Here is a 72,089-nt window from a genome sequence, read left to right on the forward strand (position 1 = left end):
TCCTTCATCTGCTGTGTGTTTTTCTGTCTTCCCATTTTGCTTATCTTACTGTGTTTCTCGTCTCCTTTTTGCAGGCTGCAGGTTCGTAGTTCCCGTTGTTTTTGGTGTCTGTCTCCAGTGGCTAAGGTTGGTTCAGTGGGTTGTGTAGGCTTCCTGGTGGAGGGGACTAGTGCCTGTGTTGTGGTGGATGAGGCTGGATCTTGTCTCTCTAGTGGGCAGGTTCACGTCTGGTGGTGTGTTTTTGGGGTGTCTGTGGCCTTATTATGATTTTCGGCAGTCTCTCTGCTAATGGGTGGGGTTGTGTTCCTGTTTTGCTAGTTGTTTGGCATAGGTTGTCCAGCACTGTAGCTTGCTGGTCATTGAGTGAAGCTGGGTGCTGGTGTTAAGATGGAGGTCCTGGGAGATTTTTGCCGTTTGATATTATGTGGAGCTGGGAGGTCTCCTGTTAACCAGTGTCCTGAAGTTGGCTCTCCTACCTCAGAGGCAGAGCCCTGACTCCTGGCTGGAGCACCAAGAGCCTTTCATCCACACGGCTCAGAATAAAAGGGAGAAAAAGTAGAGAGAATTAGTAGAAGTATGAAGAAAGAAAGAAGGAAAGGAGGGAAGGAAGGAAGGAAAGAAGAAAGAAAGAAAGAAAGAAAGAAAGAAAGAAAGAAAGAAAGAAAGAAAGAAAGAAAGAAAGAAGAAAGAAAGAAAGAAGCAAAGAAGGAAAGAAGGCAAGAAGGAAAGAAAGGAGGGAGGGAGGGAGGGAGGAAGGGAGGAAGGAGGGAAAGAAGGAAAAAAGACAGAAAGAAAGAAGATACAGTAAAATAAAATAAAGTATAATAAAGTTATTGAATTATTTAGTACTTATTTAGAATACTTATTTAGAAAAAAAAAAAAGGGACGGATAGAACCTTAGGACAAATGTTGGAAGCAAAGCTATACAGACAAAATCTTACACAGAAGCATACACATACACCCTCACAAAAAGAGGTAAAGGGGAAAAAATCATAAATCTTGCTCTCAGAGACCACCTCCTCAATTTGGGATGATTCGTTGTCTAAAGTAGGGAAGGAGAGAAGGAATGAAGGAAAGAAATAAAGAAAGAAAGAAAGAAAGAAAGAAAGAAAGAAAGAAAGAAAGAAAGAAAGAAAGAAAGAAAGAAAGAAAGAAGGTAAAGTATAATAAAGTTATTAAAATTAAAATTAATTATTAAGAAAAAAAATTGTAAAAAAAACCATGGACGGATAGAACCGTAGGACAAATGGTGGAAGCAAAACTATACAGACAAGATCTCACACAGAAGCATACACATACACATTCACAAAAAGAGGAAAAGGGGAAAAAAATCATAGATCTTGCTCCTAAAGTCCACCTCCTCAATTTGGTATCATTCCTTGTCTACTCAGGCATTCCACAGATGAGGGTACATCAAGTTGATTGTGGAGCTTTAATCCGCTGCTTCTGAGGCTGCTGGGAGAGATTTCCCTTTCTCTTCTTTGTTCTCACAGCTCACAGGGGCTCAGCTTTGGCTTTGGCCCTGCCTCTGCATGTAGGTCGCTGGAGGGCGTCTCTTTTTTGCTCAGACAGGACGGGGTTAAAGGAGCCACTGATTCGGGGGCTCTGGCGCACTCAGGCGGGGGGGAGGGAGGGGCACTGTGTGCGGGGTGGGCCTGTGGCGGCAGAGGCCGGCGTGACGTTGCACCAGCCTGAGGCCCGCCATGCGTTCTCCCAGGGAAGTTGTCCCTGGATCCCGGGACCTGGCAGTGGCGGGCTGCACAGGCTCCGCGGAAGAGGGGTGTGGAGAGTGACCTGTGCTCGCACACAGGCCCCTTGGTGGAGGCAGCAGCAGCCTTAGCGTCTCCCGCCCATCTCTGGGGTCCGCGCTTTTAGCCGTGGCTCGTGCCCGTCTCTGGGTTCGCGCTTTTAGCCGCGGCTCACGCCCGTCTCTGGAGTTCCTTTAAGCAGCGCTCTTAAACCCCTCTCCTCGCGCACCAGGAAACAAAGAGGGAAGAAAAAGTCTCTTGCCTCTTCGGCAGGTGCAGACTTTTCCCCGGACTCCCTCCTGGCTAGCCGTGGTGCACTAACCCCTTCAGGCTATGTTCAAGCTGCCAACCCCAGTCCTCTCCATGCGCTCTGTCTGAAACCGAAACCCGTGCCTCTTTGATACATTTTGAGTTTATTTTTGTGTATGGTTTTAGAGTGTGTTCCAATTTCATTCTTTTACATGTCGCTGTCCAGTTTTCCCAGCACCACTTATTGAAGAGGCTGTCTTTTCTATATTGTATATTCTTGCCTCCTTTGTCAAAGATAAGGTGACCATATGTGCATGGGTTTATCTCTGGGCTTTCTATCTTGTTCCATTGATCTGTATTTCTGTTTTTGTGCCAGTACCATACTGTCTTGATTACTGTAGCTTTGTAGTATAGTCTGAAGTCAAGAAACCTGATTACTCCAGCTCCATTTTTCTTTCTCAAGATTGCTTTGGCTATTTGGAGTCTTTTGTGTTTCCATACAAATTGTAAAATTTCTTGTTCTAGTTCTATGAAAAATGTCATTGGTCATTTGATAGGGATTGCATTGAACCTGTAGATTGCTTTGGGTAATGTAGTCATTTTCACAATATTGATTCTTCCAATCCAGGAGCATGACATATCTCTCCATCTGTTTATTTTATCTTTGATTTCTTTCATCAGTGTTTTACAGTTTTCTGCATACAGATCTTTTGCCTCCTTAGGTAGGTTTATTCCTAGGTATTTTATTCTTTCTGTTGCGATGGTAAATAGGATTGTTTCCTTAATTTCTCTTTATGATCTTTTGTTGTTAGTGTATAGCAATGCAAGAGATTTCTGTGCATTAATTTTGTATCTTGCAACCTTACCAAATTCATTGATTAGTTCTAGTAGTTTTCTGGTGACAGCTTTAGGATTTTCTATGTATAGTATCATGTCATCGTTAAACAGTGACAGTTTTACTTCTTTTCCAATTTGTATTCCTTTTATTTCTTTTTTTTCTCTGATTGCTGTGGCTAAGACTTCTGATACTATGTTGAATAATAGTGATGAGAGTGGACATCCTTGTCTTGCTCCTGATCTTAGAGGAAATGTAGCATTGTTTTTCAACAGAGAATAATTGAAAACAACTTAAATATCATTAATAAATTAGGGATAAACTGTAGTGTATTCATAAAATGAAATGCCATTCAGATATTAAAATAAAATCAGTGTATCTATGCTGAGAAGAATTAATTTAAAAATACATTAAATGAAAAAAGGCAAGTCACTTACAAATACATATAGTTTATATACAAACTCTACTTATAAATACAATTTATATGTATTTAAAATTACACAAAGCAATAATACATATGATTGTAGGTATATTAACATGTAGTAAAATTGTGAAAACCATACTGATACATCATCAACTCCAGAATAGTGATTGCCCACAGTGAGAAGGAAGGTGTCTGAGATGCATGAAGGTCAGCCTTTCATTAAGTTTTAACCTTAAACATATTGGAAAATAAAAAAGATGTGGAGCAAATATGTTAATGTGTTAACAGTTGATAAATTTAGATGTTGAACTTATTGGGTTTCTTATATTATTTTGTTTACTTTGTTCATTCCAAATATTTTCTTACATAAAATAACAAAATTCCAAATTGAAGAGGTCCTTCAAATACCCACACTGCCTGCATTGGGTGGGATTCTGCTTAGAGGTTAAGGAAGTGTTTTATGGTTTTCAGGGAGCTGAGGGTTGGAGTTTTGCCCTAGAATTAGGTATTAGTGGTCACTGCTCCTGCTTGTTTCTGAATTCCTTACATCTGCACTTGGTTCTTCAGCTTGTCCTCACCTCTGTATATAGCCCCTGCTTTAAATTGTCTTTGGATGAACCAGCCGAGTGAACTTTTGTTTTCCCACTGTGACCCCACCTGTTTTCTCTGTGAGGATGATGGGCAATGAAGCCCTATATTTTAATATATTTATAGAACACAGAGTAGAATGACTGGAACTTCCTGCCGAGGAAGGCCAGGCCTCTCCTCCTCCCCTGCTTCCCGACTGTGGAGAGAGTCCTTCCTTGCATCTATACGAAGCCAGAAGAGAGAAGCAAGTCAGAGCCGACATTTCAGCCAGCCTCCCAGGGATGGAATCCAATCCTGCAGCTTACTAGCTGTGAGGTCTTGGGGAAATTACCTAACCTCTCTGTTCTCCTCTAGACAATGGGCTTATTATTAGCACTTACCTCACAGGTCTGTTGTGAAGATGAAATGAAACAATGAATGTGCAACGTGCTCGGACTCACGAAGTATAGACACTTCACTAAACATTCTCCAGTCTGAGAGTCCAACGGTTGCTAACAGCAGATAGGTCCTGTGACTGGCAGTGTGTCTCCTCCCTCTCCTCTCACTAGCTTACTTTGTCTCTGATCATCTTGATTGTCTGCTTCCTTTGCACTGAGCCTCTTAAAGGAGCCACAGTTGTAATAATAGCAACAAACCATTTAGGAAGAATTACCCTCCCATCTCTCTTGTAAATGTCGACAGGTTCCATCCTTACATTACAATCCCAATTAAAGGGAAATTCCCCACCAAGCTGTAAACCTAAACTGAAAAAGATCCTATAGGGGTGAATAAGCCTTTTCTGTGAACAAACCTGCTATTTATGCTTTTTTTTTTTTTTTTTTGTCACTGCTTATGTGCACTCAAATCCCCACTGAACCAATCCTGCAAGCTGATGAAGAAGTAAAGCTACGGACATCCATCGGTGGGTCTGTCAAGATGTTACTTGTAACGAGTCTCCCATGGATTTGATTATTATTGGGTATTAATTATTAATGGTATTTCCTGCAGGAGGCCAGCGTAGGCTTCCCTCCCCCCAACCTGTATTTTCAAATGGAATTAAAAAAATAACCAAAAATCTCCCTCTGAGGAGCAGGAGGAATAAAAGGGAGGAATCAAGGGTATCCCTTCCTAGTCTTTCACCACTAGCACCACTTGATATTCTGGGGCTGTTCTTATAATTAAGTGTAAGGGAAGCAGACCTGCACATGGCCTCCTGCAGCTGCAACGCCCCTCAAAACCACAAAGGAGGAACAAAGCTCCCTTCTGCCTTTCTCCCTTTCCCCTTAGTCTCACTACCCTGCTCTAACCTTGTCTTTTTGGCAGTTAATTTCCTCTGATGGTTATGTTAATTTTTATGGCTTCCTAATGATCAGAAATATTTGGCAAATTAACATCCTTTAACTTTCCCCTCCCTGTGGAGGTGAGGAGGGTGCAAGGAGACTGCGAGGGAGCTAAACGGCGAGAAACAGCTGGAAAATGCAAGGATGAAATTCAGAATTCTGTGCCAAGCATGTCAAGAAGACAGTGAAAGATGGACCCAGTGAAAGCCTGGAGAAATTAAAACCAAATTAAAAAATAATAATAACGCTGAAAGATCAGAAGCAGAGCCTCTCCCTCCCCCCCTGCATCGTTTTATACTTTGTTCACTGCTGACGGTCCATATGTTGCTTCATAGCAATGCTTTAAAGATGGCTACACCTGTCAGGATGGCTGAGAGGTAAAGACAGAGCAGATGTTGAGATTTGTGTCATGGAAATGAGAAATTCATCTTGTCTAGCAAAAAGTGGCATGCCCATGAGTGTCCTGAAGGGGTCTCTCCTCTATTGCCACACTCCCCTTTTCCATAAGGCAGTGGTCCCTTCCTGGTGCCACAGATGGGAAGATGGAATTTAATTTTACTGGCGTTCAATCAAAACAGAATAATGTGTTTAATATCCCTGCAGTGTAAGTGAAAGGGAGAGATTCATGAACTCATGGGAGGTGAGGGATTCCAAGCAGTGCTTCGATATCCTCTAGTATACATAAACGTAGAAATCACAGTGGAAAATATGGATACATCCAGGTTAAGATCTCGGCCTGCTCCCCCATGTTGCTAGTTAAGTTCAAGCCTTTCTGACAAAGGTATGGCACTCACCAAGAGAACAACTGAATTAATACAAAGGTAGTCAGGTGCCCTGAGCTTAATCCCAGAGGAGGGTGATTTGGTGGCAGTGTCAAGGGAGGAGATAAATGCTCCTGATTGGCAGAGGTAATAAGTAGGGGAGAGCCTTACAAACGAAGTCACTAAGACTTCCACTTTAAGTTTCATTTAAAATCCAGTAGGTACTTTAGTAGTCGCGGGGTTTTAAGTCTGCTTACAAATAGCAACACTCCGTGTACATCGGGGAAAAATTTGGAAGTCAATAAACCAAAATGCTACAGGTAGTTGGGTTAAGAGAGTAAAATTATGGGTAATCATTGTCTTTTATAATTATTATTTTTTCTAATGCAGTTATGTAATAGTTATAATGATGGATGTGTGCATGTGTGTGTTTCTCTACCTTTGGTGTGCATCTAGGGAGCTTGTAAAAAATGTGAATGCCTGGGACATACTTTTAACCTCCTGAAATAAGTAAGGAATTAAAACCAAATATAATAAAATCTAAAAATCTAGTCCTACCCTAAACTAATTATTCTCTTTCTCAGATCTGTCTAGGTGGTGTGGAGTTGTCTAGCAAGCTTTCCTACATGGTCTGCATTGTACTCATTTTGGCCACCTCAAGCTTATTCCAAAAGAACACTGCTTTCTATGTAATTTTCCCAGAAAATATTTTGCGGTTATGCATATATCTAATTCTTTTTCATAAAAAAAATCTTTAAACTCTGCACTTTTCTCTCTTAGATGTGCTTTTCTATATCCAACTAATAAAGCCTAATGTCTCCAGAATCCACACTTGTTCCTGTCCATTTCTCATACATATATGCACAATTCTACCTCACATCAGGGGTGAGTCTACACACACAGACATGATTCCTTTACTATTACATAAATTTAGTTAATTTAGTAAAAAAAAATTCAGTGTTAATCGCATTTGTGGTTGATTGAGTGAAGCATTTGGGAGGATTAAGAAAAAAAAAACCTTTGTTCAATGTGTATCACTGTTAGTCAAGAGAGTTGACTCAGTTAATACTAAGGATGTCAGTATGCAGGTGCAAAGAGGCATTCTTCTTATTTTAGCTCTTTGGTGACAGAGTACAGTCATATAATATAGTTTTCTCATCTTAATTTCCATGAGTCCAGTTAATAATGGTAATTGTATCAAATAAAAAAAAAAACCTCCTGGTTACAATGCTACCTCAGGCACAGTTGATTGTACACACACGAACACACACACACACACACACACAATGCACAGAATACACATCAGTTAGAGCTCTGAAGATTGCCACCACATTTGCATAAGGGCGTGGTGATTCACATGAGTGTTTTTTAAAAGACGTTATCAATGGGATTGAATAGGTGCTCTCCCCTCCCCCAGTTAACTGCACAGCACCGCAAGAAAAATGCCAGGACACTTCATTTTGGTTTTGTCTAAGCAGGAGCTATTGATGCAAAGGAAACTCATTTCCCCCCACCATCAGTCTGTGCCACTAAATGGCTGTTATTACATAGAGTCAGCTGGCTCCTCTGCCGGGGCTGACAGCTGTCCATTCTCTGGACCTGGATTGGATCCCAGAGCTGGGGCACAGGGTTCCACAGCTAATGAGATGTCAGCTTCTTCAAGGAGAGACCGCCCATTTGTTTAGCTATTTGTAAGACAAGATCTTTGAACTTGTTGCCTATTTTTCCCAGACCGAGCATTTTTAGATAGATAGCACTTATTAATAATAATAACACACTACTTGATTAGTCTTTTCCACTTCCCAGAGCATTTGCACATCTATTATCTCATTTAATCTATTACTGTGTCTTGCAATGAACATTAGTCTTTGCGACTCACATATAATTCTCTGACAAGCTAGTGACCTGGCCTTGGATTACTCATAACTTCTCATAGACCCAAACTCAAGATCTTCAGTGACTGAAAATGTTTCCTTTTATCTACCTGATATCCAGCTGAAATAAATTTCTGTTCAGTCTAGCCTGAAGGCAATGTCAGCCTACTGTTTCTTCAACAGTTTGTCTGGCTTTCTGACCTTGTGATTCTCCCATCTTCAGAGCAGGGTCCATATAACCCCACCTTTAGTTTCAGTCTTATGAGAAACTCTGAGAAAACTCTTGTCCCTGGGGAATGGGAAATGTTGCACGTAAAGTTTATGCATTCACTTATCATTACTGAGCGCTTAAAATGCTCTTAACTCCTATTGTTTCATTAATATGTGCAACATCTCTTCAGTGGGTGCATCTGCTCCATTTTAGAGGGATAGGAACTGAGGTTTAAGGCCACATGCCTGTAAGCAGAGAAACAATACAGCATTTGGACCTAGCTCTACATGAATCTGAAACCACTGGTCTTTTTCTCCAATTCCTTGCTGTCTTTCCACTAGGAGCGGCCCTTGCAGGCAGTGTTAGCTGTTTCTCTCTGGAGAGTCAGCAGAATTCCTTTAGTCCTTTGACTAACGGTAGCCGTATTCTACCTGGTGTTCCCCCAGACCCAAACACCATGTGTTATCACAGAAGGTGTATCTTTCTCTCCCCTCTCACATTGTACAATCTTTATGGGTAGTCACAATTTCTTACTTATTCTTATAGTGCCAGCTTCTAGTAGAGTTCTTGGAACATAGTAACTACTCAATAAATGTTTATTGAACAGATGACCAAATGAGTAAACATATCCACACTAAGCCTGTGAAGGATGAAATTTTGAGATTCTGCCTTGAAAAGCAGATGCTCACTTCTTTAGGGACATCTGGGTCCTAGATGCTCCAAGTTTGGCAGCATTCAGCATCACTAACCATGCCTTCTCGGCCTCCCTAGTCTTACAATCATTTTAGCACTCCATACAGAGACTCAGTACTGGCAATTTCTGAAAATGATGGGAAAGTGTTCCTTTTTTCCTCCTTTGCATGGCTTCTGAAGCATGTCTCCCCTGGAGCACACTTAGGCAGCCTTTGACAGCTGCCTCCACCATCCCAAGTTTCTAAAGCCTGTGACAGTTTTCTCTGACCCATTGAAGCTCAGTCTTATGATAAATCCTCAATGTTCCTCCAACTATCTCTGGTGAAACAAAAAACTGTTTTTTTCCCAATTTTTTATAATCATTAAACATCATACACTTGGATGTCATTGCTATGCCTAATTGATATAAAAGTTTCTAGAACCTTCCTCTCAAGTTCTGCACCTATCTCCTCACTGACTAGGAACGGCATATGTATTGATGCCATAGACAGCACTTGAAGAGGACCCCAACATAGATCACCAAATTCTGATCTTACCTGTTGAGAAGAGGATCCAACAGAAATAGAATCCAAGTCACAGAATAATTTTAATTTTTCTAGTAGCTGCATTAATAAACATAAAAAGAAACAGGTGAGATTAATCTTAATACTGTATTTTATTTAACCCAACATCTCCAAAATATTAGCATTCTAAAATGCAATCAATATAAAATAATTAAGTTATATTCTTTTTCTGTGTTAAGCCTTTGAAATTTAGTGTATATTGCATACTTACAGCACATATCCATCTAGAGTAGACACATTGCAAGTGCTCAATGACATGATACTAGTGACCGTTGGATTGGACAGTGCAATTCTAGAGCCCTCACCGCTATCACATTTACTGGCTCCCCAGACCCAAGAGCCCCTTAGGGATTTCACTGTTGCCCTACATAAGGTCTCTCAGTTATCTTCTAGCTTCAGAAGCTTCCCCACTCATCATGACTCTTGCATTCAACTTCAGGCAGTCCTCTACAATGAAACATTTAGTTCTAGTCAAAGTAGTGACAGAAAAGATAAAGGCAGCAACTGGTAAGAAGAAAGATACTCTCACACACGGGAGATACAGATTGTGATTCAGCAAACCATTTTGAGCCTCTATAAGGTGTTAGGCATGGCTGTTATGTGGACAATCAGCCAGAATCTGTGCCCTGTGTCTTTATTTTGTGTAGTTGGAATGAGCCCATTCTTAGATTCTAAAGAACCTAGGATTCATTCTAGCACAGGAAGAGAAAAGATCCCGAGATCAATAGACTGCCTTCAGTTCAACCCTGAGTCAATTTCGCTCCTGGTCTTACCTTGAATTCCTAGGTCTGCATTGACTAGATTCCATGTCTTTCCATAGTGGTATCATATCTGCCTGGGTTGTTGCTCTTGAGCCTGTCTTCTTTTGGTACTTGCTACCAAACTACTTAGATGCTGATCTTTTATCTTTATGGAACCTCCATCTTTTACTATCCTTGTTTCTCCTTAAGAACCATTCTGAGTCACTGTAGACTGGCTGAGGATACTCGTGATCCATTCATCCTCTGCCCTGCAGAATAGTTTTCAAGTTTTATTTCAACTATTGCACTTAACTCCTATTATCCATTCCTTAATCCAATCTTCATTTGACCTTGCATCTTTGCCTTATATGTGCTGTATATACATAGATTGACATAGCTTTCCATGGTTTAATCCCTAGTCTTGACAGTTATTGTTATTAAGAAATATCTATACTCCCCCAAAGCTAACATAGGTAAAATGACTTATGTTTTAGTGACAGGTATTTAGAGTCAAAGACCATGTTATTGAAAAAATAAATTAGCTATAGAAAGATACCTTCTCTCCAAGTTTCTTTCCAATTTGCAGCAGAGAAGCAGTGGCTGGTTAGCATCTGGGTATCCTCGAGACATACTGAGCATTCCATTCATCATACGTGACATTTGCATATTGCAAATATCATACTTTATGCACATGCCTTCCAGGCTAGTCTAGAGAGTATGATTGCTGCCTAATCCTCACATAAATCAATGCACCAGGGAGTGCCACTTCTAAACAGGGGGAAAATCAAGGGTTTCTTTGCCCTAGACTCTTCCTGGGACCATCTAATTCTCTTCACATCTCAAGTAGATTCAGTGCTTTCATTTTCTCTTCTTTCTTGAAACTATTCAAATTCTATTAGCCATTTGCGAATATTATTTTATACCATCTTCATTTTCTCTAAGTTGTGATAGTGACAGCTGCAATCATTTGTATGCATCTTCTGTGCAGGGTATTTTTTGTGTGTGTGGAAGAACAAAACCTTTCCTTTGTGTGACCATGTATCCAAATAGAAAGATGGTTTGTTTGTAAATCTGTTTCTCCTCCAAACAATATTTTATTTGCTGAGGAGACAGAAAGAGAAGATATTGAAAGAGGGAAGGCAAAAATATTTGATCTGAAATGACAATGTAGGTTTGCTTTTTCTCATTCCTTGGTTTGCTGCCTCTTAATCAAAGTTGACCTCATAACTACCATTAGATTCTGTTTTCTGCTTGATGGCCTTCAGGGTATTTTCCCCATGCCACTACTAATGTAAAGTCTCCCTCCTTCTCTTTGTGTCTCAGCAGAATAATGCATGTAGTCAAGCTCCTCCTTTCTTTCTTATCCAAGAATGAATTTTGTTCTTCTTTGGGAAAGGTGTAAACTAGGTTGGAAGGCCAGGGAAACCAGCCATAATCTATCACATTGGGAAGTCATCTGTCTGTCATTGTTTCAGAAGGGTGGGTATGATGACCTGGGAGCAGAACCTGCCCCTTTATGAGATCACCTGATACATCATCCAAAAATTAAAAACATGCTGGACTCCAATTAGGATTTAAGTTGACCTATTCATGAAAGGTTTAAGTAAGTGTTTCAAGGAAGTTAAGTCAGAGGAATGTCATTCGCAGTTTGATTCAGCTAACCAATTTCCTCCTGCCACGCAAGGAGCCACTTGGCCACATCCTAGTGCAGGTCTTTGGGAGTTGTCCCAGTTGCATAAGCCTTTCTTTCCTAACTGCCAACGTCACCCAGTCTTACTTGCCTTCTTCTAATAGATGCTTCTGGAAGGCTTTACTAATATTCAATGGCTGAAGGCTTCATCTGGATATTAATGGTAGGAGTTGGGATAGCTTTCTTCCAGGGTTCTCCCTGATGTCAAAAAAAGAATTGAGTGGGCTTTCCTCTGATGGGATATGTGAAGAAGATAGTGTCTCTTTCAACCCAAGTTTGGTCCGCCAGCAGAAGTAGCTATGGTTACATGTCTCCAGAATAACTTAATTGCAGACACTCTCAGCATGAGGAGTGTAGATATTCTTCTAAAATTTCCTCTAGGCCTAATCTCACATAAGATGTACATATTTCATCTATTGAAATGTTTTTGCTTTCTGTAAAATTATGAACCCCATCAGTATTTTGATAAAGTACCATACTGCCTCCTTATTAGACTTATTTCCATTTCATATGGTCCCTCGTTTAGCTAAGAATACCTCTGTTATCAAAGCCACCTGTGGTGGATATACCATTCCAAATAGTTGTTCTCTGATCTCCAAATTTCTCCCCTGATTTAGGGTAAGAGTGTAGGATATGTTCTCAGTTAATCACGTCAACTTATTGTCGGTAATGATTATAAAAGAGGGAAGTGGAGGATGGGAAGAAAGAAAGGAGAAAACGGAAATTTAAAAAAAGAAGTCATCATTTTACAGTAATAATTTTTCTTAATCTTTAAGGCAGATTAAGAAAATAGAGTCAAATCACATCAAAACCTTGAGACTGTGCTCTTATCTGCTAGAAAACAGGAATCTGTCTATAACTGAAGAGATATTGCAACCAGGTCATAGTGCTGATGGGTCCTCATATACCCTGACTTAGAGTTATCTTCAGAGGAGTTAAAGCCATATATATTTCTGTGCACTGGGAAGAGAGAAGAGGTAAACAATAACCCTGGCCTGCATGGAGAAGCTAGCTTCACTAAGCTAAACTCGGTAACGTAAGTCACCTAAAGCATTCTTTACAGAAATAAACAACATAGGTGATGACTTCTAATCTGGGACTACAATTGGGAATCAAGGACTAATGGCTGTCATTAGTGGTTTATCCTTTGGCTTAAGCAAAAGACAACAAACAAACAAAACAAAACAAAACACACACACACACACACACACACACAAACTAGCTATACTTCACACAGGCCTGGGACTAGGCTAGGGAAAGTGGGGTACTGAGGGTGCATAATGTAAGGAGATTGTACAAAAGTGAGTGAGTGTTTCCCAAAAATGTGCTCTCAAGTGCTTCACTTACTTCACCTTCGTCCCAACCCTGCTTAATATGGAAAAGAACTTCCCTATGGGTCAGGGAGACCTGCTAGCACAGATATGATTGAATGGCTAAAACTCAGCCTGTATATGTTTCATGTAGTCAACCCCTGGACTTGCAATTAAGTTTCAGATGTCTTTTTAACTATGGATTGCTGATTTCATATGTTGATATTCATGATGTAATACTTCAAGGCAGTAAAGTTGATTATGTACTTTCTTCTGTGTAAAGGGACAATCAGGCCCTTGGGAAGAGGGTAACAGGGGGAAATGAACATTTATTGAACGCCTACTGAGACAAGTGACATTATTTGACCAACCTAGTATTATGTCCTACTCCCTTTGTCCTTTGCCAACTATGAAGAATGAAAGCATCAAATACTTTCCCGGCTTCCTTTGCAGTACTGATTACAGAGTCACAGAGACTGGCCAATGAGGCTGCAGTGACAATCTGCTGAGTTCCTGGCATAGGGATGCCAGATTTAGTAGATAAATTACAGGATGCCCAGTTAAATTTGAATTTCAGACAAACCACCGATATTTAGTATAAGTATGTCTCAAATATTGTTTAGGAAATACTTATCCTAAAAATGTATTCATTGTTTATCTAAAACTCAAATTTAACTGGGGATCCAGTATTTTACCTGGCAACCTTATCCAGGCATATACTTTCACTTTGTGTGGGGCTCACAGTGTCCCCGCTCCTTTCTCCTTGTCTTAAACAAGGACTAAGCCAGTCAAAGTAATCGCAGAGATGCTGACTCAGAGCTCAGACATCCTGAAGTCTCTGACTAAATGTGTAAAACATCCAAACTCTGGACTATTTTCTTTGTGACAAAAATAAACTCTCTTTAGATTTAAGTCATTGTTAATAGAGTTTTCTGTTGCTGAGACACAAAAGCATTCGAAATTAGCACACCTATGCTGTGCCAAAAATGATGTTGTGTCTCTATACCTTATCTTATTTAAATATTTATAAGTACTGTATGAAATGAGTGCTGTTGTGCCTACTTTCAGATGAGAAAACAAAAATAAAAAGAGCTTAAGCATTGAATACCTTGCTCAATGCCTCATAATAATAATGATTAATGCTGATTGTGTACTTAGTAGGTTCAGACACAGATCTAAGTGTCTACATGTATGCACTCATTTAATCCTCCCAGCAACTGTTGAGAAAAACATTATAATTATTGTCCATTTTATAGATGAGAAAACTGAAGCAAAGGATGATTAAGGAACTTACCCAGTGCAACAGAACTGGCTTCAAGCCCACACAATGGGGTTTCAGATCCTACACTCCTAACTTGTATCCATACTGGCCTGAGATAGAGCTGATATTCACACTAAGCCTTACAATACTAAAATCAGTGTTCTTTTCACCGAGTCTGCCTGGTAAACTAAGGAGTACTGTGCTGGCCTGCTGGATTTCCCAAAGTTTCTCTCTCTAACCCTGATAACTGTAACTTACTTATCCTGCCCTGCAGGTTCAACCTTGTACAAATAGGTTTAATCTGACACAAATTCTGGCTTTAAGCAGGTGGCATGAAGCACCTTCCCTCAGTTGCTCATAGGGCAGGCATCAGTGATTTCTGGTGTTCCAAGAACCCAGTCACTGCATTCCCCTTATTCCCAAGAAAGTAGGTTCATGCTCTGTACCACCAAGTTTCATAGTGAGCCTGGTCCCCCAGAGGCAGTTTCTTGCCTTTCCCAATATCCTCTTACTCATCCCAGTGCATATTTCCAGCCTACTAGAAGCTTAATGATTTGTCCCCTTTATCCTTACTGAGAGAAATACCCTGGTGTTTTCTCCCTACTGATTTTCTTTTTCTATGCCTCAAATAAATCACCTTTTTGGGGAATCTGCTCTCTAGGCTCCCATTTCTGTCTGACTTGCCAAAGATAACAGATCCTTGACTGTGTTCTCATGGTTGCCTCTAGCCTACCATGACCTTCTGGGACTACTTGGACTCCTTCCTGGTCCCAGATAACTTCACTCAGCCTATCCTGCCTGCGATCAAATTCCTCTCATGACAAGCAGGTATTTACTTCCCAGTTTTGCCTGGAGCTTGTCCTAATCTTGGAAAGAGCTTAGGGTTTGCCTTAATGCCTTCTGACAGCACAAGAATAAACACATTTTATTTTAGGGGTGTATTGACAGGTTGTTTTTTCTAAACAATCCTCAAAGGCAAGGAGGTGTGGGCTGGGCATTCACATACTAAATGAGAGAGCGTTTATTCAACCTTGTTTCTTGGGTCACCAATCATTGAAATAACAGTGAACTCAGTGTCTTGAAATAGAAAGAATCACTGCTTGTACAATGATATTTAATTTGCCATTTCTACGAGGAAAGACATGTTCAGAGTGACAGGAACTCAAGTTCCTTAATCTCATCTTTTAAAATCATATCAAACCATTTACATATTCAGGCTCTGCTCAATTTCCATCTGAGGTCATCTCTCTGGATCATTTTCTATGCCCTCTGTAGATTCAAGTTTAGTCTTCTTTTTCATAATCAGGTATGTGGCACGCAAGTATGGACAGAGGAGCCTGGGGGTGGGAAAACATTATCTCCTTTGTTCTTGAATTGCTCTCTCCATGTGTCCCTGTTTGTAAATATACAGAACCAAGCAATGAACAAGTCAAATTGAAGGACTTCAGAAAAAGGTTTCTTGATTTCATCTCAATTCCCAGCAAAGCAATTGGTGGTACCATTTTAGAAGTAAATGACGTTTGATTGCAGAGAGATTTGTCTTTGGAACATCTCTACCCAGACACTTTATTCCTTACTAGAATGTTTAAAGGTTGACTACCCAAGATTCAAGATGGCAGAGGAGTAGGTGGAGGTGGAGCTCATCTCTCTTCACGGATGCATCAAGAATACATCTGTAGATGCAACAATTCTCACAGAACACCAGCTGAAGACTAGCAGAAGACCTTGGACACCTGAAAGGACTATAAAGATCCTTGCATAACTGGGTAGGACAGAAAAAAAAAGGGAGAAGAGGAGGAGAGGAAGTGGGAAGGGACCTGCACCCTGGGGCAGGAGAGCTGAAGCAGAGGAGAGATTCCCAAATTTGGGGAAACCCCCTCTCCAACAGGGAAATAGATTGGGACAGAAGGGAAGCATCTGAGGCTGTCAGAAGAGGGTGAAGCAGCCAATCAGTGGCAGATGGGACAGAGTGAGAACTACACAGACGGTCTGTACCGCGGACGTATGTGCTTCGGACTGGGATGTGTATTCACAGGGGTGCAAGGGGGCTGGGAGCTGGTACATGGGGATTGGAGAAGGGGCCCTGAGAGAGAACTGCTGTTGGCTGTGAGGAGACGGACTGAGGGGATGGGAGGGAGGAAATCTGCAGCAGGGAATGACTATGGAGGAAGACTGGACTGCCATGGAAGCAGGGCACTACTGCTGAGTCACACACAGGGGGAAGAGCCACTATTATAGCCTCTCTCTCCCCACACACTGACGCCTGCTGATGACAATAAAATATCCTGCTCAGGGATGGCCCTCATGCACCTACTGCAGGGTGTCAGAGAAACCTGGCCAAGGCTGGCCCTCACGTGCCTTACACCAGGCACCAGAAAAGGCCCTCACTAGGGTCATATCTTCTGTGTGCCCATGGCCACTGGCTTCCCTGTGCATTCAGCGCCACTGGGGCTCCTGTGATCCAAGCAGTCATCCCACCTCTGTGCCTGGTCCTCACAGGGGCAGACCTAAGAGCTCCAAGGCAGCCTCAGGACCAGACTCCTGTGGGTGGACCACATGCAGAGGTGGGGATAAAACCAAAGCTGAACCCCAGGAAGGGGGTGACTAAGGAAGAAGATCAAAAATCTTTCCATCAGCTGTACAAGCTACAGATTAAATCCCTGTAATCAGCTAGGTAGACCCTGCATTTACGGAATATCTGATTAGACAATGAGTGTTCCCACAAATGAGAACGGTCTACCTCTGGCAGCTGTGGAATTTGGAGGCAAGCACATGCAGGAACTGGGCCAGATCAGAGTCTGAGTGGTCCCCATAGGGCGCACAGAAGGTCCAGAGACCAGCCCAGAGGAGAGGAGGACCTCTTGGGGAGGTGGAGGTGGGCTGTAACTCACAGCATGTGCAAGGACACTTACAGCTGAGACTCCAGGGAAACAATTATTACTATTAATTTTATTATGGTTTGATTCATTCTGTTGATAGTTCTAGCTTTTTTTTTTCTTTTTTGGTGTTTGTTTCTCTTTTTGTTTGTTTGTTGTTGTTTTAGATTTTTTTTAAAATTTAGTCTTTTGGAATCTCCATGTTTTATAACATATTTTTTTATACATTTCTATTTTTACTTTGCTTTTCTGTTGTTCTGGGGTTTTTTTTCCCTTTTTAATTTATTTTATTATTTTTTTAATCATTTTTACTGGTTTGTTCTGTTTCCTTGCTTTATTCTTCAGTTGGCACACTGCTTTGGTTTTGTTTTTAAGTTATGTGTTTTTGTTAGTTTTAATCCAAATTGTCTGATTTCATTTTTGAGTTCTTCTATTTGTCTGGTTGTTCTCTTGTTTCTTGTTTTATTTGGCTCTGTTTTTGTTTCTTTTACAGGTGTGTGTGTTTTCTAGTTTCTGTCTTTGTTTGATTTTGTTTTTACCATATCTCTGGTGTTTTGCTTGTTTTTTTTTTCTTTAATATATTTTCTATTTTTTTTTAAATATTTCTGTTTCTATGTTGCTTTTCTGTCATTCTATCTTCTTTCCCCTTTCTCTTTTTCTTTTTTTCTAAATCTTTTTTGTCAGTTCGTTTTGTTTCTTTGTTTCATTCTTCAGTTGGCACTCTGTTTTGGTTTTGTTTTTTGGTTTTGTGTTTTTATCAGCTTTCTTCTTAATTGTTTGATTTTGTTCTTGGTTTCTTTTGTTTGTCTGGTTGTTCTCTTGCTTTTTAATTTATTTGGTTCTGTTTTTGTTTCTTTTGTGTGTGTGTATGTTTCCTTGTTTCTGTTTGATTTTACTTTTTACTATTTGTCTGGGGTTTTGTTAGTCTTTTTCTTTTTTCCCCCCCTTTATTGCTGGGAAGAGTGACTTGCAGGGTCTTGGTCCCTTGAGCAGAAGTTGGGCCTAAGGCTCTGGGGTGGGAGCACCGAGTCCAGGATGCTGGACCAGTAGCGAATTGCTGGCCCCAGGGAAGATTAACTGCTGAGAGCTCTCAGAGAGGCCTCTATCTGAATCCAAGGCCCGACTCCACCCAAATGCCAACAGCTTCCAGCACTGGACACCTCACACCAAACAACAAACAAGACAGGAACACAAACTCACCCATCATCATACAGACTACCTAAAGTCATACTAAGCTCACAGACACCCCAAAACACACAACCTCACACAGCCTTACTCATTGGAAGGAAAAGACTCAGCTCCACCCACAAGAAAATGCAGGCAGCAGTCCCTCCCAGCAGGAAGCCTACACAAGACACTGGACCAACTCCACAACTGGGGGGCAGAGAACAGAAGCAAGAGGAACTATGACCCTGCAGCCTAGCGAAAGCAGACCACAAATACTGTAAATTACACAAAATGAGAAGACAAAGAAATATCGTACAGGCAAAGGAGCAAGATAAAAACCTACAAGATGAAATAAATGAAGAGGAAATAGGCAAACTACCTGAAAAAGAATTCAGAGTAATGATAGTAAAGATGATCCAAAATCTTGGAAATAGAATAGAGAAAATACAAGAGACATTTAACAAGGACCTAGAAGAACTAAAGAGGAAACAAACATTAATGAGCAACAAAATAACTGAAATTAAAAATACTCTAGAAGGAATCAATAGCAGAGTAACTGAGGCAGAAGAACGGATAAGTGAGCTGGAAGATAGAATGGTGGAAATAACTGCCACAGAGCAGATAAAGAAAAAAGAATGGAGGATAGTCTCAGAGACCTCTGGGACAACATTAAACACACCAACATTCAAATTATAGGCATCCAAGAAGAAGAAGAAAAAAAGAAGGGGTCTAAGAGAATATTTGAAGAGATTATAGTTAAAAAATTTCCCAACATGGGAAAGGAAATAGTCAATCAGATCCAGGAAGCACAGAGAGTCCAATACAGGATATACCAAAGGAGAAACACTCTGAGACACATATGAATCAAACTAAGAAAAATTAAAAACAAAGAAAAAATATTAAAAGCAACAAAGGAAAAACAGCAAATAAACACAAGGTGATCCCCATAAAGATAACAGCTGATCTTTCAGCAGAAACTGAACAGGCCAAAATGGAGTGTCAAGATATATTTAAAGCGATGAAAGGGAAAAAACTACAAACAAGATTACTCTAGCCAGCAAGGATCTCATTCAGATTCGATGGAGAAATCAAAAGCTTTACAGACAAGCAAAAATTAAAAGGATTCAGCACCACCAAACCAGCTTTACAACACATGCTAAAGGAACTTCTCTAGGCAGGAAACACAAGAGAAGGAAAAGACTTACAAAAACAAACCCAAAACAATTAAGAAAATGGTAATAGGAACATACCTATCAATAATTACCGTAAATGTAAATGGATTAAATGCTCCAGCCAAAAGACATAGACTGGCTAAATGGATATAAAAACAAGACCCATATATATGCTGTCTACAAGAGACCCACTTCAGACCTAGGGACACATACAGACTGAAAGTGAGGGGATGGAAAAAGATATTCCATGCAAATGGAAATCAAAAGAAAGCTAGAGTAGCAATACTCATATCAGACAAAATAGACTTACAAATAAAGACTATTACAAAAGACAAGGAAGGACACTAAATAATGATCAAGGAATCAATCCAAGATGAAGATATAACAATTGTAAATACCTATGCACCCAACATAGGAGCACCTCAATACATAAGGCAAATGTTAATAGCCATGAAAGGGGAAATCAACAGTAACACAAGCATAGTAGGGGACTTTAACACTCCACTTACACCAATGGACAGATCATCCAAACAGAAAATAAATAAGGAAACACAAGCTTTAAATGACACATCAGACCAGATGTACTTAGCTAATATTTATAGGACATTCCATCCAAAAACAACAGAATACACTTTCTTCCCAAGTGCCCATGGAATATTCTCTATGATAGATCATATCTTGAGTCACAGATCAAGCCTTGGTAAATTTAAGAAAATTGTAATTGTATCAAGCATCTTTTCCAACCACAATACTATGAGACTAGATATCAGTTACAGAGAAAAAAAAAACTGTAAAAAATACACACATGGAAGCTAAACAGTACTCTATTAAACAACCAAGAGATCACTGAAGAAATTAAAGAGGAAATGAAAAAATACATAGAAAAAAATGACAATGAAAACATGCTGACCCAAAACCTCTGGGATGCAAAAGCAGTTCTAAGAGAGAAGTTTATAGCAATATAATCCTACCTCAAGAAACAAGAAAAATCTCAAATAAACAACATAACCTTACACTGAAAGCAATTAGAGAAAGAAGAACAAAAAACCTAAAGTTAACAGAAAGAAAGAAATCATCAAGATCAGATCAGAAATAAATGAAAAAGCAATAAAGGAAACAATGGTGAGGATCAATAGAACTAAAAGCTGGTTCTTTGAGAAGATAAACAAAATTGATAAACCATTAGCCATACACATCAGGAAAAAAAGTGAGAAGACTCAAGTTAACGGTATTAGAAATGAAAAAGGAGAAGTAACAACTGACACCGTGAATATAAAGCATCATGCGTGACTACTACAAGGAACTATATGTAAATAAAAAGGACAACCTGTAAGAAATTGACAAATTCTTAGAAAAGTACAACCTTCCAAGACTGAAGCAGGAAGAAAAAGAAAACATGAACAGACCAATCACAAGCACTGAAATTGAGACTGTGATTAAAAATCTTCCAACAAACAAAAGCCCAGGGCCAGATGGCTTCACAGGTGAATTCTATCAAACATTTAGAGAAGAGTTAACACCTATCCTTCTCAAACTCTTCCAAAATATAGCAGAGGGAGGAACACTCTCAAACTCATTCTATGAGGTCACCATCATCCTGATACCAAAACCAGACAATGATGTCACAAAATAGGAAAATTACAGGCCAATATCTCTAATGAACATAGATGCAAAAGCCTCAATAAAATATTAGCAAACAGAATCCAACAGCACATTAAAAGGTTCATACACCATGATCAAGTGGGGTTTATCTCAGGAATGCAAGGTTCTTCAATATATGCAAATCAATCAATGTTATGCACCATATTAACAAACTGAACGATAAAAACCATATGATAATCTCAATAGATGCAGAAAAAGCTTTTGACAAAATTCAACACAGATTTATGATAAAAACTCTCCAGAAAGTGAGCATAGAGGGAACCTATGTCAATATAATAAAGGCCATATACAACAAAGCCACAGCCAACATCATCCTCAATGGTTAAAAACTGAAAGCATTTCCTCTAAGATCAGGAGCAAGACAAGGGTGCCCACTCTCACTACTATTATTCAACATAGATTTGGAAGTCCTAGTGATGGCAATGAGAAAAGAAAAAGAAATAAAATGAATACAAGTTGCAAAGGAAGAAGTAAAACTGTCACTGTCTGCAGATGACATGGCGATCTTAAAGATGCCACCAGAAAACTACTAGAGCTAATCAGTGAATTTGTTAAAGTAGCAGGATAAAAAATTAATGCACAGAAATCTCTTGCATTCCTATACACTAACAATGAAAAATCAGAAAGAGAAATTAAGAAAACATTTACCATTGAAACAAAAAGCATAAATACCTAGAAATAAACCTACCTAAGGAGGCAAAAGATCTGTATGCAGAAAACTATAAGACACTGATGAAAGAAATTAAAGATGATACAAACAGATGGAGAGATATACCACGTTCTTGGATTGGAAGAATCAACATTGTGAAAATGACAATACTACCCAAAGCAATCTACAGATTCAATGGAATCCCTATCAAATTACCAATGGCATTTTTCACAGAACTAAAACAAGAAATTTTACAATTTGTATGGAAACACAAAAGACTCCAAATAGCCAAAGCAACCTTGAGAAGGAAAAATGGAGCTGGAGTAATCAGTCTCCCTGACTTCAGACTACACTACAAAGCTACAGTAATCAAGACAGTATGGTACTGGCACAAAAACAGAAATATCAATCAATGGAACAGGATAGAAAGTCCAGAGATAAAGCCATGAACATATGGTCACCTTATCTTTGACAAAGGAGGCAAGAATATACAAGGGAGAAAAGACAGCCTCTTCACTAAGTGGATCTGGGAAAACTGGACAGCTACATGTAAAAGAATGAAATTATAACACTTCCTAACACCATACACAAAAATAAACTCAAAATGGATTAAAGACTTAAATGTAAGGCCAGACACTATAAAACTCTTAGAGGAAAACAGGCAGAATACTCTTTGGCATGAATCACAACAAGATCTTTTTTGACCCACCTCGTAGAATAATGGAAATAAAATAAAAAATAAAAAAATGGGACCTAATGAAACTTAAAAGCTTTTGCACAGCAAAGGAAACCAAAAACAAGATGAAAAGACAACCCTCAGAATGGGAGAAAATATTTCCAAACAAAGAACTGACAAAGGATTAATCTCCAAAATGTACAAGCAGCTCATTCGGCTCAATATCAAAAAAACAAACAACCCAATCCAAAAATGGATGGAAGACATAAATAGACATTTCTCCAAAGGAGACATGCAGATGGCCAACAAACACATGAAAAGATGTTCAACATCAATAATCATCAGAAAAATGCAAATCAAAAGCACAATGAGGTATCACCTCACATCCAGAATGTCCATCATCAAAAAAATCTACAAATAGTAAATGCTGGAGAGGGTATGGAGAAAAGGGAATCCTCTTGCACTGTTGATGGGAATGTAAATTGATGCAGTCACTATAGAGAAGAGTATGGAGGTTCCTTAAAAAACTAAAAACAGAACTGCCATATGACCCAGCAGTCCCACTACTGGTCATATACCCTGAGAAAACCATAATTCCAAAAGATACATGTACCACAATATTCATTGCAGCACTATTTACAACAGCCAGGACATGGAATCAACATAAATATCCATCAACAGATGAATGGATAAAGAAGATGTTGCACATATATACAATGGAATATTACTCAGCCATAAAAAGGAACAAAATTCAGTTATTTGTAGTGAGGTGGATGGACCTAGAGTCTGTCATACAGAGTGAAATAAGTAAGAAGGAGAAAAACAAAGACCATATGCTAATGCACATATATGGAATCTAAAAAAATGGTACTGATGAACCTAGTGTCAAGGCAGGAATAAAGACGTAGATGTAGAGAATGGACTTGAGGACACGGGGGTGTGGGGAGGGGAAGCTGGGACAAAGTGCAAGAGTAGCACTGACATATATACATTACCAAATATAAAATGGATGGCTAGTGGGAAGCTTCTGTATAGCACAGGGAGATTAGCTCCATGCTTTGTGATGACTTAGAGGGGTGGAATAGGGAGCTTGGGAGGGAGACTCAAGAGCGAGAGGATATGGGGTTATATCACAAAGCTGATTCACTTTGTGTACAGCAGAAACTAACACAACCTTGTAAAGAAATTATACTCCCATAAAGTTATTTAAAAAGAAGGTTGACTTCCCCTGTCGTCACTAAACCCCTTCATCCTATCATAAACTTTTTTTATTCCATGTTCTATCCCTGTGGATTTAAGTTTAAACGTGGGGAACCTAAGATGCATGTATACTTTCTGAAATGTGTTACTTTCACAGAGAATGACAATTTGTCTTCTAGAAGCACAGAGTTTTCAAATTTTCCTTCTTCTTATAAAGCCCCCAAATAATATTTTTATTCTATACTAATCATTATACTTTTATATTGTTACCAATAAAGGAGTAAAGCTTACTAATTTTTAATTTCCTTAGTGTTTTCTCTCTAAATGAGGAACAGATTATGGAAGGGAAAATTTGAAAATCATAGTTGGTTGCTAGCTGCTTTTTTAGCACAATCTATTTCTGAGATTTTATGAGATCTGGCTTACAATGCATTCATTGATAAATTATTCAATATTTAGCCATGATTTACCTGTGCCATGTGGAAGAAAATTATGCTGATGGAGCTGAAATCACCGGAACAGAGATTTTTACATCCCATAAAATACATCAACATAGTGTTGAGTGTGAATCACTCACTTGGGACATAAAATATTCCTCTTTTCTAGGACCCAGGATTATATCTCAATATAAATGGTTGATGGAAGTCAACAAAATGAGCCCAGTGCACTGCCTGGTGACATGTGGTAATAAGGATCAACAATGAAGGATGGAAGGTCTCCCCTGCCATCTCTAGGTGCCACCGTAGTTTTTAAACTCTTTGGGTGGTATGAGCCTGGAAATAGAGAAATATTCAGACCATATGGAAACAGATACAGATTCGTGGAAGGAAAGATGAGAAGCAGCCTTGCCTCTTTAAGGGAATGACTCACCAAGGGAGCATGATACATGGGTTCCTCCCTGAAGCTTCACTACCTATGTATTTATCTGAAAATTTACTTCATCTAAATTGATGAGATCCAATGTTACAATCTAGGAGATTTCAGTTGGAGACTATACTTGTACAGACATTGGAAAGGTGATACCAATTCATGTTGACTCCAATTAGCACATGGAGTCAATAGACTAATACAATATTTATATATTATACCCATATGCTAAAGAAGGCACAAGTAAAAATGGTCAAAGTTTTATATTCAGGATAGAAAGAGTAGTAGATAGCTCATTTTCTGGGGAATCTGGAAGTTTTATTTTGCTAGACAGTAAACTTTACTTGTGTAGGATCACCTATGTTTTGATCATTAGTATATATCTTATTCCTTCTGCCACTTTTGGCCCAAAGTAAATTTAAAATAATTTTATTTTGGTGTGTCTTCTTGGAGACCAGGAAATTTCGGAAGCAATATGAATTTTGGAAGAGAGGTATTTTGAGGGGAAAAATGGGAAAATGGGAAATAGCTGATCTTGCTGTAGGAGAAGCTAGGAAGACTGAGGGGTCCAAATTCTACTCTCATTATATTAATCCTTAAACCCTGGGAAGTTTCCCTGGGATGCTATTCTAACTTAAGGCCAGGCTACTATTCTGATGCATCTATAGCCAAAAGCAAATCTGGCTTTGCTTCATCCCTTTTTCTATAAATTCTCATCAAGTTAACCAGATCTGCAGTCATGGCCAATAAATACACCATACCTTGGCCTTTCTCAAGGCCCAAGGCATTTTAGCTGGTGTCCAGGCCAAGAATCAAAATGAGATTTCAAGTCCCTTAAACTGATTCTGGGTCTTGCATTTAGGCTGACAAATGACATTATTCTTGTAGAATCCAGTAAGTGCCAAAGCCCTTATCCTCAAAATATGGTGGCTTTGGATGTAGATAAAGAGCTGATTTTCCTAAAGGTGATATGACTTATACCACCCAAAATGTTTGGCTGCCATTGTCTCAGGCTTACTTGAGGAAATTTAAAAAAAATTTTTTTTGAGGTGGCAGACAGCTTGAAAATCATGGTGCTCTTTGCATAATACTATGAAATATGGATGTATTTAATTCTAGCATTTGAACTAGGAACAATTTTCCTAGCAGAAAATGACTATATTATAGGTATGCAACATAAAATCACAACACACGTGCATGCAAACAACAAGCTCTTGAGGGAGGCATGATCTGTTGTTTCAGACTTTTGCCATTAATATTCATTGGCTGCTTGTTCATTTGTTTTGTTCTCTGCCTCACAGGCAAGCAGTAGAAACCACCAAAGGTTTAAGAAAAATTTATGGAAGGAAAATTTAAAGTTGAAAACATTCTATCCATTAAGTTATTATTTCCTCTAAATTGACAAGGCTGCCATTATTCAATTTCAGCAGTGAAAAATCTTGGATCAGCATGTGGAATATTGAGGCTCTTTGGGAAAGCAGTTTGAAAATTACAGATGGAAATCAGTATAATGTAGGTTAACAATCTGAAACTCAGGGTCAGACACACCCAGATTTGGGTCCATACTCTGTCAGTCTTACTAGCTGTGGGACTCTGGGCATGTCATTGAATCTTTCTGTGTCAAACTTTTTTCCACAGTGAAATGGTCACAACCATAATATCTTAGAATTGTGTGTTAAGTGAAGTAGTATATCCTTAAGGACTCTTTGATTTTGAGCAAAAGAAATCAGCTTTGAGTAAATTAAGCAAATAGTTTATTGGACGGATATTGGTGCTTGACAATATCCATGAGAACCTGAAGAATCAGGCATGGAAATGGGGTTGAACCAAATCAGTTCTGGAGGCTCAGAAGCAGAAAAGATAGCAGTAATTTTATAACAGCAACTCTAGTCCGGTCATCCTCAATCAAATGGAATAGAACTTCTTTGACTCTCTGATGGTGTTCGAAATATCACAGAAGAAACATCTAATTGGCCTAGGTTGGGTCAAAGACCACTTCTTGTTCAGTAGTAAGGAGCACATTTGATTACAGTTTCTTGTCAAGACTGTCTTCAGTGAAGTATTCCTTTTTTTTTTTGGATTATGATCATTTGGTTATGTGCTTAATTTTGAATCAGAAAGTTTGAAACAATAAGTCCATAATCAACACAGAGTGAGGGCCAGCCTCTGAGTATCAGCTTATATCAGCTTACAGAGTTCTTTGGGATCCTTGTTAGAACAGTGAGGTTTGAACAGGGAACCAGAAAGGCAGGCATCTGTTTCTTGTGACCACTCCATTAGATAATATGTACCTCATGCCCTGGAATCCTAACACACAGGTCCACGTGTATTACAGTTCTATTTTTTGTTATTTTTTTTTAATTTTATATTGGAGCATCATTGATTAACAATGCTGTTAATTGTTAGTTTCAGGTGTACAGCAAAGTGATTCAGTTATACATATACATGTATCTATTCTTTTTCAAATTCTTTTCCCATTTGGGTTATTACAGAATATTGAGCAGAGTTCCCTGTGCTAGACAGTAGGTCCTTGTTGGTTATCTATTTTAAATATAGCAGTGTGTACCTGAGGTATTCTAATACCTTTTCAGTGGAAGTGGTATTATAATGAAGAAAAATGGGATACAATTGGAAGGGGAAGTGAATACAGGTGTTCTAAAACAAAAATGTCTTCTTTTTTCAGCTTTTTTGAGGTATAATTGACAAACTGTAATAAATTTAACAGGTACAATATGATGATGTGATATTTGTGTACATGGTGAAATAATTTCCATAACTGAGTTAATTAGCATCCATCACCTTACATGTTTACTTTGTGTGTGTGTGTGTGAACACTTAAATTCTACTCTCTTCACAAATTTCATTTGTCCAAACAGTACCATCAACTATAGTCACCATTAAACAAAAATGTCTTCTCTAGATGGAGTATGCAGGGTGCCTGATACCTACTAGGTACTCAGTATATGGTACTTAACCTCACCTTCCTACTTCATTTAAGGCAATCAGATGATGCACAGTAAGTGGAGTTGACTTGGGATACTGGGTATTACTCTGTAATATTTTGACATTAGTCCAGTAATTTTTAAGAGTGTCAGAAGCCCAGTATTAGTGGTTTTCCATCTTTTTGGAATGAGCCCCTTCACTCACAAAGGGGCTTTGGATGCCAATCCTTCAAGAGGAGTCAAAGGATCTCTAAAGATGCAGTTTCTCAAACCTGGGGCCCACAGAGGTTGCTTAGATAGAGTAACTCTGCTCAATGAATTATTATAGTGATCTCCAGGGATGTGTGGCTACTTACATCATTGTTTCCAAGGATATTGAAGATCTTGAAGATCTACATTTGGGATCACTATAAAAGAAAGTTCTATGGGAAATTTTCTATTCTCTAAAGTGTGTATCTTTTGATAGGTATTTTCAGAATAAGCATGGCCAAAAAAAAAAAAATACTCTTTTTTATCTCTGCTGACTACAAACTAAATCTACAAATACCCCAGAGAGTTTGGCAAATCTTAGCCATCACAATATGATAATTTCACTATTTCTCCTGGAGTGACTGGGAAAATTCACTTTGTGGGTATATTTTCATTGCCAACCGTACTCTAACATTTTCCTTTTATCTCTCTCTCACTTCTTGTTTACCCTAATTATTTTATTTGCTAAACCACAGTCCAATTTTATTCTTATACACATTTGTACTTTAAGGAGAACTTTCTAACTATGGTCTTTTGAAACTCCATCAACCTGTATTCTGATGTGAACATTTTAAAATAGAGCAATCCTTCATTCCGCCCCCAGTTGTAATTCAGAAAACTATGGCGGGGAACAGTCCCTGTAGTGGACTGTACCTCTTCCCCATTTCAACTTTGTGACCAAATTCACCACATCACCTCTTGAGTCCTTCATTAAATTATCAGGACTCTACTGCATTTAGAATTGATTTGACAGGGGACTCAGAGGCCATCAGAGCTACAAGGTCTGTATCTCTAGCTTTCTTTTTCCTTCTTAAATCAAAAAAAGACTTTGGTTTGTCACAGCCTGACCCATCTATTCAGAAGTTTGTTCCATTAACTCTTTTAATAGTCTCTTCTCCAGGGCTCTGATGAAATTAAAGTCATTTCCACCCTAGACGCTGGAGGGCTCCTGTCTTTCACCATAATTCACTGGTTCCAGCTAATGGGCGGGGGAGGGGCAGAGTGGAGGTTATTGCAAGGCTAGGCTATGCTTTGCAGACTGTGCGGTGATTGAAGATGTGAAATAGTAGGTGCTTTTTGTTTCTTCTTAGACCTTCGTTAGAATGCTTATTTTGTCCCTCCTATGCTAGCTCTGGTGGGATGTAGGTAGAGTGGCCTCCATCTTAGTCTATATAAGTTGTGCTAGGAGAGATCTAATCTTTCCATATTCTTTTCCACCCCTTTGACAGAGGCCTGAATTCACACTGTTAGTAATTCATTCTTTCAATTTAAGGTTTTAGATTTTCTAAAATTTTTAGAATAGCATATTGAGTTTTATGAGTCATTAGCATCTCATAAAAATTTTATTTTACATTTACTAGGTAACACACTTTGAAGCAGAAAGATGAGAAGAGTCAGAGAATACTGGGTCCCTGAGTTAGTGGGTAGAGGTGTGTCAGAAAAGCCAAGAAGCTGACAGCAACTAAACAGCTTTTGCCAAACTTTAAGGTATTTAACACAGAGCTGGCCAGTCTCTATTCCCTACATTCAAATATTGTTCTGGATTCCTAAAAGTGTGGATACTATTTTCTATTTCTTGGAATTAAAGTTTATCAATCACTCTAGTCAAAGTGTATCCCAATTTTTTTTTTTTTTTGGACATAATTGTACACCCTATTGAACCTCTTTTTCTGGCAGGACTGGGGAGGAAATTTCAGAAAAGATTTCCAAAAGAGAAGTCATAGACACTGCCAGTCAACATATAACATCAGAAATGTGAACAAATTAAAATCAAAGTGAGGTAACTTTTTTTTTTTTTTTGCGGTACGCAGGCCTCTCACTGTTGTGACCTCTCCCGTTGCAGAGCACAGGCTCCAGATGCACAGGCTCAGTGGCCATGGCTCACGGGCCTAGCCACTCCATGGCATGTGGGATTTTCCCGGACCAGGGCACGAACCCACGTTCCCTGCATCAGCAGGCGGACTCTCAACCACTGCGCCACCAGGGAAGCCCCAAGTGAAGTAACTTTTGTTTCCAACCATGATACAGTCATTAGTCCGGGACTTGCCCTCCTGGCATAAAAGGATAGAAAACTCAAAAAATATATGAAACAACTGTAAAAAGCAGTAGAGAACTATGCGGGAAGGGAAACAAACTAGGTGAACTCTACTATTGCCTTGACTTTCTGCTTGGGGACAATTTTTACTGATAAGAACAGATACTACACTTGATCTTAGCCAAAAGGCTGAGAAGCACTTGGGGACAATTTTTAGAACACAATGCAGAGATGGGAACACATGCAGAGTACAGTTGTCCTGCTAAGTTGAAGGTACAGCAATCAGAGTTTTGTGAGGCTAAGGTTTAATCCAGAGTACCAGAGAGTGGAGGGAATTACACAGATTAAGAACTCTAGAAACCAGCATGGAAGTTCTTATGAACAGGTTGCTGAATATTAAGTATGCACTTGTTGGATAAGGTAAGGCTGAGCAATGTACAAATGTCATGAAAAAAAAAATTGTGTAATGGAGAGCTACAAGCTGAATAATTCCCAGAGAGAATAGGATATGCTCAAGTTCTAACCAGACAGATTAGAGAGAACTTAGAAAGTTCACATTTTAATAGTAGGAATAAAATAGATATAGATTGAAAGCTATTCTAGACACACCTTAACAAAATTTATAGGTTTAAGAGGATTTCACATAATTTAACTGCCTGACCAAACTAAACTCAACATTCTTTAAAAGAAAGCAACAAAATTCAGTATTCAAAAATGTAACATTTACAATGTCAAGCATCCAGTAAAAAAAAAAAGAAATAAACAAGCAAAAAAAAAATGGAAATATATGTGACCTATAATAAAGAGAAAAATCAATCAATAGAAGCAGATCTGGAAATGACAGAAAGGGCAGACAATACTAAAACTATAAAACTCACAGGAAAAATGCATAGAAAAATATTTGTATTTTGGGATAGGCATTTTTTTTTAGACAAGGCACAAAAAAGCTGAAACATAAAAATTATAATTTGGACTTCATCAAAATTTTAAATTTCTGCTCTTTGAAAGACACACTAAGAAAATTCAAAGACAACCCTTTCAATGGGGAAATATATTTATAGCACATGGGCAAGGGACTTTTATATCCAGGATATATATAAAAAAAAAAAACTCTCACAACTCAGTAATAATTTAAAAAGCACAAATTTTTAAAATAGGAAAAATACATGAACAGATATTTCACAAAGAAAGATATAATAATGGCCAATAGAAACATGAAGAGTTGCTCAATATCATTTGACTTCAGGCAAATACAAGTTTAAACCACAATGTTACCACTGTATACCTACTAAAGTTAAAAAGACTGACAATACCAAATTTTGACAAAATTTAGAATCACTGAATGCCTACACATTATTCTGGGAGTATAAAATAGTTGAACCACTTTGAAAAGTACTTAACGATCTCTTATAAAGCTAAATATATAACTCACCAATTACACCACGAGGCATTTATTTGTCCACATAAGGTCTTATAAAATAATGTTCATGGCAACTTTATTTATAATAGCCAAACACTGAAAATTAACAGGTGAATAGATTACAGATATGGTACATTTATTCCATGGACTATAGATCAATAACAAAAAGGAATGAGCTATTTTACATGGAACAACATGGACAAATTTTAAAAGCATTATTCTGAGTGAGACATTCTATATACAAAAGAATAAATACCATGTGATTCAAATTAGATGAAATTCTTGAACATGCAAAATGCATCTATAGTGATAGAAAGTAAATCAGTAGTTTTCTGGATCATGAGTGAGGGACAATTGACAACAAAAGGGAATGAGTGAAATTTTGGAGGTTATGGAAATATGACATATCTTGATTGGCATGAAGATTACACAAGTCTATGTATTTGTCGAAACTCACTGAATTGTACACTTTAAACTGATATATTTAATTTTTGGTAAAGTATTTATCACTAATGTTGATTTTTAAATTAACAAGAAAAAGTGAGGAGGGTGGATGCTTTAAAAAGACAGTTTATTTTCAAGTTTAAGCTTGTTCTTAATTTGTGGGACTTGTGAATAGAGTAGAAACAGAGGTTTCTATATGCTTAAAGACTTACGAAGTGTAAAATCTAGATACTAAAGTCTACATAAAGTATGTTCTTAACCCACTACCTTCACTCAAATACATTTATTATGACCTGGAAGCCAGATCTGAATTAGTATTCTTAGACCCCGCAGAACCTGGAATGTTATTGTATAGACTCCTAGCCAATTCTCTTTCTACCTACTTATGCTTCACATACTACATATGGGAGTCTCAACTTTTATGTCCAAGTTCTGTCCACATGGCTCACAGATGCCTTTTCTGGGCACTTTTATGGGGGTGCACACTGACAGTGGAAAAATAAACCCAGGAACAAGGCATATGGAGGCCCTGGACATAGGCCTGTTGCCGTTTGGTTAAATTACAAGGTCTTAGAATATGATCTAGACGGGGACATGGGATTCAGTTGAGCACATATCCTGGTCCCAAGGATGACTTGTCGGATGAGGAGACTGTGGCTGGATGACAGACAGGACCTCAAATGCAGGGTTCCAGCCTGGTCTGAGAGCAGCATTGATCAAGAGCAGGCATCGCAAATAATTTTGCCAGGAAACTATCACTAGACTTCCCCCTCCTCATTCTCAAAACAAGGGAGAGAAGTAGAGTTAGAAGAAATAAGCCTCATTTAAGCCCTGTATAACTGAAGCTTAAAATATCAAACTGGAGGAGGAGGCAAGTTCTGCCAAGGAAAGAATAGGTAAATATATTTACAGAAAGAGGCTGTTCCAGTTATTTGTGAAGGGCAGCATGTAGATGTTTCAACTACTAAAACTTCAGATGTTTTAGTTCATCGTCTAAAACTGTGTGGATGCTAAAGCAACTATATGAAGGATTAAGAATTTAGGAATCTCAGTACATGAAAAAGAATTCTTCTTTCCATTCCTCCTTTTATCTTCCATCATCCCTTCCTTCCTCCCTTCCTTCCTTCCTCCCTTCCTTCTTTCCTTCCTTCCTTCCTTCCTTCCTTCCTTCCTTCCTTCCTTCCTTCCTTCCTTCCATCCCTCCTTCCCTCCTTCCCTCCTTCCTTCCTTCTTTAAGCATGATTTGAACCTGTAAATGTCACAAGTCTTTATACTTGAGCAAAGCAATGTAACCCTTGATGGTACCTGTTCTTCAAGGAATTTACAAAACGGTGAAATAAGGTGTAAACATGTGAAAAATAAGACATAGGCATATTATGATGCAATACGTTATTGGCTATAATTTCCCGGGAGAGAGAGATTAGTGTGAGTTTGCATAGTTAGAACACACTTTGATATATAAGCTGATCAGTAAATTGAGTTGGGAAAGTTGAGTAAGGATTAAGGAGTTGGGAGCAAGAGATACTCCCAGGAGGAAACAGCATCAGCAAAAATGTGATTATGGGAATAAACATGGAAGGTTTTAGGTAAGAAGAATGGATCAGGCAGTTCAGCAATAGATGAATACGCAAGTAAAAGAAAGAGCCTAGGTTTTGAAGCTAGAAATTTGAACATAAGCTTAGAAAGCCAGGTTGGGAATGGATTATAGAAAATGTGTCCCTATATTAAGTATACAGTCACTAACAATTAAAACATCTTGTAGAACTTGAAAGTTTACAAAAGCTTGTTCCCATATATTATTTAAGCTGGACTTCATGAACTTTAGAGGACAATTTGTAAATGAGAAAAAAAAAGTCTCAAAGAAGAAAATAACTTGCATAGCTTTACAGAGTTAGGTATGGTGGAGTTAGGACTCAAGCCAGGGTCTCTTGGCTTTATGACTTAAATTCTTATATTGTTAAACACTACCTTCTAAATAAAGTATCCCCCGGTTACTCTCACTTACACCAATTTCATCTTTTATAGGGCACTTTGCCTGTGTATTCATCTTGTTTCTTTCACTGGGTTATAACTCTCCTGTAGTTCAGAACTGTACCTTCCACTTCTTTTCTGTCTTCCATAGGGCATAGCATAGTGCTGGACTCCTAGAGGATATTATTACGTTAATTATTAATGAATGAATGAATGAGTGCATCAAGTAATGAGCTGAGATATGAGAAGGAACTGGATCAAACTGTACATTAGAATCACCTGGTGAAATACTTAAATATCCCAATGCCTATGATCCAGAGATTTTTATTTAATTGTTCTAGGGTAGGGCTGAGGCACTGGTATTTCTTGTTTGCTCTTGGATTCCTCTACACATGGCAGAGTTTAGCATCTAGGCTTCCCTTACATGTGTTTGAGAGGGGGCTGGGAGCCTTCTTCAAATGGAGATATGGGCAACTCAATTCTTTCAGGACAGAAGTAGAGTATATATAATTTCAGTAAACAAAACAAAAGTGAACAAGGCTTCTGTAGCTATAGGTCTCAGGTCTTGGGATGAGTGTGCTTGTGACAGGTCTGGAAAATATAAGAGGGAGGACATTTTTTTCCCCTCTTGTCTTTGTAATATTTCCAATAATATGCCATTAAACTCCTTAAATGACATTAAACATTGTTTAACAGAGAGCACTTACCAACAATGGGGTGAGAGGCTCCTGTCTGGCTGGTGTGCGTACCAGGCAGGCACACTGATGTTCATTCCAGGCTCTCCGCCTGGTACACACAGGACAGAAACCAGGAGAGCAAGAGACTGAGACAGAGGGAAAGGGAGGGTGTCCATTTCTAGGTAACAATGCGGGTGAGCTATTTTTCCTTAAGCTCATCCAACTTCATTCCCAGAATATTCCTGCCCTTGTATGGTTCTTAAAGCTTTGGAAACATAGTGCAAAGGCCTGACAGTAACAGCTGCCTCCCTGCAGATGGAAATGAAAGCCAAACTAACATGCACATGTGAAGGGGATTATCAACCAAATATGTTGACTTCATCCCTGGATTTTTGCAGCAAAAAAAAATGTATGTTTCCGGAATAATAATGATGTCTTCCACTTCTATCATGTCCTTCTGTACAGGACTCCAAGACAGTCTATTTTGTCATTTGTCCACTTAATGGGAAGGATGGAGGAAAGAGTATAAGTATTTCATAGTGTGACCAGCCATCTCAGTTTGACTGGGACTACTGGTCACCATAATTTTTTTTCTCCAAGTGTTACTGTTGTTTTTAACTTATATGATACAAATTATTCGTACTTGTTGAAAAACACACACACACTAAAAAAAACTCAAGAAAACAAAAAATAGCATCATCCTATTATCCAGATATAAAAAATTTATATTGTTTAGGAATAAATATGTATGTCATATTTATATAATATATATTATATAATTATATATTTATATTTTAATAAATATTTATATGCATTTTATATAATATATATATATATATATATGAATTTGTGGAATTTTGTGTATATATATATACATTCACACATACACACATACCTACAAACACACATACACACACACACTACTTTGTTACCTGATTTTCATTCTTCATGAAATTTAGCATGAGTGTATCTTCAGGACTATACTGTACCAATAACTATAATTATTCTTAAAAGCTGCATGGTGTTTCATTGTAAAACTATTCTCTGCAATATCCAACCAATCTCCATTGGTTGTCTCCAGGTACACACACACAAACCAGATTTTTGCTCTTAAAAATAGAGCTGCAAATAATACCATTAACATATAACAGAGGATTATCTAATTATTCATTGGTGACTTTAATGTCCACATAGCTTATCCTTCCCAAACCCCAGCTATCTTAAGTTGGGTTTCCCCAAAACAGATCCTGAGACGAGGATTTGGGTGTAGGTGATTTATTTGGGATGTAATTCCAGGAAGCCCAGTAGGAAGTGAGACAAAGGAAGAAAAGTCAGTAATAGGTGGATTACTGAGTGAGTTTCATGTGTGGGAACTGGGGCTCAATACAACTAAAGACCTTCAGAGAGATTGTAGAACATACTTTAAAACTGTATGTCAGAGGGCCAGTAAATTTGGGAATTTATCCACTAATTCCCTTCCCTCGTTGATTAAGAGTCACATTAACACCCCACCCCATGAAGGCCAAGGACATGCTTGTGTCCAGAGAACACCCTCAGGCAGAGAGATGCAAGAAAACATCAACATTTCTGAGAACTGTCTAGGGTAGACTCAGGGGTGGACCAAGGAGACATAGGAGAGCCAACAGTATCTGTTCCACGGCCCTCTCAGTCCTTGCCTTCTTCTTCTCTGATGGTGTTGTGTTTCCCCTACCAGGGCACCTTTTGTCAGCAATATCTACACCGCCTCCATAACATCATACCCTCCAACTCCCTCCTGTCTTTCTCATTCCCTCTGGTACCCACCAACATGACAATTCTTTTATCACACTGGAACCTGTAATGCATTGATGCAACCACCTTTTCCCTGTCAGCCAACCCCTTCAAGTCATCATGTCTATTCTTAGCCATCATTATAATCACTCTCTTGCATATTTCCTCAATTCTTTTGCCTATCTCTTTATGAACTGAACTAGCCTAGCAAAACTCCTTTCCTGAGTTAAATCCAAATTTCTTTCTCCTCTGTGCATGTACTCAAACTGTCTTCTAGACATATCATCTTCTTCATACCACCTTCTCTCTTCTGAAACTTCTGATATCCACCCCATCCTCACACTCAGCTGATTATCATGTTCTACTTCTTTAAGAAAATGAATCACTCAGAAGAGAACTTTCCAAGCTCCCACCACAACCATCTCCCATCTACATTGGTGTCCTTCTGTTACTGTAAGTCTGGATAAATAGCTTAGTGTCCTGTCTCAAGGACTGAGTTTTGTCCCAGATCTTATCCCCTCTTACTTTCTTGAGAACATAATCAATTCTTTGTTCATTCCCCTGCATCATTAACTTTTACCCCTCTCTTTTAGATCATTTTTATCAGGCCATAAGCATGGTAAGTATTTCTGCCATCTTAAAAATACCATCTTGAGACCACATGCCCCTTTAACCTCTGCCTCTTTTCTTTGGCCGCATTTTAGTAAAACTCCTCAGAATAGCCACACTTACTGCCTGCAATTTCTTCTCCTTATCTCAGATCCTGGCCAACTAAGCTTCCATTGCCACCATTCCATCAACGCTTCTCTTATAAATGGTAACAATGGCATGCATCTTACTAAATCCAATGGCTAATTCTCACCCCTATTTGACTCTTAGCTGTATTTGAGTCAGTTGATCACTTTCTTTTCCTTGAGATATGTTCCTCACTTGGCTTCAGGGACAATATGATTTTCTGGTTATCATCTTATCTCATTGATCTCTCCTTCTCAGTCTCCCTCCTTATCTCCACAAAGTCTAAGGTTGGAAATGCTGGAGCCATCAGTATTTTCTATTTACACTCAATTCCAACATCTACTCTTTATCTACACTAATGTCTTTAATCAGGCTCATGGCTTTAAGTACCATATGTTTGCTAGCAAGCCCAAATTTATATATTTAATCTAACCCTCTCCCAGATCTCTAGAATCATTTATCCAACTCCAGCTTTAATAGCTCTATTTGGATATCCAAAAGGTATAGCAAGTCTCTGACACCCAAACCCAAATACCTGATCTTCTCATCCAAACCTGCTTTTTTCTCAGTCTTTCCATCTCAATAAACAGCAACACCATTCTTCCAGTTGTTCAATCCAAAAACTGTATGGCCATCTGTATGCCTATCTTTTTCTCACATTTTATAACAAATCAGCAAATCTTATAAGCTCCAACACTCAAACTATATACAGATGTCAACAACCAGGCTGGTCCAAGCTGCTATTATTTCTTTCTTGGATTACTGTCATAGACTCCTAAGTGGTCTTCTGCTTCTGGTCTTTCCTCTGTGATGTTTAATTTTGACACCAGAGCTAAAGTGATGAGTCAGATCAGTTATTCTTTGTTTGAAACCCACTAATAATTTTAGCACTTATTCAGTAAAAGCTTACAGGGCTTGGCATGATCAGACCCCACATTATCTCCATGATCTCATCATCTCCTCTTCCTCTCCCCATTTCCCACTCCATTCCAAACACACCGACCTCCTCATTATTCTTCAGTTGGGCCAGACAGATACCCACGTCGGCATTCTTGCCCTTGCTGATATCTATGTAGCTCATTTCCTCAGCTACTTAAGCAGGTAACTCAAATTTCACTTTCTCAGGTCTTCCCTGACCTGACCACCTTATTTAAAATTGTAGCCACCGGGCTTCCCTGGTGGCACAGTGGTTAAGAGTCCACCTGCCGATGCAGGGTTCGTGCCCTGGTCCGGGAAGATCCCACATGCCGCAGAGCGGCTGGGCCCGTGAGCCATGGCCACTGAGCCTGCGCATCTGGAGCCTGTGCTCCGCGACAGGAGAGGCCACAACAGTGAGAGGCCCGCGTGCCACAAAAAAAAAAAAAAAAAAACTTGTAGTCACGATTTCCCCACATCCTCCCATTCCTTATGCCCTTCCAAACTTTATTTTTACCATAGCACTTACCAACACGACATAATATTTTATAAATGCATTCATTTATTTTATATCTCTTTCTTCTAGAATGCAAGCTTCATAAGAGCAAGGGTTTTGTCTCTTTGGTTCTCTGCATAGAAATGTGCCTGGCATGTAACAGGTGTTCAATAAATATTTGCTGAATAAATGATTAAATGAGAACACGGTTTGGTTTCACAAACAGGTTTTAGCTGTGTGACCTTGGGCAAGTGTTTGGAACATTCTGACTGTATTTCCTTACCCATTCAATCATATGGCAAAACCCAATTTATTGTACTGTTCTGAGGATTAATGTATGCAGAAGAACCTATTGTATCACTTCGCATGAAATATACATTCAATAAACATCCACTGAATCTATTTTTCCTAAATAGAGATTACCAAAATTTCTTGCAAATTTTATTTCTTCCATAGTTCCCATCCTACTGCCTGCTCTTGGGTATTTTCACCTCTACTTTATATTTTCCACTCATTTTGCTAAGCCAACAGTAATCATTTACCTCCAGCTGCTCAACTGATCTTGAATGGATTAGTGCTTTGTGTCAAATAATCAGTTCCTTCCTTCCATTCTTCCATCCTTCTCTTTATTGTCCACCTAAAGACCACATGTAGGTAACGTATAAGACTTAACAGACTTCAAAGAAACTTTCCCAGGTGCTTAAAATTTAATTTTAAAGCTAAAGTGTACATCATTGAAGGAAAATGTCTGAGCTTTAGTGTTAGATGAATGCAGAAATGTGTTAGATGGTTATATATTTAAAGAAAGATATCTTGAGAGAGGTAAACACTTGATTTTAACCCAAAGGATGGATAGGTACATTGATCAGAGTAATTAATGTTAACTGCAGCAACAAGTAAACCCCAAATAATATGGGCTTAACACAATAAATGTTTATTTATTGCTTATGGCACAGTTTGATGTGAATTGAGGGGCTGTTCCTGGTCACACCTCCCCCAGGTGATGATGCCCATGACGTTTTCAGTAAGCCATCTGCAATATCTGGCCCCCGAGATCACCAAGCATATCCTTTATCTGTGCTGGTCCTAGAATAATGCACCTTATAGGCTTGATACAGAGTCTTGATTCAATGTGACTTGACTCAGGGAGCACCACTCTGATCCCCAGGAGGGCATGGGGCTGCCACAAATGGCTGTACATTTCAGAAACATTTGAAAACAACAGAGCATTGTGGCCAGCACCCCAGAGAGACTTTTCTGAGTCTCACAGTGTGGAATTGGAACACAATGGTGCACCATTCTCAACCTATTACCATAAGACAGTAAGATATTCCTGATACTGGCATGGAAATTTATGGGTCTGTTGAAGAGACAGAAACATCTATAAATCAGGTAAATAGGTGTGCATGGGACTACAGGTTTATTAATGAAGTGATGGGCCTTGAGAGAGAGAGAGAGAGAGAAATTGCATTTTAGCAATTGTCATAAGAGGTTTGTTTATGATGAGGACTGTGACCTTGGAGGCCAGCACAATGGCACTCTGCATCTTTTGAGAAGATTATAGTGTAATTATAACTCTAATGGGCTTCAGGCAAAGACTCTTAAGTAACCAGAAAGTTCCTGTTTTCTCCCTCAGTAAGGCATGTGCAGGTGATATATTGGGACTAGCTCACAGGTATGGTACTTCTCAAAAACATGTCAGCAATTAAAAGAGAAGACAAATGAATTTCCAGAAATAAATCCCTTACATTTAGAAGGGGACCTTCAAACATAAGCAGTAGCTACTTTCCTTCGGTGTGTCTCTTTATCTCTCCCTCTTCCTAACTCTACTTTTACCTCTGGTTTCATTTCTTTGTCTCTGTACTATTTTTGGTCTTTGTATCTGTGCTGTTCCTCTGTAAACCTGCCTTATCTCTAGTATCTGGCCTGTGTCTCTGTCCTAAAGGAGGATCAACTCTGTCTCACAGACCATATAATCCTTTACACTCTAATGAAATAATATTTTAGTGTCTATTTTTCAAGATACTATGCCAGGCCAAAGGAAAAGAAACCCAAAGCAAAGCTCTTAGTTCCATTGTCTCAATGAATATAAGCAGGAAGTGTCATATAAACTAACATTCCAAAATGTTATATTCCAGTGGATATAACAGATGATCTGTAATAAGCTTATAATTTCTGTAACAGTCTATACTAGACCAGCCAGACCTAGATTTTACTCTTAGCTACTTCTGACTATGCAACAGAATTCTCTGATGTCCTTCTGATGATCTACCTGAAGGCACTTTTATAGCAGCTGAGAATTTACCTCAATCTGGGAAGGACTTTGAGAGGCAGTATCATCCATCCTCTTGCTCTTCATAAGAAAGATATGTATAGAGATAAAGAGAGAGAAGAAAAGAGAGGTGGGATTCCCTTCTTATTTTTAAGGCTTTGTCCTGGAGCAAAAGAGAAATTTCTATGAAAAGAATCTAATGGTATTTAATATTCATTAAACGCCTAAGGTGTGCCAAAGACCGTGCTAAGCATTTTGCATACATCAACTCATTTAACATGTACAAGAATCCTGAGAAGTAGGTGCTATTATCAGGAAACTGAACCGTGGTATTTTGTGGCTACTATGAGCTGGTTCTTCACACACACTAACCTCATTCAACTGCTGAGCAGTTCTTCATAGTAGGCATTATTATCTCTATTTTATCGGTCAGTAAACTGAAGTTTAATATTTGACTAAGCTAATATAGATGGTAAATGGTAATTTTGAATCTATATTCAGGCCCATAAGAGTACTCCACATCTTAGAGTACTCCCTTTCCCTCCCATCATGCTCCCTCCTGAGCTCATTCCAGTCAAGATTTTATGTTCTTATGTCTAACCTAGATCCCCATAGTAGAGTTTATCTTTTTTCCCTCAGTATCAATCACTAAATCAAAAATATTTATCATGATTTTTCAGTATCTACTCTGTGCAAAGTCTAGTGCTCAGAAGGGAAAGAGATAGAAAAATAAATAGGAACTGGTCCCTGCCCTCAAGGAGTGATGATCTTAATTGGGAAGAAGAAAGAGAATCTCCTGATGAAGTTAAATGGCTTTTCCACACAACAATGGAAAACATGTCATGAAGCAGGATATGATGAATGGCTGAAAGAATGTCACCGACAATATGTGCTGGAGACTTTCAGATGAGGGAGAAATGGGGAGCAGATGGTCACTGTTCTCTGCATAATACACTTTCATATATGTAAAGCTCATCATTAGGCCCTTCCGGAATCCTTTGTTTAGGATAAATCTTCTCATCTTTCCTTGAGAATATTATTCCCCACTCCTTTTATCCTCTCCCTGCTTCTGTGCAAAGCATGGCTGTACATGTTGAATGCGTTGATGTTTCTTAGACAAGGTGGCATCTAGAAAACAATTCAACAATATGAATCCAGAGAATCTTTCCTTTGAGTTCCTGTGTGAGTGGAGCCTTTTCTTCAGGTCATTAGACCACTCCCAGGCAATAATGAAAAACCAGTGCTGTCCCAGTGTACTCTTCGTTCTGATTTCCCTGAGGAGATGAAAACATACCCACTGGTATTTTCACATTACTCTTAGGACTGGAGCACATGACCATTCCTACACCTCAGCCCATGTGGTAGACTTTAGGATGAGTGGGAGGTGGCGGAGGAAGCATGGGAAAATTTCCCAGCACTCTCTTAGCACCAAGATGTACACTTCCCACCCAGGTAGTGGGGGCACCTTTATAGATACATTCTTAGGTGACCCCTTTAAAATATAAATACTCTTGACTCCTGTGTTACACAATCTCTTACTTAAAAAGGCCTAGGGGTGTGTTTATGGGGCCGGATGAGGGAGGGTGGGTGATGCAAAGTAAGATAACTGCTGTTTGGGCTGAAAACAGAGTAGTTGGGAAAGAAATGCAAAAGACTTGAAGGGCCGAATCCACAAAGTGCAGATGGAGAGCCCTGAAGTAAATCATACCTACTTCACCATCCTGCCAGGGACTAAAACCTGGTGAAAAGGTCACGGCAATGGAAATATATGCACTGATTTTTTGTTTTTTTTACCCTTTAGTCAAATGTCAAACACAAATCCTAGGAGACCAAAAAATTTAGGCCATGATAAATGCCCTCTATCTCGAATCAAAGATGACAGAGAGAGGGAAAACCGACATGATGACCTGGAGAGATTTTATCTCCTAGACAGTTTTCAGGATACATGTTTCACAAAGAGTTGTTCAAAGTCACTTTTGTGTCCCTTCTTGTTGTCACCTGATAAGTTCAAGGCATCTAGTTTGCCGGAAGACAAGTCCCTGCAAAGAAACTGCCAACAATCTTTGATTCATGTTCTCTGTTACAGTATGTTAGAAACTTTCTCAAGAGCCTTTAATTCCCCTCTCAGGGTGAATTGAGTTCTGTGACAAGGAACACAATCACCAACCCAGGCTGCTCCTGAGGGGCCCTTGTGCAGCCAAGACCATGACTAACTCATCCAGCTAGAGACCAACAGGCAGCAGGGAGCCCTACAGGCACACAGAGTCATGGGAAGAGGACTCCAGGGCTGAACTCTGAGGCAGAAGACTCAGAGCCTTAGCTGGGGATGTGCCATTGTCATTGAAGCTTATTCACCTTCAGATTCATTATCTTTAAATGGTGCTAATTATATTACAACCTATACCCATGGGTATTGGGATATTTAAGATATTCTGTGTTACAGCATAGCAGGAAATAGTTGTTTAATCTACGTATCCCATTGTCCAAGGAGAAAGGAGTTTGTAGGGAGGAAGTGGGTCAAAGAAAATAAAGACAGAACAGAGTGATGGCTTCAGGACAGTTACCTAAACCCTGTACAGTAGTCTATTTTGGTGGCTGAGGATATTAAATTTGAACTTTCATGAAACACATTGTTTCAAACTCAACTTCATATTGTTCACTGCTGCATTCTGTGCATGTAACTGCTGCTCACTAGAGGTTACATGGGAGATAAATGGATGGATGAGTGATGGACTCCTCTAAGGAGTCACTCGATATTTTCCTCAAAGTGATGGCCTAATCAACCATAGCAGGTTATGTCTCAGAGACCATGGGTGTGACCCCTTCCAAGCGTGACAGTAACACACTACCCGGAAGGACATCATCGTGGAAATCATTTCCATCTGAAACTCTTCAAAGCACATCAGAATCTCACTCTCACTGTGCTGGCAGCACCCTTTACAGCCTGAGTCCTTTCCTATTTCTGCTCAAGCCCATCTGCACATGGGTTCAGTATGTAATCTTGCCTGCTATAGGATTACTGATGACTGACAGCCATTCCCTGAGAACATCGAGTCTGCCTGTAGCCTGGCTGTGCATGGATGCTTCATGGTGACAGGATTAAGTGCTGAAGCTTCTCCAGGGACAGCCCATGCTCAGGATGTGTGTCTGAGATACTGTCAAACATGGCAGCCAGGGGATGGCTACTAGGCAATGATGCCTCCTGTGCATGAAGAGCATCACAGAAACAAAGCACCAAGGCCCACTTGCAGGCTAGCTTCCCTGAGCACCTTACATTTGTTTGTCTGGCCAGGGAGATGTTGGTGGGAAGCAAAGGACCCCATCTGCCTTACCTCCTTTATTTTGATAGGTGTTTTCCCAGTAATTAAATGTGTTATAACCTCAAAACCCAGCTGGATGCCTTGTAGACATACAACACACTCTCATCTAAGTCCAGGGATTAAACTTCCTGAACCAAATGTTTGACAGGACATATGAGGAAGAAGGACGTAGGAAGGTAAACAAATGATTGCAATTTCTGGAACCGTCAGAACACACTGGGGTTTGACCACTGAAAGGGAAGAATCAGCCCACTGAATTCATAAGTAGGATTAATACGTGTTTTTTTTTTTTTTTTTTTTTTTTTTACTACTCAATTAGATTCAGAAGAACGTTTTATTCTCAGGAACACTTGACTTTCAATTGTTAACTCTTAGTTTGTGATGAATATTAAGGCTTCCATGAAAAATATAGGTCTTGCTCATATAATCTAGCTCACAAATGGAGCTAGATTGGGGGAGAAGACCTCCCACATCCTTTGTGGATCCCACTACTTTTTTAATCAGCCCAGTAAGCTGAAGTTAAGAACATACTCCAGGTTTGGGATGAGAACAGGTCTTAATTCCTGTTATTTGCATCCCCCTCTCCTATCCCACCACCTCTTCCAACCCCCCATGGCCTCACAGCCCCGGGGGCACTGCCCAAATAAGTATTCCCTCTCCATTTGCCAATTGGGCTCAAATTTCTTCAGGAGGAGAAGAAGTGGTACCATCTAAAGGAAAATTCTTATCACTGTTGTTAAAACTAATAGGAGGAAATGACAGGCCTGAGGGACTGAGGTAATTGGTCTTGTTCAGATGGACCCTGATCACAGTCATTTAGGTCTTTGGGGAAGCCTGTCCCCATGTGCTCTATCACCTTGCTGGGCAGGCAGAAGGTGACTTTCTTACTTTCCTTGAGTGATGACGTGGACCGCTTTTGAGAGAAGCTGAGATATGAAACCAGTACATCCTTTTCTCACTTGTTCTCTTCTTATTCCTGTCATTTGACTACCCAGCATTGCTCTGCTTGCTATTGGTTATTAATGATCCTCTCCTTATTTTGGCCAGTTTCTTGAAATCTTTAGCCACCACTGAGGCTGTCTCTTCTAGAAATACTAACGTTAATATAGGCTTGTTGTCAATGACTCCTGTGGACATAAGGTCATTTAGAATTATATAATGGTTGAGATCATTCACTTCTACATACTAGTTTATAGAATGGGACACAGAGGCTAGAGAGTTGTAACGGATTACCCAAATTCAAATGGGTTATTGTGGCTGAACAGGAATGAGAATCCAGGTGTTCTAACTCCAAGCTCACTGATCATCCTGGTCATTGAGTTCCTTACCAACTCTTTTCAATGATTCTACTCCGTACTCCATGATTAAACTTCTCTTGTTTTCCTATATTCATTTGCTTGAGAATTTTGCATCTCACTTTTTATCCATCTTGTTCTCTATAATCTGTGTCTACTACCATGTTTCCTCCTTCTGCACCCCCAACCCGCCCCAACTATTGCTCTCTGTTGTTCAGTCACCTTTAGGAAGACACACAGAATGGGGTGAATGGAAAATAAATTCTGTTATTACTTGTCAGCGAAGCCTGAGGGAAGTTATTAAGAAGCAGCTCTTCCTAGAGATGCTTCTACTATCCCTGTTATAATTGTGGCTGAAATTTCAATATCAAAGTTTAAAGTATTATGGTTTCCCTTTCACTTTCTTTTATTTGCAGTTAACCTGGGAGGAGAACATATCCAAGGAGGAATGCTCAATGCAGTACTTCCCAACCCAGGTCACACTGCAGGATGAAGAACCATCTAAATGTTCTATCTTGGACTCCAGGAGTACAAACTAGATGGAGATGGGTATAGGGAAGGGGATGGACAGAGAAGATGCCAGAGGAGGAACAATCTGGGGGAGTAGGTGGACCACAGCAGTTGGAGGAAAGGATTTTCCAGCTTTGGTTTGGTATTCTAGTACAGATGGAAAAGAAGGCAGGTGAATAAGTTTTGTTTCAAGAAAAGGAATAGAACTGGATTAGAAGAATGTGGTAGTGATTAGGGCCCCTAGGAACCAAGGTAAATACAAGAGCTATAATGCTACTGTGGTGGTTTGGAGAGTCAGAGATAGACTTAAAGAAAAAGGGGATGGAACACTGCAGGACTGGACATTAGGAAATGTGGTTTTACTGTCAAATTTCTTATGTGACTTTGAATATGAGATTTCTCCTTTCCAGGCCTCAGTCTCTTTAACTGTAAAATGAGTCAGTTGGACTTGATTATCCCAAGGTCTTGATTTCTTCCAATTCCACCGATGCCCAAATTCCCTAACGTTGCAGTTCTGCTTGACCAACCTGGGTAGGTGTAACTTTCTCTTGGCATCTCCACAAAGAAGCTGAGTCATATCCTTTCTCTTCTCTTGCATGCCTCTCCTCCAAAAAGCACTCTTTTTGAGTCTTTTATATCAAACAAATCCAAGCATCTTTTTGAAGACTTGTTTTTCTGAAGGCACAAAGACCTGGGGCACAATTCCTCGTGAACTCCCTCCCCACCTTACCCCTGCCTTTCTTTTTCCCAAACTCATCCTCTATACCTAGCAGGTCGAACTCATTTAAAGTGTAAATGATAGCAAATCAGGAACCTCCTGCTGCTTATAATGATAACACTTCCCATAATTTGCATGATAAAATTCAACTGATTTCAGACAGCATTGCTTAGGACAGACAGGTGACACTGGGGCTCTATGAGGGGAATAAATTACCACCTCAGGTTCTATGCCATCACAGCTGTGGATACGTATTGGCTGACATTCAGCCTCAAACAAAAGCACAAAGCCTTGTCTAATGGAGCAATGAAAAAGCATATCTAGGAAATATTAACAAGTTCCGCATGGTAATTTATGCAAATACATGCCATAACCTAGCTGAAGAGGTTCAGCTTACACCTATAGAAGGGAGCTGCACTAGCCAGGGATTTTATGGAACTGATACCATCTCATTACATCTCAGAACTTGCGGGTTTCCATACAAATTAGCACTGGAGAAGGCAAAGGTGGCAATTAGTCCTCAGACCACCTGCATCAGAATTACCTTGGGGTGCCTATTAAATGCAGTTTCTTATGGCAGACCCATTAAAATCAGAAGCCCTTTGAGTGGGCCTGAGAACATGCATTTTAATAAGCTCCCCTCCCCCCCCCCACCCCAGGCAGATTAGACCATCTTTCTGAACTTGGCCTCCCATAGTCAGTACTGTCTACATCTAGGTTAGTCACACAATGCCCTACTCTCTTACTCGATGAATTGTCTAAGTCGCTTCACTATTCTCACCCTCAAGTTCCTCATCTATAAAATAAGAGGTGGACCCAATGACCTCTTAAGTGTTTCAAGACGAGATTCTTTTGTAAGTCCAAACACGGGCCAATTCTGCAGGCCAAACAAAACATACATGCAGGTGTATGTATGGCCAGTTGGCAGACTGTCTGGATGGACCGTGTAGCCACATATCTCTGCAGTTCTGCGGCCTCCCAGGAACCAGGAAGACTGCATAGCCTCCGCATCCATCATAAATCTGCCTCTCTGATTTCTTGCCCACATGGTCTCTTTTTAGTCTGGAAGCCATGCTTACCCCACTGCTTCTGCCAGAGCTCTGTCTAGACCCAAATCTTTTCTCATATTGGTGACTTAGGCTTTTTTTAAAATTTAAGTATAGTTAATTTACAGTGTCATGTTAGTTTCAGGTATACAGCAAAGTGATTCAGATATATACACACATACATACATATATATATATATATATGTATATATATTCTTTTCAGACTCTTTTCCCTGATAGGTTATTACAAAATAATGAGTTTAGTTCCCTGTGCTACACAGAGGTCCTTGTTGGTTACCTATTTTATATGTAGTAGGGTGTATGTGTTAATCCAAACCTTCTAATTTATCCCTCCCCCACTCCTTTCCCCTTTGGTAATCATAAGTTTGTTTTCTATGTCCGTGAATCTTTCTGTTTTGTAGATAAGTTAATTTGCATCTTTTTTTTTTTTTTTTTTAGATTTCACATATAAGTGATATCGTAGGATATTTGTCTTTGTCTGGCTTACGTCACTTAGTATAATAATCTCTAGGCATATATCCAGAGAAAACTATAATTCAAAAAGATACATGCACCCCAGTGTTCACTGCAGCACTATTTACAGTAGCCAAGACATGGAAGCAACCTAAATGTCCATCAACAAATGAATGGATAAAGAAGATGTGGTATATATATATATACACACAATGGAATATTATTCAGGCATAAAAAACAATTAAATAATGTCATTTGCAGCAACACGGATGGACCTAGAGATTATCATACTAAGTGAAATAAGCCAGACAGAGAAATGTTTAGGTTTTTGAAGGTAAAAGCCATTATGTTCTTTATTTCTTTGTTTTGCTTTTGAAACCTGGTTATATTTTCCACTGGTTATATTTTCCACTCTTTAGTGTCTCTCCTCTAGGGAAATAATACTTTGTATATTTTATATTCTACAATATTGCTAACACCTTCTAGGCACCTGTTACATAGTAGGATCTTAGTAAATATTCATTGACTGAAGGAACTCAAGGAAAATTACCTGCTGGGATAGGGAATGGGAAAGAAGGAACTAGAAAGCTATATACCTGGCAGGGGTATATTTTAATAGTTCAATATATTAGTACATAAAACTAACATTTATTTACAACCAAATATGCTCAAGTTTTTTACACATAGTATCACATTTATTCCTTATACGTCTATGAGGCAGCTATTAATATATTCATTGTACCTGAGGAAAGTGGCCTCGTACAGGTTAAAATACTTAGCCAAGCCTTCACATTTGTAAGTTGCTGAGGATGGATTCAGTGCCAGGTTTGTCTGACAATAAAACCTAAGGATTTCCATCTCAGCTCTGTGTCTCCCAAGGGAAGGTCCAGCAAAAAAGTGTTAATCCATTGTTTCATCTAAGTCAGTTTTTCCCCTACTTATCGTTATTTCCTTCTTTTCTGAAACTAGTTTGTCTGTCTTGTTAAGAGATTAAAAGCAATATTGGAGTTTGTGTAGGTTGGAGCTCAGCTGTTTCTGCAGCCAAGACAGCCAACTACTGACTCCTGGCATAGCTGGGTTGAAGTGAAGCTCAGAGGACCAAACCACACTGCCACCGCGCAGGGACTGCGGGCCTTTCTCAGAGCTCGTGTCTCCAGGTTACACATTGCCTTCTCTTTAATCTTCCACACTTTTCCAGGCACCCATTATTCCATGAGTGTTCCCTAGGTGTTCCCTTTTGCACTCCTCATGATTTCTCAGGTTACATAAGCTTTGGGAATGATGGAATGTGGCCAGATGAAACAAGGGTAATCCGGGCAGAGGGATCAGCGTGGGCAAAGACTCTGTGTGGCTCTAACAGTCCAACAGAAGTTTTAATCCTACATTGTCTTCATTATTAGAGGTACTCAGAGGCCCTTTTTCTTATTTCTTTTTTTCCCTTTTTTTCCTCTCTTATCTCTGCATGGCTCACATACGAACTCCCTGAGAAAGAATCTCATTGTTCAATGGGTCCTTATCGTTCCTGCTGAGCAGAGCGCTTGAGCCAGGCCATCTGACAGCTTGATGGCCAAACAGAGACCAGTGGTCCATTTGCAGGGTCAAGTTTCCTCCTGAGGAGGGTGGGCGTGGCAGGCCCTTGGTGCTTAATAGTCTCCTCTGCAATAGCCTCTCCTTCTGCTCAGCTGAATGCCTGGCCATTCAGCACACACAAGTGCAGACACACGGGCAACAGTTATTGCTGGGCAAAAATGTACCCAGGTAGACATAGCTGTGTGTGTGGGGATGGGGTGTTGTGGAAGACATAGTCAGCAGCAGTGGAAAGATCATGATAATGAACAAAGAACAAGTATTGTAAGATGGCCCACTGTTGGTGATCCGCCACTTTCTGTATTTAGAGCTGTGCAAGGGACATTCCTCTGTGGACTCAGTTTCCGAAACACAAAATCTAGCTTCTGGCTCCTTAAACTCTTCCCGTCTCCTTTTTATTGGAAGGCATCAGGCCATGGAAAACTGTCAGCCCACCACGTGGCCTGCAGCCACAGCTCCTGATTCTTCTTAGGGAAGAATGTGTACGTCACTGGTAGAAGCACAGCTGGGACACAGGCAAACTGGGAGGCAATGCCTATGGTTTTTTTCTAAATTCAAAGCACAGCCTGTATTCTGGCCTCACTGGGCTCCACGTCATCTCTCTCTCTCTGTTTTGGTTCTGAGTGTGCCTTCCTTTGGTTATGGTGAGGTCTGGTTTCATCACTTGCTTCCTCAAGTCTTTTCTGTAACTGTTCTCTTTGTTCCCAAAGGCCCACCGCATGGGGGTGTCTTTGTTTTTCTCACAAATGGAATTGTCAGCATTGAAAGCTCTTTTCAGAGAGGCAGGGAGGAGGCTCTTGGTTTTCTGAGTCACAATCAGATGCGTTATTTGCACTTCTATCTGTTTTCAGGCATTCGGCATAAACATAATGTCATAGAGAGATCCAGTATTCGTGGGCTTAGGATGGAGTGAATGTGTGTGTGTTGGGATAGGGCATGGCACAATTCATAAGAGGAGAAAAATGAGACAGAACACAAAGGGGAAGAAACAGAGGAAGAGAGGAGGAGCTTTTCACAGGAAAGCCATTGGTAATGGTACCACAGCCCCCAGGCTTCAGTGTTTCTCCCCCAGGGGAGCGTTTTTAATGTCAGATCTTTTCAAGGCTCCCTTCAGCTCAGGGATTAAGTGGGCGTTTGGGCATCATCCAGTGTGACACCCAGAGTGACATCCATCCAGTGCCCCTTTGGGATCCTCTTCGGGCTGATGAAATTAGAGTTGTCACTGTGGATACAGGCAGCTCCACAGTGGCTGTGACCAGGAACACCAGCCCGAGGAAGGAAAGCCACAGTGCATGTTTTATTCTGGGCAGTCTCCCTGGGTGCCAGGCTCTGTGCCCCAAGGGCAGTGCTTCAGCCTTCACTTTTCATTTGTCACCCCTGTTTTATATCTGTCCTCCCTAAGGTGGTCTAGAGCTGAGGAATGAGCGAGACGGCCCTCCTCTGCAGGCTGGAGGCCAAGTTCACACATCACCAGAAGGACCCCGGTTTGGCTTTGCCAGGTTTTTTACACCCTGCACAGCTCTGCAAAATGTCCTTTCATGAGCTGATTCTGATGGATGAGAGCTCTACTCGGGGACTGGCTGTCAGTCCCTGTGTGATCCTGGTTTCATGACCACACTTGCAAGGACTGCTGATGGGGACGTCAATGAAATAACTCCAGCCACTGCTTTTCTTCCCCATGGCGCTCAGCACTGCTAGGGAAAGGTGCTTTGCAGTTTATCAACAACAACAATTAGTGGAGGGGTAACTGACTGTGAAAGGAGGCCAGTTAGGGCGGCAGGGACCATCTAACATTACATTCCTGGGGCCAGGACCTCCCAAGGGAGCAGACTACCTCCTGAACAAGCAGTCACTGAGCTGTGGAGGAGACACATCTTGAGTTCCATGGGGCCAAAATTTAGGCAATGCTGGCCTGGGGCTGGAGTGAACATAAAATTGCAATGCCTGACAAAGTCTCTTTGTTGGATTAAGCTTCTGATTCTGAAGGGAGAGTCATTTCCTTAATGTGCAAATCCACAGGTTCACAGGCTGGCCATTAGAGCTGGAAATGACATTCATTGTGTGATCTGGGGCCACTCCTGTAAATTCCTGCAGAAGATAATTTGCCTGGACTCAGTGATAATATCTAGTCATTTCCCAGAATTCAGGGATAGTATCTAGTAATTCATGGTTGGAGATCCAGTTATGTAAGATATTAGTTCCTGCTAAAATGCAAAAACCTCATGGAAAGGATAACACACAGAGCGTTGAAAGTCAATAATGTGATTAGGATAATAGCAATAACAACCAACATTTATCAAGATGTTATCACCAGGATCGTCATCATCATCGTCACCATCATCATCAAGCCATTAACGTGTACTGTATTGAGATATATTTGTTACAGGAACCATTTTTGGCACTTTCAGTGCATTACTCCTTTGATCTTCATTACAACATTATGAGGTCAGTGTCACCATTATCCTCTTTTTTGTAGACAGGGAAAGTGGAACAGAGTATTTAAGTAAGTTGGCCCAGGCTACCAAACATAGGTGTTGTAAAAGCAAGCAAACATAGGTGCCAGAATTCTAAACTACGAGCTCTTCTCAGTTATCTGGGGTCTTTGACATTAACCACCATGTAGCTGGGGTAGAGCAAACAGATGGGTCTTTATGTCCATCCTAGGGCTGTGTGACTATGGGCCTCTCTATGGCTGATTCCGTTATCTCTGACATGAGAATACAAGTACAAATCGAGTCAAGAGGTCCAGAATTAGGTGGAGGCAAGGGAGATGCCTGGGTACAAGATCGAAGGAGATGCTCCCCGCAGGGTAGTGCATGAGGCAGCCCTGCGCTCTGACCCTGGAAGTCAGTGCCTCCTTATGTTTTGTGGCCCAAGCAAGTGGACACCCACTAACCTCATCCTCGTCTTGGCCCTAGGAGCAGAGGTTAAATGAGATCCTTTATTCGGGTTTCTGGCATATAATAGGTTCTTAAATATGCATTTCCTTCTTATTCTTGAGACTAATATTATTAGATCTTTCTTAGGGAGCACAACTGATTACAAGACAAGGAAGAGATGGCAGAGACCTACCGTCCTTGGATTGGGGTATAAGAGACAAGAAAGGGAACCAGGAGGGCTGTGATGACAAACTCATAGCTGCTTAGGCTCTGCTTGGTTCACTGGAGGCCACCAGCGGCTTTTCCTCCTCACGTGTTGAAGATCTCACTTTAAAGGAGCGGGGAACCAATGCATCTGTGGTCCCCGAGAGTCTCCTGTTTCCAGGCTCCCCAGACACTTACTCTGTGTCATGTTCAAGGTGTTTGTGTTCCCCCAGCCCTTCTGCAGTCATGCCTGCTCTCCGCAGGGCACCCACATGCGCTTCTCAGCAAAGAGGCCCCTGCCAGGGGAGGAGATCACTTTGTATAAGCAAAATGACCCTTTGGAATAGCAGGATATGATGGCTTGAGGGCACCTTCCAGACCATTTCATCAAACTCTCTCATTTTAAAGATGCTGCATCTAAGGCCCAGGGCAGAGGAGTGACTTATCTTCTGTCCATAGGTTAGGGTGCACTGGGTCTTCTGTTCTGGTTTTACATAGCTTTCTGCACTGTGCATGCAGTGTGCCACCAACGAGGTTAGCAGTGGACATTGCAGGGCAGGAAGCTTGCTCTGAACAGCCTAGCCTTTCCCCTCTTGGAGAAAACTTCTTTTAGAAAGCTTGAGGATGACCCACCCTTTCCTGTCCAGAAATTCCAAATTATGTATCAGTAACTTTCATGAAAGAAGAAACTATATTACATACCCCTCCTCTCTGGGTAGGGGGGATAGAATAAGTGAACTGTGTGTGTGTGTGTGTAGGTGATGGAAAATTTGGAGCTTATAGTAGGTAACAAAACAGTTTCTCTTCCTGTGAAAGCTAATTGCAACATTTTCCATTCCCGGGATCTAGCACAGGGCTCGGCACAATACAGGCTCCGTTTCTGAGCATCTCCCTTTCCTCCCCTGCCATCTTGTATTCCCAGCCCTATGCTCCTAGAGGAAGAGCTGAGTTAATCTCGACCATATGGATGTTGCCACCACAGCATGACATTTATGCTTTAGGGGACTACTGCTTTATGCATCTTTCTCCTCCTTCCCTATCTTCCTAATGATGACAAAGTCGTAAGGCCAGTTCTGCTCTCTTTTCCCTCCTCACAAAGTGGCTCCTTCTGGTTGCTTGTTAATTACTGATGAAATCTGATCTGATGGAACCCCCAGCCTTATGGATGGTCTGATCCCCTGAGACCTGGGAGCTGAGTATTTAGATGGGTATTTAAGATAATGTCTCCCTCAGCCTTGGGGAAAGTAACGAAGTCAACATTGACCCCAAGTACCAAATGCTTCTGAGAGAAATGCTTGCCATGTACTATTGTCCTTCCCAGATGATTTCTCTCTGGTCACAGTGCTTCATATAATCCAGCCAGAAATAATTTCGAGGCAATTTGGAATAGCCAAGTAATTATGATATCTGCTTGTAGGTTTGTAGTCCTGAATTATCTTAGAAACTGGAAAAATTGCCTCTGCATCATTCATTCCTGTATATTCAGTGTTTGTGTGCGTGTGTGTTGGTGTAAATACTTATTTAGACTAATTGGCTTTGATAATATAAAAATAATTCCATCAACATAATTTTATTTAAACTTTGCAATAACCCTGTATGGTTATTTCCATTATCTACATTTTTCATTAAAAAAAAAAGACATGGGACTTCCGTAGTGGTCCAGTGGTAAGTAATCTGCCTTCCAATGCAGGGGAACTCTGGTTTAATCTCTGGTTGGGGAACTAAGATCTCACATGCCGTGGGGCAACTAAGCCCGTGTGCCACAGCTAACACAGCTAAGACCTGAGGCAGCCAAAAAAAAAAAAAAAAAAAGACTTGTCTGAAGTCATCTAGCCAATAGGAAGCAGAGATGAAACTTAAAACCAGGTGTATTGATTTCACATTTAGTGATTGTTCAGTGACACCAGAGTTACTTTCAGAAACATTCCCAACATGTATTGGTGCCCTGCTTCTCAACGTACGGTCCACAGACAAGTGGCATGGGCATCTCCTGGGAGCTGTCTAGAAATGCAGCATTTCAGGTCTCACCCCAAACATACTGAACCAGAATCTGCATTTTGACAAGATTCCCAGGCAATTCCTCTGCACAACGAAGTTGGAGAAGCAATGCTTTACAGCAGCGCTCCTTAATAAATATATGGTATGTATTACATATGTACTTTGAGTTTTCTTATAGTCACTAAAAGGTGAAAAGGAACAAGTGAAATTAGTTTTACTTTTATTAATACATTTAGCCTCAAATATTGAACATATTATCGTATTAAAATGTGTTGGGAGAGGCAGCCTAGTGCCATAGAAGACAACGATTATTTTCTTTATTTGGACAACAGATAGAACCTAATAGCTCCTTTGCCATTTTAAGTTAAATTGAATCCAGCATCGTGTAGGTGCAGACAATATGCAATCTCAGGAAGAAGGGATTGCCTGCCCCTCAAAAGGGTGCAGCCTGAGAAATCCAAGAGGCGGCTTGGCCGCAGTCTCACGTTTCATAGCTGCTGGTCCAGGCTGGACTGCAGAGCACTGGGGCTGGGGAGTAGGGGTGCTTCATTGCCTGTTGCAGAAGTTCTAATAAATCAGGCAGAATCCCACAGAGGGGCCCCACCGATTCCGGCGTTTAGGCGAGAGGCGAGCAGAAACAGTGCTAACCCATTCTTCATCCTGCCTGGCACTGCCTTTCTCCTGGAGGTGCCCTTTGTTGTGTCCTGACTAAAATGGAGTTCTGGAGCCTGTGCTATTGTGAGCCTCATGAGCCGGCTCCCAGTGTGTATTGGGGGGGGGGGCGCACCTCATACGCCTTTCCTCCCTCGTTTCTCCTTTTTATTATCATTAATAATGCAATATTGAGACCAGGCTGCTAAGGAGCCTAAACTCCCTCCTGTTAGTTTATTTTTCGCTTTCGGACTGTCACTTCAGAGTAAATTACTTTTCTCTGCATCTTGTTCCAGTCATATTACACCAGCACGACCCTCCCCGTTCCACCCCGTTCTAATTTCAGGATTTTTCAGTTTCTCTCTCTCCAGTTTACTAAGCAAGGGAGGGCGTCCCATCTATCATAGTTAAACCTGCGCCACATGGCCTCTCCTGCAATTGAGACATCACTCTTGTTGCGCTGGATCCAGTTGGGTTTTAAATACTTACACAATACACATAGATATAACCTATAAATAAGTAAGTAAATAAATAATGTATAGCCATCTCTGGATGTTATTTCTGGAGCTCTGTGGAGGAAGATTTAGAGGCGAGGAGGCAGAGTGAGACCTGTTTTGGAGGGAGGGAGCTGAATACAGACAAGCTGTGGTCCTCGCCATCCGCTGCCACTGCCGTCTGCTCAGTTCTGGCTCCTGTTCATTTCATGGCATGCTAAGCATTTCCTTGTCAATTGGGAGATGTCAGGATGTGAAAACAACCAACATTAAGTAGATATTTTGTGCCAGCACGACAGCAAGTGTCTCAAATATGCTTTTGACTCCTGTTCAAAGATGCTAAACTGGTCTCCATCAAGCAGCCACCATTTCTGTGTGCTTCCTTTGCTATTTGGGACCACAAAGGACTGAAAACTCAGTACTGCTTTCTCTCCCTTTAAATTCCTCCCTGCTTCCTTTCTCTCTTCCTTGTCTTCATATAAGGACTCTCAAGTCTTAGCTGAAATCCTAGCTCTGTCATTTGCTACGTGATCTTGGACAACTAATTTAACCTATCTGTGTCTGTGTCCTTGTCTATGAAGCAGTGATAATAATAGTATTTATTTCATACTGTTTTGAGGACTAAATGAATTAATACGTGTAATGTGTTTAATATGACACTTCATACTTTAAAACACTCCATAGATCTTTTTTCCTTATTCTTCTTTTTCTTCTTCTCCTCCTGTCTTTTTTTCAATCTCTCTCTTGCCTTTCTTTTTTACCACTGGGAATTCTGACCTCAGAGGATTAACTTTTACTAATCACCCACCTGTCTATTCTACACAGAAATGAATGCGTTTCCACTGTTTGATTGATAGTTGCAGACAGTGCTACGTAGAACCATCGGAGCCTGAAGCAAAAACTCAGTAATACTGATCCTGTACTTGTTTAAAAATTTGATCTTTTGTTCATCATGGATCTTTTTGGTTTAATTTTGATTTTTTTTTAAGTAGTACATTAAAATGTCATTTATCTTGATCATTGAGCTTTTTGACAACATTTTACTTTGTGCCCAAGGCAAGTGCACTGGGGGCCTTGCTTGCGTTACTTTAGCCCCAGCCCTGGCTGTCACAGAAATCAATTTTCTTCTAGTCATCCTATCTTTCCCTTTTAGTCTGTGTGTGGACCCTTGTAAAGGACATATCTTCTCTACAAATGGCCTCTTACCTGGTATTGATCATTGCAGAGGAAAGGAAGTGAGACACAATTTGATCCAGAAGCAAAAATTTCTTTGGACTGAACATGAAACGAAAGGCCAGCAGGGAAACACATTTGAGATCTACGTGACCTAAAGGTTAGGCCTTCAAATCTTCCCAGCTAATCCATAAAATCTTGTCTTGCCAGTCTTGATAGGACATGAATTAGGGCCAGCCAGGAGGTGGGGTTATTTCTGAACCTGACACTTTGGGTGCAAGTTGGTGCTGATGGAAGAGTCAGGCAGAAGAATTCAAATGGCATAGCTTTTCCTTTCCCATTTCTATCCAAGTGAGTAAGAATCTGCCCTGGGGGTAAGCATTTTTATGGGGGTCTTCTGCTGTGCCCCATGATAAAGTAGGGGCTGCACAGCATTTATCCCTTACAGTTCTTTTGATTTAAGACTAAAATAGTGCAGCTTTTGGTCAAACAAGAGGCTGACTACACAGGCTTCTAGACTCTCTTGCTTATAGAACCACCTATCACAGTGCTGAACCCACTTCCCCTCAGTGCTCAGGACACTGCTGGAAAATTACGTAAAGCTTTCTAAGCTTTGAGGGTCTTGGGGGGAGTCTCAACTCCTTTAAATATGCCCTAGAAAGAGCTACTCTCTAGTAAATGTTGAAGCTATTCTATCTCTTCCAACTCCACACAAATCCTCTAGATAACACTACCCTAATGGCCAAGACAGGCAGTGTACATGCTTGGGATCACACAAGTCACTGAGAAAACCTGATGCACGTTTTTTTTTTTTTCAAGTGATTCTGGTTTGAAGGAGAATGTCAGTATTGCCTTTGTTCTAATTTGTTTTTCCAATGTTCTCAAATATGCCTGAAGAAAATACCAAAATGTCAGAATTAGGAGCATCGAGGCTCTTACCTATGTGAAAAAGTTTCAAGATCTGTCCTGGTACTGAAATCTTCAAAACAATTCTCAAATTTCAGCATGTATCAGAGCCAGCAGGAGGGTTTATTAAAATTGTTGGGCTCCTCTTTTGGAGTTTCTGATTCAGGAGGTCTGGGGTAGGATCCCAGAATTTGCATTTATAATATGTTCCCAGGTAATGTTTCTGCTGCTCCTTTGGAGAGCATGCTTCGAGGAACATGAGCGTAGACTCTAGGTGTTCATTGGGTCACAGCTTCAAGTCAGTGCTTTTCCTGATCAGTTGAACTACCTTACAAATTTGGTAGAGAGAAAAAGTCTTTCCCTTTTTATCAGTCAGGGTAGGTTATATTCTTACTCGCATAAATTCCTTTTTGGGTTCCTATCTTGTATTATCTCTGTCCTTTTCCGTGTCCTTGTAGTCTTTTCCCGTGAGCTGGTGGGTAGGAAAAGAGAGTAAGGGGAAAGCACACCCACTTCTTAAACAATTTGGCACATATCCGGTGTGGCACATATCACTGGAAGGAAGGAGGAGAATGGAGTACGGCAGTGAGCCTAAGAGGGAAAAGAAATATGTGTTGGTGAATTTATAGTCCTCTCTGCTACACCCCTCAAGAATATTTGGGAGTTCCCTCTTGTTTTATATAAATTCTTCCATCAATGGTCTCATTTTTCTACTTTACATCAACTATATCAAACACTGGTAGTTATATCCTGTGTTCCTTCCCTAGTTATTTGGTAACTTGACATAATCCATCACTCTTTCCTAAAGAGAAAGTGTTCCCTCTCTGTGTAATTGGGATTTGAGGAAACATATCACCAGGTAGGGGAAGATGCTGGTTCTTCTTTAGAGACTTGTGATTCCCTTCTATAAGAACTTCTGAGACAATAAAAAGCAATTTGACAAACCCCTTTCTATTTTAGATGTCCCTTATTTCCTATACTCTTTTGTTAATGGGAAGAGAACTGGGGGTGGGTAGGGAGTGGAAGGGAAAAAGAATAACCTTTTACATTCCTTTTTACCCACCTGACTGCTTCTACATTTCAATTATGTATGGTCTGTGTGAGAACATGAGAATGAACATCTGCCCAAACATCAATTTTTATTGCAATCAGGATTCTGACAAATTGTATGATGTATAACTATGTATGTAGGCAGAGATACTTAAAATAGTCTGGAAATCACCACTTGCATGCAGGCATATTGTTGCATATGATGAAATATCATCATTGTGTGTCGAGGAAGGTTAAAAGGAAGATGCTGAAATCAGTTTCTCTCCCACTTTCCTGTAGTTTACAGGGAGAGAATGAATTGCTATAAAATCTATTCTGCCTACTGGCAACTCTGACCATATACTTATTCATACACTTCTCCTTGTCCTTTCCAGGGTGTCTATTTTCTATCTAGAAAGTCATTGAAAGCAGCTCCTCTATAGAGCTTTCATATCCCCTAGAAATCATTAAGACGAGGAACTGCTGTACTAAAGTCATTTCGAAAAACAACAAACTATTAAATGTATGTAATTCCTTATACTTTTCACAATAACCTTGCATACATTTTCTCCTTTCTCCTTCCTTCCTAAAATCATTTCGAAAAACAACAGACTATTAAATGTATGTAATTCCTTATACTTTTCACAATAATGTTGCATACATTTTCTCTTTTGGTGTTATTTATAATCTTGCAAATATATATATGTATAGGGTGGGTACTATCTGTTCAGTTTGCAGATGGAAAAAGTGACATACAAAGTATCAGAGTCACTTGCCTAAGGTTACCAAATGAAGATGGAACTAGGTCTAGAATTGAGATATGTATGCTTAATAGAATATTGGGCTCAGACACATGTGAATATTACCCCAACCCTAATGTTAGGGACCGCTTTCCACTTCCTTCCCACAACCAATCCAATGGTTTGTGACGTTTACGAAGTTATTACTTACATAACTATAATAAAACTTAGGCCAAACAATTCTCTTGATGATATAAATTTTTAATATGTTCAGCCATTAGCTTCAGGGAGTTTTAACACATACATATTTTAGACATCGAATTATTTATGTACAGCAAAAGTGGCAATGTCAAAATATCATAGGCACAGCTTAAGCAAGCAAATGATCAAATACTTTCTCCATCAGCCTCTCTGTATTCTGAAGAGAGAAAAATACAGCTCCAAACACTCGTGTATGTTTCTGTCTTCTCCTTATCCAACTTATTTTCCAGGAAACAAGGATCCAAGTAAGCCCAACTTAGATCTATCATAGAAGCTTATAATGGCAACAATGACCTAGCACTTCAGTAATATTTTCCTTTTTCAAAAATACCTTATCCCTATTATTGACAGGACCCATTCTACCATTTCAACTTTCAAGTACCAACTATTGTTCCTTTGCACAGTGCTCTACATTATCAAATGTCTTGCTATCTCTAAGTGTGATGTCATCATGCAAAATGAGTGCACATTCTACAGAAAAGTCTTATTTATATATCTTATGACCTATCAGATGAGGCACATGTAAAATAACATAAAAGAAAAAAAAAAAGCAAAACAAAGAACCTCTTTACTCCTTTCCTTTTTTCCCCCCAGGATGTGCTCCTTTTCTTACAAAACTCTTCCTCAAATCGTTTTTGTATCATAACCTAATGGTAGAGGATCAGGTCAGAGGCATCAGGGAACATGTCTTGGCATTTCCTGTGAATTCCCCTCTCTCCAGCTGGGCTTTAAATGCCCTCGTGGTGCTAACAATTTGGTCTTCATCCAGAGCACTGAGCCCTGCCGGCATTATGATTACATGTTTTGCATAGTCGACATTGCTACATTAAACTCCAGATGCGTTCTCACAAGTCACTAAATTAACATCACATTCATTTTGGGCTCATTAACATTACACTAAGACCACAATAGGATTATCACCCAGAAAGGTGATCCTGTGCTTATCTTCTACTCTCCTTATCTTTTCTCTTTTCACTTTTATAAAATTCGGTCTGGGAAAAGGAGGGTAGAACCCTAAAGAAGACCCATGCCTAAGGCATCATCAAAAAAACTGTGTCCCTATCAAGAGAAAACAATCACCATCCTATGTCTGTCAGTAGGTTAACATGTTTTATGAAGTGCAAGTGACAACCTTTAATGTAAGTACTAATGAAATTACTGTTGGAGGGCTTTATTTATTTATTTTAACATCTTTATTGGAGTATACTTGCTTTACAATGGTGTGTTAGTTTCTGCTTTATAACAAAGTGAATCAGCTATACATATACATATGTTCCCATATCTCTTCCCTCTTGCGTCTGCCTCCCTCCCGCCCTCCCTATCCCACCCCTCTAGGTGGTCACAAAGCACCGAGCTGATCTCCCTGTGCTATGCGGTTGCTTCCCACTAGCTATCTATTTTACATTTGATAGTGTATATATGTCCATGTCACTCTCTCACTTCATCCCAGCTTACCCTTCCCCCTCCCCATGTCCTCAAGTCCATTCTTTTTTTTTAGATTCCATATAAACGTGTTAACATACGGTATTTGTTTTCCTCTTTCTGACTTACTTCTTTCTGTATGACAGACTCTAGGTCCATCCACCTCACTACAAACAACTCAATTTCATTTCTTTTTATGGCTGAGTAATATTCCATTGTATGTATGTGCCACATCTTCTTTATCCATTCATCTGTCTAGGAACACTTAGGTTGCTTCCATGTCCTGGCTACTGTAAATAGAGCTGTATTGAACATTGTGGTACATGACTCTTTTTGAATTATGGTTTTCTCAGGGTATATGCCCAGTAGTGGGACTGCTGTGTCATATGGTAGTTCTATTTTTAGTTTTTTAAGGAACCTCCATACTGTTCTCCATAGTGGCTGTATCAATTTACATTCCCACCAGCAGTGCAAGCGGGTTCTTAGAGGGCTTTTTAGAAAACGAATATATTTTATAACATGAAATATATTAAAATGTCAGTGTTTTAACCAATGTTTATAAAAATATATCACAGCCATTTATTAAGTTTGTAAAGCACATTATGGACTAACAAGATAAAAGATGTTTTGCAAATAAAGTTGCTATTATTTAGAATGTGCATCTGCTGCCCTAGTATACCGAGTGTAGAGACGTGGCAGATTTGACCTCTTTTAAACAGAATATATTTGCCAAATGCTTTATTTTGGAAGATAAATAAATTGGTCTCCTCCATAGTTAGCACTCATTTAAGCAAACTTCTTCGTACTTCTGCACAAGTACTTTTGTGCAAAGTCCTGTACACCTTGAAATATTTAGTAACTATCTGAGAAATTGGTTGACAAATCCAGCACTACAATTGCCGGTCCCACTGCAATTGCCCGTGTACTTGACTGTGGACCCTCATTAGACCCTCAGCTTCATGAATTAGGAGGGATGCATTGTTTTCCATTGTGTGCCCAATGCCTGGCTCAGGTCAGGACACATAGTAGGGAATCAATAACTGTTTGCTGAGTAGATAAATTAAGTAATGAATCAACAAAGCATAACCTGAGTCCATTGACCTATCCTGTAATCACAAATTTGAATGGGTAGAGATAGTGTGTCTATTTCAAAGAATGGATTTTCTAGTTGTGTTGGCCTGAAAAAAATCAGACTTTTAAAATAACAATTATTAACCGGAGAGGTGCAGTTTCAGATGTTTTAAGCTTATTAGCAAACGGCATCTCTTCTGAGACAAGAGCCCTGAATTCAGGCTGTGACCCTGGATTTTCTCTTTTCGGGGAGAAGAAATTATTGAGTGAACGAACCTTCATGTTGTATGACTCGGGTGAACATCCATGTGGTTAATTGGTCTTCATATGTCAATAGCTTTCTACTAAAAATTCTCAATATTCCTTTATGTAAAACTGTCACTGAAGGAGAAAAATACTGGGTGAAAGACATATCGTTTTGTCTTTTAAAGCACCTGTTTAATTTCACACACCACCAGGCTATTGTCCTTTGCCCTGTCTTCTCAGCTTCTTCAAACTTCTGGGAACCACAGTCCATGGTACCCCAATGCTGAGAGGGGTGACACATGGTTTAGGCACAGAAGCTGTTTTATTTTGCTGAGCACATTCAATTCAGGAAGGTGTTGGAAATTGGCTTTCAAAGAGCCAGAGCCACAAGCTGCCATATGTGAGGTGCTAAAACTAAACTCAGACTTAATGTAGCTGCAGTGTTTTCCACGGTTCAGAATGAAGTTCATCTGAAAACATATTCACATTGTAGAAAATCTGAAAATCAGAGAAAATTATAAAGAGAGGGGATAATGCCACGACATAATCCCACCCCGAGATGTAGCCACTGTTTATATAATAGATACACATATATTCATATACCTTTGCAAGTAAATATATTTTATAGATAATCCCAAGGCCATGTATATCATTCTGTATCCTGCTTTTTTCACCTGGATTATGACAAAGGTTGGGATGAGGTTAAAACAAATGTATCCAGTGATAGAAATGTTGCCATTGACAATTTAGGGTGAGATATTAATAAAATGCCACAGACTGAAGTAGTTTAGAAATTATTTACTAAACCTCGCTTCTCGTTCCCACTCCATAGATCAGGAGAACAAACTGTTTGCTAACATCACATGGGCCTCTCCTTGCTTGCATGGTGCTCCTTGGACAGGAGTGCAGGGCAGGACAGCACGGGTTCTGGACTCACTGTCTCTGTTCAAATCCTGACTCTGAAACTTCCTAGCTTTGCAATTTTGAGTGACATATTCACATCCCGTACATTACCATTTCCTCTTCAGTAAAACAGATATAATGATATTGACTATCTCAGGTGATTGTTATGGAAATTAAATGAGTAAATACACAAAAAGCACTCAGAACAGAGCCCAGGAGTTAATATGTTGTCAGTAAATGTTAGCTATTATTATTATCAATGCACATACTATTTTACGTCTAGGAGAAAATACATTTACAAGTCCATGGTCATGGTGAATTCCATTTAGACACTCTCTCAAAGACTGAACGCAAGTTCTACAGGGTGAGTTTTCAACCAATTAGTTGAGCAGGAAAAAAAAGTGTAATCAAGTATATTAATAGACTAAGCCTTATGGGGTTAGGAAAGAAATATACAATATAGCTTACAAAGTTCGCTGTATAAACAAAACATAAAAATGAAGCAATCTCGATAAATGTTTACAGTATCTAACCATGCCTAAAATTGTGCATTATTAATTTTCATTCTTAGAGACCATCCATTCTAATGTCCCCATTTTACAGAAGCAGAAACTGAAACCTGGAGAAGTTACAGATTTGATTAAGGAGCCAGAGCTCATTAATACAAAGGGACCAGAACCAGGGACTCTGATTCCCAGCCTGACACTTTTTCCAGTGCACGACAGCTACATGTTATAGAACAAGGTTCAGAGAAAAGAGAGAAAGGTAGGTATTGAATAATTCAGGAATGGTTCCATGGAAAAGGTGACATTTCAATTAGGTTTTAAGGAAAAGATTTGGAAATGAAGCTAGAAGGACGAAGAACTATCTAAGTACAGAGAAACGAAAGAAAGTACTCCACAGAGGAACAGGCAGAGTGTGTTCAGACGGTGGGTCCAAAAGGCAGTGAGGAGTCTGGTCAGCCTTAAAATGCTTCACCTTACACAGAGAGGTCTTTTTGCTCATACACCAAGCTTTTCCACTGAGATCCTTGGCATGTGGCCTAGAGCTTTTGTCCTGAAGTAAAAGGAAAGGCAGTGGTGTCCACTCAGCTCAGAGCTAATAGCGGACAGTGCAGGGTTGAGTAACACTCTTCTTTCCCCATCTGCAGCTACAGGGACCCAGAAGTTCTGGGAAACAATGGATAGAGGAAGCGTGTCTGAGTATCAGCTCTGTCACTTACTACCAGTATAGTGTGAGTAAATCTCTCAATCCCTCATTTGTTCATCTATCTGATAGTCATAAGAATACTATTTTGCTGCTGGATTGTCATGCAAGCAAATAAGAAAATACATGTGCTCACGCTTTGGAAACTGTAAAGGGCTAAAATTTTGGTTCATCAAATTTCCCCAGCTTTCCCTTTACGATCAGTGGCCGGCCAACCCAGCTAACTCTTAGCAACTCACCTTGCCCTCCCAGGATCGCCATTGCAGCTGGTGCCTAACCATGGAACAGCTGCACCAAGCAATCGAGAACGTTTCTTAGAAACCACAGCACAATTCATGAGCTACACATGCATTGCAGTGACTGATTTAAAAATACAAGATGAAATATTGCAGCTATCAATAATTCCTGCACATGGCTGACTTCTAATGAAAAGGTAAAGTTTCTGAGGGAGAGAGAAGAAATGAAGGAAAGGATTTTTATCAATTTCAGAGGAACACTTGATATAATCCTGAAAATTTTTCTTGGTGAAATATTTTCTTTTATTACCCTCCATCATACAGGGTTTGTTTAATTTTCCCTTTGCAGCAGGTATATATTTCAGTTTTTAATTTAAAAAAACATCATTACCCCTCATTGCTTTCCTCACATCATTTCATTTCCTATTTGCTCACTTTTCCTTGGAATTTTTTGCTACTAGTGATGAGGAATTTCTTCTGACATTTTATTCTCCAAAACTTTTGTATGAAAAGGAGAATATAACCACAAGCAATTTGATTTTGCTAGACTTCATTTCCATATTTGCCCCCAAAGCAATATGTAACTTCTATTTCTACCTAACACTTAGAAGTTCAATATTACCTGCGCCAATATGGCCCTCTGAAATATTTTAGTGAAAATATTATGAAAGATAATCTGTTGTGTAATTAGTGGATGTCTTACCACGTGGGTATGGAGAGCTCTATGAGGCTGTGAGAAGCTGAAAGCTCTCTAGCTGGTTGAAGGTTTTGGCGACATAAGGATCACTCAATGCAAGGTCCCAAGCATCTTTCTCCTTATCCTCTTGTCTTTTCTTTCTGTCATCTATTCCTTCTTCCCATGTTACTTGTCTTCCTAGTCCTTCCACACAATCAGGGCTTGGTGAGTTCCTGTGCTACCTGGGCCTTGGGTAAGGAAAAAAAACAAAAACAAAGCAGCAAAGAAACAAGAGCATTTTTGTCTTTAGCTCTCCCACCAGATTCAAGGATAGGGCCACCTCCACTATGAATCTAAGGAATGACCTTCATCACAGTCCTCAAAATAACAACTCTTGAATAGGTTTTGTAAGTCTGGCTGAGTTCTGGACATCCAGATATGTAGAGGTACCTGGGAAATAGCAAACTCTGAAGTTAAGAGGACAGTCCTGTAGACTGTCAAGTTTGCCCCAAATTTCTGACACCAGCTACAAGTTTGGGAGTTTCCCCAAACCACCCTGTCTAGGAAAACACTCACCGTTTCCTCTACTCTCACACATTCAATGTTTCTGATACCAGATATGTAGTTTTTTTTTTTTCCCCACACTAACCAAGTCTCTGATACCAGCAGGGTGTCCTACAGTTCAGTTCAATCCTAACCCCATAGGTTAAGGGTTTAGTCTTATAAGACTGCTCCCCATTTTAGATGTCAATCACAAGTAGTAAGTCCCCAGGTTACCCACAACTTCCACCTGACTTGGCTGCAAATCAGAGGTTCCCATTGCCCCCTTGTTGAGTTCAATAATTTGCTATAGCAGCTCTCAGAACCCAGGAAAACAGTTCACTTACTCTTGCCAATTTATTACGAAGAATATTTTGAAGGATACAAGTGAAATGTCAGATAAACAGATACATTGAGAAAGGGCTAGAAAGGTCTGGGAAGGTCCTGAGTACAGGAGCTTCTTTCTCTGTGGAGTTTGGGCAAGCTACCCTCCTGGCACAGAGAAGTATTTGTCAACCCAGAAACTCTCTGAAGTCTGTAGTTCAGGGATTTTTATGGGGCCATCATCATGTAGCCATGATTGATTATTAACTCATGTTCCAGCCCCATTCCCCTCTCTAGAGGATGGAAAGTAGGGCTGAAAGTCCCAAGCTTCTAAGCATAGTTTGGCCTTTCTAGTGAAAAGCCCTCATCCAGGAGCCCACCAAGAGTTGGCTCATTAGAACAAAAGATGGTCCTGTCACCCAGGAAATTCCAAGGGATTTAGGAACTCTGTGTCATAAACTGGGATCAAAGACCAAGTATTAGCAAGAACTAGGGGCAGATAAACATATATAAATATAATTATTTTACATACTCTTAATTTCAGTGACTCACTAGAAAGACTCAGGGAATTCACTAAAAACTATTGTACTCATGCATCCATGTTTATTATAGGTAAAGGATCAGTCAAAGGAAGAGACTCATAGGATGGGGCCTAGGAAGGTTCTAAGCCCAATTTTCCATCATCCTGAGGATGCATTACCCATGAAGTCCCCTCCAGCTTGGTATGCAGAGTTTTTATTGAGGCTTCCTTACATAGTCGTGATTGATTGATTGCCCATGTGGTTGAACTCAGTCTCTAGTTTAACTGATACCTCAAGACCAAAAGACTCCACCCTCTAATGATACTGTTGGTCTTTCTGGCATAGCCAGTCCCACCTTAAGACTATTAAGGGTGGCCAGCCCCACCCTGAGTCACTTTGTGAGATAAACTATCAGGTGTGTGTTTGGGGGACACCATAAATAACAAACACTCTTGTTAGGAGCCAAGGCCAAAGGCCAGACCTCTGTTTAGATATGGCCAAATTCCTCACCACTCCAGGGGTAAGATACAAAGCAGGAAGGCCACGGCAGCCACCCAAGTCCACCTGTTTCACTGAGTAACTCTCAGCCCCTTGTCTCACTCCTTGCAATCCTTAAAGGGTCAAGTGTATTCTAAATAGAGTATTGATACAGAACTGTTGCTTTTACCTCATATGTATTTTAAAACAATATTAAAATTCTTATGCAGTCCCATAACTGATGTGTTCTGGCATATCAGATACTATTTCAGCTAATGTTTAATGGTGCTTTTCATATCATAAGCCTTAACATTCTGAATGGAATTCACGTTTCTTTAAAAGATTTCTACATTTGAGATAGTGTTTGCACCCACAAAGTGAGTCCCTGGAGGCTCTGTTTGTTTACTGGGAGTTGGCTGCTCTAGATATTTCACATGTGTTTTCCAAACAAAACATTTTAGTGAATATCTTTCCTTTCTATATCATTTCATGTGACTTGAACATAGAAGAAATTGCTACAAGCTTTGTAACTGTAACTTTTTATTTGGTTCAGTCTTACCAGTGCTTTCAGCAACATAAGAGTGGTCTAAAAGAGACTTAAAACATTTCTATCCATTAAGGGCAACAGGAGGGAATTCCTTTGTGAATAGACATGCAGGTCCAAATGTTTTGTCTGTAACACAGTACTTGTCTCGAAAATGGTGAAAATGAGGTTGCCATATGCATCCAGGCACAACCATCTGCATCTTCAGGATATGCCCATTGCTTGCGTATTCACAGGTGGTGATTGACAGAAATGTGCCTGTCCGAGCAATTTGGTGTGTTCAGCCGCGTGCTTGCTGATGTGGGTGTATTTCACAGAAGCAGGTTGGGCAATAAATTTTGAAACTTTATCCTCATCTTTGGATAGAGTAATAGAAGTTTGTAGGCTTAAGAAAGCAATATTTCCTGGAACTGCAATATATGGGAATGATGAAACTGAACTAAAATGTACAGTAATCTCTAAGGCCTACCCAAGCTAGAGAGGTGCAAAGTGAGAGCTATAAAGCCAAATTTCACACCCGCCACACTAAAAGTCATTTTTGGCCTCTGACCAGTTTCACACAGAATTGGGAAATATGACTAATATCAAGGTCAGATTCCCTGGAGGGGCTTAAGAAGGAGCATGTCAGGAAGAAAAGTGATGGTCTATTGTTAGTGGAACCAGTGAGAGGTCAGTGCTGGTGTAAGAATGGCCCAAAGTCTCCCCTGCAGCAGCTTGTCTTCCCTTTTCTTAAATTCCATCTGCTGTGCAAAACAAGATTTGCAGCCATCCTTGGGGATTTGGGACTTCTGTAGGTTAAAATGTCTCCATGGCAGAGACCAAGGATCTTCCTTTCCATGGGGTATAGTTTAGGGTAGGACAGTCAACTCTTTCCCATGATGCGATGTTTGCAATGTGCAATATACTGGCACTAAGGATGTCCGCATGCAACAGGCTTAGAGAGGCAAAAAAAAAAAAATTAACCAAACCCGCATAACTATCAAAAGGATCTGATCAACACATCCAGCCAACCTAAAACACTTATGGCCACAGTTCCCCAAACCTTCTTAACCAAAGGTTAGACATGGTATTCTATTTTTTTTTTTTTCTGTCTTAGTTGGATGATTATGTTGGGTTCTGGTACTTGGGTTCCCCTTTTAAGATTTTTTTTCTTTTTATTATATAAATACTATAAGGTTCTATATAGTGAACTTGTCCTGTGCCCAGAATGACCATCTCTTTCTGTCCCTGAACCAATGATTAGCCCCATCTTTGATGATGGTGGACACAGCTTCACATGACTATCAGCTCTGGTTAATGTCCCTGATTGCAGGATCACTGCCATAACAGGAACATGTCAGCAGTGGGTGATTTCCGCTGAACAGTGACTCCTAGACGGTGGCTTTGCAAGCAGAGTGAGGAGGAAAGATGAGCAATTATGCAGTGGATGTGATCCATGTTGACAGCCAATCTGGATAATTCAAATAGAAACAACTTCTTTTGCCTCACTGACAGGTTTGGGACTTGATTTAGTGAGATCATTGTTTAACTTTCTTTGCCTGTGGAAAGGCAGTACATGTGTTTGCTGGTTGGGTGAGGGTTTGGGGGTTATAATCACAGCATCTGTTAATTTAACATTCAAGTTTCACTCTGGTTTGGAAGCTCCTGGGCCTAAAATTTTAAAGCAGCAATACCTACCTATCTTCCAGATATCTGGGAACTCAGATTGCATATGCTTCTTGGTTTGCTAATGTGTCCAGAGAAATAAAACCATCACCTGAGCCAAAGAGTAGTTTACTTAACTGGATTATTTTTTCATTTCAGAGATACACAAAGTGTATTCTAATGTTGCAGTTGTCTTAGTAACATTGTGAGCTGAGCCAGACCACTTACCTAGAGTTGAAGATTTACATTTTGATGATGTTTTGCAAGTGCTGTTTTTACCTGGAGGAAAAAAGAAATAATTTCAGCAGCTGCAGAGTTCCTCACACATCTGAAGGAAGTCTTTCCTTCTGCCCTGGGCAGTGCAGAGTAATGGCTAGATCGTAGGTTTTCGAGTCAATTTGACCTGGTTCAAATACCAGTTCTAAAACTCTTTAGGTATATTCTCTTGAGCAAGATACCAAATCTTTGCAAACATCAGTTGCCTCATTTATAAAATAGGGAGGTGACCATCATTCTGGTAACTTCAAGACTGCTATGAGGATTAAAGATGATTTATTCCATAAACATTTACTTAGTGCCTACCATGTGTCAGGTACTGTTTTAGGCACTGGGAAAACAGCAGTGACTAACAGAGATGAAATCACTACCTCTGTGGTGCTGATAACGTACTGAGTGAGACAGACAAAAACAAGATTAATAAGGAAAATAAATAGCAGGTAAGATGGTGGTAAGAACTCTGGGAGAAACATAAAACACAGAAGAAGGACAGGAAATGACAGTGAGAAAGTGAGGTGGAATTTGTGATGAGGTGTCAGAGAAGGTTTCAGTAACACGAAGTGATAAATAAAGAGGTGAAAGCGTAAGATACGGGGATATTTGGGAGAAGACTGTTATGGGTTGAATTGCATGCCTCCCCCTAAAGATAGACCGTGACCTTATTTGGAAATAAGATCTTTGTAGAGGTAATCAAGTTAAAAGGGGGTCTTAGGACGGGTCCTAATCCAATATGATGGGGTCCTTACACAGAGAGGAAATTTGGGTACAGAGACAGATGTTCACAGAGGGAAGATCATGTGAAGAACCACAGGAAGAAAATGGTCCTGTGACTGGAATGATGCATCTACAAGTCAAAGAAAGCCAAGGGGTGCTAGCAAACACCAGAAGCTAGAAGAGACCAGAGAGGATGCTCCCCTAGAGCCCTCAGAGCATGGCCCCACTGACTCCTTGATTTCAGACTTCCTGCCTCTGCAACTGTGAGGTAATACATTTCTGTTGTTTGAAGCCATCCAGTCATGGGCACTTTGTTACAGCAGCCCTGGGAAACTAATACAAAGAACATCTGGGCTGAGAGAACAGCAGGTGTAAAGGCCCTGGGGCTAGGAGTATGCCAGAACATTGGAGGAACAGCAAAGAAGACAGTGTGCCAGGAGAGGTACAAGTCAGGGGAATAAGGAGTAGAAGGTGAAGTGAGAGAGGCCGGGGGTGCAGACCAGGCCACCCTCAGGTCTGTGCCTTTACCCTTCAATATAGAAAAAGCCATCAGAGGGCTTTGAATTGAGGGGGGCTGTTATCTGACTCACATTATCAAATTATGTATGTGAAGTGCTACCTGGCTAGAAATGATTATTTTTACTCCTCTAGCCCACTTCATTTCTGATAAATTCTAGTTGAGGGGTGGGAAGGCAATGTTTTAATATTCATCATTTATGCAGCTGTTCCTGCTCTGTGTGCTGTTGAGAACTTACACTCACACTGATTGCCATCCTTCGAAGTTTACAATGACAGAAAGCTTCTCTCTCTGCACGACCCAAATGCCATTTATTCATGTCTCACACACTAGAGGATGACTTATTTAGATGTCTCTCTTCATTTAGTTTTGATTCTGCTTTGCCTATGTATTTCTTTGGCTTGGCTGGAGAAAGATAAGCTCTCACAGAGCTAGTTAAACCAGTTCTCGAGAGGTAAACAAAAGTTTCACCAGGCAAGATAAAAGGACAGTCTTGGAAGTAGCTTCAGTTGCTGGAGATACCCAGGTTATTGGTGAGTGAGTGATAGGAACAGAAGAGCTGAAGGAAAGGAGGAGATGTCAATCTTAGGACATGAAATAGCATGGCAGTGTTAATTACAGTGGATTGGGCAGAACAATGAGTGCTGGGACATTACTTCATTCATTCTACCTGTGTTTATTGAGCATAACACCAGAGTTAAACACCAGATATTAAGAAGTTAACAAGATCTGGCCCCATCTATAAGCAATTCCCAGTGTGTGTGAACAAAAAAGAAAAAACACAGAAGAAGGGGATTCATTCATTCTGCTCTGGGATTGGAGAAAACATGAGGCAGGAGGAACATGGGACCCGGAGAACATATGGTGAGGCCCAGGTATTAAGCAGCTCAGTCTGGCAGCTGACAAGAGGGCTGTCAGGAAGATGAAAGTTGAAAGTTGAAATGGGGCAGGTGACAGGTGAACAAAGCAAGACGGAGGGAATTCTAGAAGTGCTGGAAGATCTAGAAAAACGGGCAGGACATCTGG

At 40.0% G+C, this 72,089-nt stretch overlaps 1 pseudogene; it reads right to left on the bottom strand.

The window, feature by feature from the left end:
* Positions 1-29,785: 29,785 nt before the first annotated feature.
* Positions 29,786-29,962, bottom strand: LOC137220385 (U2 spliceosomal RNA; annotated as a pseudogene).
* Positions 29,963-72,089: the final 42,127 nt, after the last annotated feature.

This window comes from Pseudorca crassidens, chromosome 2, assembly GCF_039906515.1.
Source record: "Pseudorca crassidens isolate mPseCra1 chromosome 2, mPseCra1.hap1, whole genome shotgun sequence".
NCBI lineage: Eukaryota > Metazoa > Chordata > Mammalia > Artiodactyla > Delphinidae > Pseudorca > Pseudorca crassidens.